The 64,021-nt window shown below is 35.3% G+C and overlaps 3 protein-coding genes across 3 annotated transcripts; all 3 read right to left on the bottom strand.

Annotated features, from left to right (window-relative positions):
* Positions 1–4,037: 4,037 nt before the first annotated feature.
* LOC142634678 (uncharacterized) lies at positions 4,038–24,163 on the bottom strand. The gene is made up of 5 exons (XM_075808964.1): positions 23,530–24,163; positions 22,748–22,970; positions 17,126–17,139; positions 4,215–4,588; positions 4,038–4,097 (listed from the first exon to the last, which is right to left on the bottom strand). Exons 1-5 carry the CDS (start codon positions 24,128–24,130, stop codon positions 4,038–4,040), a joined length of 1,272 nt encoding a protein of 423 aa, XP_075665079.1. The 5' UTR covers positions 24,131–24,163.
* A 13,922-nt stretch (positions 24,164–38,085) lies between these two features.
* LOC142634677 (uncharacterized) lies at positions 38,086–45,674 on the bottom strand. The gene is made up of 5 exons (XM_075808963.1): positions 45,341–45,674; positions 42,273–42,352; positions 39,451–41,795; positions 38,908–39,019; positions 38,086–38,820 (listed from the first exon to the last, which is right to left on the bottom strand). The coding sequence occupies exons 1-5, from the start codon at positions 45,672–45,674 to the stop codon at positions 38,086–38,088; spliced, it is 3,606 nt and encodes a 1,201-aa protein (XP_075665078.1).
* Positions 45,675–50,621: 4,947 nt separating this feature from the next.
* On the bottom strand, positions 50,622–52,439 carry LOC142634676 (uncharacterized). The gene is made up of 3 exons (XM_075808962.1): positions 52,416–52,439; positions 51,572–51,934; positions 50,622–51,461 (listed from the first exon to the last, which is right to left on the bottom strand). The coding sequence occupies exons 1-3, from the start codon at positions 52,437–52,439 to the stop codon at positions 50,622–50,624; spliced, it is 1,227 nt and encodes a 408-aa protein (XP_075665077.1).
* Positions 52,440–64,021: the final 11,582 nt, after the last annotated feature.

Below are 64,021 nucleotides of genomic sequence, written 5' to 3'. Positions count from 1 at the left end.
AAAATGTGAGCTTTTCTGTTCAAAACTCTCTGCCTCTCTCGATTGATACTCGATCGATGTTCGATCGATGAAAACTAGAAATTTTTTGGTTTTTAAGTTTTTAACCTATTAGTCTTTTCATGCATTACACATATAGATTAGGACATGCATTGCATTGTTTTCTTTGTCCATCTTACATTTTTTTCAATCATATCTCTCATTATTTTTCACACATAACATGCACACACTTTGCTAAATTTATCTAAAAATTGATTGCTTAATTTTTTAGTTTTGTACATATTAGTATATGCTTCTTCTTCTTTTTTTTTTTTTTATGTGTGAACTGTTAAAAATTGGAAATATTTTTAGAGATATGATAGATAATAAATGTGCAAATATTTTGTCTAAAACACTTTGCATGCTATTTTTTTTTATAATATCATTAAGATCTATATTGTATAGTCTTAACTGATTGTGACTGAAGTGTTTGCTGCATCCGTTTATGGGTAACATAGTATCAAGTTTGCATATATTGAAAGAGAGAATATTTTTCTTCATGTGTATCCTTAAGTTTGCATCATTCTGTTCTTGCATTACATACAACATTTTGTCTTTGCATTACATGCACCATGTCATTCATTACATATCATGAAAATGACCTTGAGATTCTAACGATCGCAACGGTGTTTTCGGTTTCTAAATCAGACCATTGGATCAAAAGATATCGCATAATCAAGTTTGCACGGTCCATATACATTGTGTCTAGGAAAATTGGACCACACACGATTAATTTAAATTAATTATGATTGGTCAAACAATTAAAATTAATTAAATAACTATGTGATTGGTTGATAATTAGTGTTTAAGATAAAGATACATGCATAGGAATAAAACGGATGATTGCATAACAATAAAATTATGGATAATCTGAACTTTATCAAGATTTGTTTTAAGGGATTTATCCACAAGATAATTGTTCATAAAAAGCTTGAATCATCTAAAAAAGAGATTAAAAAAAATCATAGACAGAGGATGAAAACACGTCAAGATACAAGGATCGGCCAAAAAACCCTAGAAGATGAGTCCAAATGGCACCCGAACACAAAAGTGCGTTCGGCCTCCAAGAGCCAATTCGGCATATTTGGAGTGCCGAATGGCACTCTAAAAGTGCCAAATTGCACTTGGATGGGCTTTGGCCCAACGGCCTTTGGGTGACAATGATGCACACCATTTTCGACCTTTTTTGCAAAAGGATGCGTCCAGATTCGAACCCTAATCGTCCATACCTATTTTTTAGGGATTTCTGACCTCTATAAATAGAGGCTAAATCTCATAATTCAATACTTTTTTGCTACGCTCTGAGAGGCATATGTTTTAGACTCTCAAATTGCCCATATTTTTTTTTATCTTTTCTCTGAGTGTTGCTGCTTAAATTAGGGTTTTTAGGTTTCAAAGAGAATTGAACAAATTTCTTTGAACCCTAAAATATCCTCTCAGGAACAAAGAGTGCTCATGCAAGAGGTTGTTTCTTAACCCTTTTTCTTATGATGTGATGATGCATGCTATATCTCTTTCTTTTTCGAATAAGTCATAATATGAATTGTTGATTATTGTTGTTTTTTATGTGATTGTTATAATCTCTTTCTTGAATGTTAATGATTTGCATGTAAATAGTTCTTTTTATTAACATAAAAACATATTTGCATCTTTTCTAGATGTAGATCTGAATTTTTCTCAACATAAAAATAGATTTGCATCTTTTCTAAATGTAGATTTGAGTTTTTCTCAATATGAAAATAGATCTACACCTTTTCTAGATGTAGATCTGAATTTTTCTCAAATCAAAACTGATTTGAATCTTTCTTAAGATACAAATCTGATTTTTTTTAATACATGCAAATTGTTGAAATAAAGAAAGAGATCATGTACTACTATGTTTGTGTTTGTTTTAATTCATGATTGCATAAATTCATATTATGAGTGAAACTCTCTTCTTAAAAAACTTTTTTCATTCTTTTTTTAAAAAACATATAAAAAACAGATCTAATTGTTCTGACATCGAAAAATCATTTTTTTAAGTTCTCAAAAACAGATCTGATCTTTTACAAATCAAAAGACTATTTTTTTAAGTCCTCAAAAAACAAATCTAATTTTTCTATCATTAAAAACCATTTTTTTATCATCACAAAACATATCTGAATTTTTATCTCAAAACCACTTTTTCTAAATACTACAAAATAGATTTGATATTTTGACAAATCAAAATCAATTTTTTTAACCAATCAAAACAAATTTGAATTTTCAAACAAAAGAAGAGACTTCATTCATAAATAAATTTATGATTTTATGTTTATCTTTCACATGTTCAACATACCATTTTTGTCATGCGTAAAATGGTACATTGGTCGCAAGTGTCTAAAAGACTAGACTCTGTCTGGGCAGAATAGGTGCCTAGCACCCTCTCATTCCGTAACTTAGCCTCCGAATTTAGATTTTTGGTTAAGTAGACTTAGCTTGATCTTTATTTTTATTTTGGGTAGATTGTAACTAGGACAAAAAGTCATATATATTTGGTAGATTGTAACTAGGACCTAAAGCCATGTAAAGTTCAAATTTTCGAATTTTTATTTTTATTTATTCAATCAATGAATGGTACAGTCAGCCATGAAATTTGTATTTAGTTTTTCTTTTCTTTTTTTGTATAGAAAAAATAAGTGGCGACTCCATACCACTTACCCAAAAAGAGAGGTGCCCTAAAAGGTATCCGAATATCTCTTTTTTAAGAGGCACTTTCCTGGTCTTTCACACAAGCTGCAGAATCAAAGAATTCAAATTCAGTGAAATCCGACATATCGAAAATTAGATCCAACCGATCGAAAATCGCAGACATAAAATTTCTGCAAAATTCTATTTCATCCCAAACTTTACTTAAATGTTTTGGGTTTCAAGTGAAACACTTCTAGTATATAAAAGAAAACTCTAACTACGTTTTCAGAGTTTTTTGAGAGACTTTGGAGGTGCTCTTGTGAGATCTAATAGGTATTGTCTCTTCCTCTTTTAAAGTCCATACCGGAAATCATTCTCATATCATTAGATCTGGTAGATCTGAAGTTGCTACAACAAGATCAACGATAGCTAATAATTTAAACCTTCAAGGGTGGTCTTGGAGTCACAAACTAGAGAGTTTATGTTGCTAAACCTTTGAGTGGGATCTCAAAGTCACAAGTAAGGTGGCTTGTGTTGCTGTAAATCCAAGAAGAGAAGGAGTCCGTGGATTCGGAGCTTGCACATGGTCATATCAGTAAGTTACTACATGAGATAGTAATAGATTTAGGGTTAAATCTGATTGTAAAAACTTGAATTCTTTTATAGTGGATTTACTTTACCTTGAGGATAGCTAGGTTAAATCCTCCCTAAGTTTTTACCTTGAAACAATTCGTTTTATCTGTTTTCCTAAGTTATCATATCATGGCGTTATTTACTTTTTCGTATCTTTGCATGATATGATTTTTTTTTTTAACCTAGATCTGAAAATTAATCTAAGTAATCATTTAGTTAATATATTAGGTTAAACAATCTGTTTAAGGAGTTTAAACGAAAAAATAGATTTCATTGACTTTTGATAAATAATTTGGTCAAAGTTTGGTCAACAAGAGTATTTTGAACATTTTGGCTTTTGAAGGATTTAATCAATTAATCTGACATCGGATTGAGATAAATAGATATAAATTTTAAAATTTTCTTGATCCCCATGGAAGATGTGCAATCCTTTCTAAAAAATTAACTTAATTTAAGATGTTTGCATGCAAACCAAGGGAGGATAAAATATGGTATTAACAATCCAACATTACATACAACGAAATACATATGATCATCGTTGAATTTTTATTCCCAACAAGATATACAAAGGTAGGAAATACAAAAAAGAAACGACATTTCGAACTTGGAGGACAGTAGCCAATATAATTTATTACACCAATCTAGTAGTATCGCTACTGGTAGACAACAAAACCTATCATGACAAGATACTCTCTAAATCACTCCAATAAGCTGGTTCTTCAATCAAGTTGACGACTTTCCATTACTGATCTTCTTTGCCAGCCAATATAGAAAGCGAACTAAGTGAATTAGAACCACAACAGTCAAAAGCAGCAAAACACCAATTGGCAAGTGTATGAGATAGATGCATTACCTATGTACTATAGTTCAAGTACTATGTACTATAGTTCAAGTACCAATAGAGAGTCCCTGGGATCAGCAAAACACATGCAAAATGCCAAGAGCGCCATAAAAACATCATTCTTAAAAGGGAATCCACTGATTAGCAAAAAGGTAACACTGAGAGAGGAAGTGAAAGCAATGGTGTTGCAAATTATGAAAGCAAGGTACGTGGCTTGAAACTTATAGGCTAACACCAAAGTTCCAGCTGCACATGGATTTGTTGTGTTGCAACCATAACCGTGATGATCCTCAAATACATTGTCTTGCCAAACTCCGCCTGGGGGGCTAAATGCAGGTTGATTAGTGATAGCTGTGATTACAGTAGCCACCACCATTATTGAACCACGCATGTCTTCTATCCAATTGCCCTTATAGTTCAAGTACTTCTCTAACCATTTGGCAAACGTACTATCGATCGCCTGGCTGTTTTGATCTTGGTGATTCAATCTGAGCCATCGAGCCTGCTGTATCACACTCGCTCTCTATGCGTGTGGTTTTTGCTTCCGTAAATTAGCATATAAATAGGTGCATGCGGTCCACATACCAAAATTAATTAACCATTGCTTGAGCAATCCACTGACAGGAAAAAAGTTGGGAGTGACAATCAGTACTGTAGGTGTTGGACGACTTAGAAATTTCATGCTCAATATATATATATTCATTTTTTTAGGTTTTTTGGATATTTGGAAATATAGAAAAAATGGCAATTGCATATTTCTTGGTTAGGAGTTAGAATTTTTTATAGAAAATTATATATATATATATATATATATATATATATATATCTTAAATGTAAAATTACTTTTATTTTTTAAAATGTTTTTAACGTGATTATATGTTTCATATTTTTTAGGTCTATTAGTATACTTTACTTATATAATTTCTAAATTATCTAACCTATAATTTTTAAAATACATTAAAAATATTAGTTATGATCAATAAGATGTGAAAGAGAGTTCAAAATTTACAAACTATGTAAATTGCCATCCCTAGAGCTGAGGAAAGTGATTAAAATAGATCTTCTTGAGTAATGCATGGACCACACCACTACTACTTCAATAATATATTATCATGAATACCCCAAATTAAAATTTTATATTAAAAGAAATATATTTTTAACAATATATTGGACCTTTAGTGAGCTATATGAAATTTTAATAGAGTTTCATCTAATATGATTAGAAGTGTGTGTGTATATATATTAAAAAACAAAATTATGATAGATTATCGAATAGTTAATATAAATTATAAATTTCATGAATTTTTTAAAGTAGAACTTTAATTGGAGTAAATTTTTTAAAACTTAGCAAACAGATTTTCGCTTAGAGTTATAGTCAGAGTAGAATTTTAAATTTTTTTAAAATTTAGTTAATAAGCTTTTAACTTAGGTAAACTATCATAATTAATGAGAATTTAACCATTTATTGGAGGGAGAAAATAATCACTTAGCTCAACCACAACATCTAGACCAAACTTTTTTTATATAGCATAATATATAATATATGTTCATAAGAATGAAAAAAAAAAAAAAAAAACTCTTATCAACCACATGATCAATATATATATATATATTTTTTTAAATCACTTATTTACTAGAAATATGGTGCATCATTAGTTTAGTTATAACTCTATTATCTAAGTTACAAGAAATTAAATCCTAGTCCAACTAAAATTCTATTTTTAAATTTCAAAATAAAATTTAAAACTTAGTGTATTTATATCAACTATTTATCATAATTTTATTATTATTATTATTATTATTTTGTTTACATAATTTTATATTATACTATAACAAAACGTGCACACTTTATATTTTTCCTGGAACAATAAAAAATAAGTTTATGGATTATATACTAAATAATATCTGATTGACACAAAATTTGACATATATGTTAAGAGTATAAAAAAATGTACTCCAATAGTTAACTTAACAATTAATATATGTAACGATGTAAATTTTTTTAAAGCTTCATATATATATATATATATATATATATATATATATATATATAATGTATTTTACTCGACTTTTTTAACAAAATAAAATACAAAATTATAACATCTACTTCATAGGAGCATTAAATTAATAATTGAGGTTGAAGACATATCAGCTCGTGTTGAAATTGAGGTTAATCTTGATAGGCCTAAGGCACTAAGGGCATTACCTTTTCATTCTATAAAATTTCCAAGCAAAAGCATGAAAGGCTATAGTTCCGTTCAATCAATAAAATTCCTAGGAAATGTTTGTGGCATGCCACCATTAGTCATAACTTGAAATTTTTTATTTAAAAAACCATATTTTAAAAATATCGAAAGTATTAAAAAAAACAAAAATAAAATAAAATTTGTTTTTTCAAAAAGATTTAAGATATAATGAATAATTTTTTAAAATTTATTAGGGAAATTTTGTATAACTTTGAAGCCTTATTGAGAGAAAGAGAATTTGAAAGAACAATTGTAATTGTGAAGATATTTTATTTTCATTTCATGTCATCAAATTTGTGTAAAAAGAAATGCTCATTATGTATCGGTGGAATATAAACCTTTGATTTGGATATGAGATGAAGAAATATTACTCATTTGAGGGATCCATCTACCATGGAAATGATATGGAAAAACATCCTCTAATCTATTTCACTTCTTTACCAAGAAATAAGGGTGAATGATTGAGGTCCTATGTAAACCAATTTAAAAATGTCTCATGGGCCTTAATTGTCAACTAATGGTCTTCCTTTAAAATTTGTATTTATATTTAAATATAAATGAATAATGCATCATTTTTATTCCTTTTAATACATTCATGTCATCATGTTTCACTCAAATTCCCTCTCTAAGTAAATCTATTTCATAGAAGTCTTATTTATTGTTTTTTTTTTTTAAATCTTTTCATTTTTATTGGGATACTTAGAGATATAGAAAAAATGGAAATAATATTTAATTATGATCAATATCATTTGAAAGATATATAGTTCGAAAATTTTCAAACGGACTGGATGAAAAAAAAACAATTGAGTTATATGAATACTAACATAGTCTAAATATCTTTGTTATATATGGAAAAAAAAAATGTAACACATGCTGAATCGTGTTATTATCCAACTTTATATATATATATATATATATATATATATATATATATATATATATATATATTGTTGGTGCAAACACAATGCTAATGGAAATAACACGAATAAAAACTGAATAATACTTCTGAATTTTTATTAGTTTAAAGAAAGAGATTACACAACACTATTTGGACTGAGGCGTGACACTCTCTCTCTTTAAGGAGATTCAATCCCTTGGTTGGCTAAACTTTGTAATCGGTGTAGACCGTCTCTGACTTGTCTCCTCCAGGATACAACAGCACAATTAATGGTGAGATAAGAAGTTTTCTGAATAATGAAAAGGCCCAAACGAATAGTCCATTAAATGGGTTAAGGGCTCATTATTTTCCATAATAAAAATGAAATATCAATTCGAGCCATTTACTCACCAACGGATATGATAATTACTCTGAATGGGCTGTCAAGTAGGAGGATCCAAGGTGCTGATTCATTTCCAAATTTGGCACCTCCACCCTTCACTTCCCCCTTGCGCATGTATCTGGCCCAATATTTGAGACAATTCATGTTAGCCCATTAATCACCACAATTAAGAAGAACAAAATAGTTTCTCTCCTTTTCAATGTGAGATTAAATATTTTCACTAACTCCTCATCTTCTACATTCACTCTCACATCTTTACATTTATGCTATAAAATTTATTCAATTTATTTTTTTAATATTAAAATGCTCTAACAATTCCCCACTCATTTTAATATTAAATTTTAGTTAAAGAGATATTACTAGGAAAAGATGGATCACTATGCATCATGAAGGTGTGCTCTGCATTGAACCTTCACTTAGTAAAATAGCGATCTCAACTCCAGAGTTGTAGTGGTCTCCGACTTGAACTAGGACTGCTTTAGGGAAATTAAGTGTCACTGCTTACACATAACAACCCAGGTGTTGACATGAGCTTTTATAGCTAGCACTTTACGGCCATGTGCTGATCCCGGTTTCATGAGTGTATTTGAGATTAAGTCCAAATTTCATAGAGAGCGGCCCCACCCCCACACTCACATAGGTGAAATTTTGTCAAGGGTGCTTCTGTAATTCTAACACCCCACTCATACGAGTTACAAATTTCATTAAGAGTTTTTTACTCAACCTCTCCACATTACAGGATAAATGCACTTACATCATAGGGATGAACAATTAAAAAATTATTTACAAAATAAATAATTAACAAAATAAATTGTGCATTTCTTACGACCATCGTATGATTCGTTTTTCCCATTAAACCCAATTCTCAGGATCTTTGGTCTTTGGGTTGGATATCCTCATACATGGCTCATGATTTTATGGACTTTAGTCCCATCCCCCTCGATGTATTGAAGACTTTATCTTTTGCCAAGGCCTTGGTAAATGGATCTGCAAGATTATCATTAAATTTAATATAATCCACAGTTATGATTCCACTCTCAAATAAGATCGCACGGTACTGTGCTTTCTTCTTATAGGTTTGGATTTACCATTGTAATAATGGTTTTTAACTCTACCAATTGCAGCAGTGTTATCACAATGAATTAATATAGGTGGAATTGGCTTGTCCCAAAGTAGAATTTCATATAACAAATCTCTAAGCCAATTTGCCTCTTCACTAGTTGAAGCTAATGCTATTAATTCAGCTTCCATTGTTGAATTAGCAATTATTGTTTACTTTTTAGATTTCCAACAAATAGCACCACTACCTAAGGTAAAAATATAACCAATGGTAGAGAGAGAATCACCTGACAAAGTATTCGAATCGGCATCACTAAAACCTTCAATCACAGCAGGACACTTTTTATAAAATAAGCCATAGTTTTTTGTACCAATTAAATATCTCATGACTCGCTCAATATCTAGCCAATGATCTTTACTAGGCTTGCTAGTAAATCTGCTTAGCACTCTTACTGCATATGCAATGTCAAGTCTAGTACAATCAGTAGCATAATGCAAACTACCAATGATGCTAGCATAATCCTTTTGATTAGAAATCTCATCAACATTATTCACAGGAAATAACTGAACACTACAATCAAAAGGAGTAGCTACACTTTTGTGATCATGAAAGTTATATTTTCTTAATATTTTATCAACATAATGTGATTGATCAAGATATATACCATCACATGTTTTTGTAATTTTCATGCCCAAAATAAAATTAGCCTCACCAAAATCTTTCATATCAAAATGGCTTTTAAGCATATTTTTTATCTTATTTATAACATGCATATTTGAGCCAAAAATCAACATATCATCCACATAGAGGCTAATAATAACATGTAAATTATTCCATGATTTAGAATAAATACATTTATCACATTCATTTGATTTATAACCATTCTCAATCATGCAGGAATCAAACTTTTCATGCCACTGTTTAGGTGCTTGTTTTAAGCCATATAGGGATTTAGTTAGTTTACATACCTTGCTTTCTTGTCCAGGCTCTACAAAACCTTGAGGTTGATTCATATAAATCTCTTCCTCTAGGTCCCCATTTAGAAAAGCAGTTTTTACATCCATTTGATAAATTTTCAAATCAAAAATTACAGCAATAGCAATTAACAATCTAATAGATGTAATTCTCGTTATCGGAGAAAAAGTTATCAAAGAAATCAAGATCAGCTTTTTGTTTAAAACCTTTTGCAACAAGTCTAGCTTTAAACTCATCTATTGATCCATCCGGTTTCAACTTTTTTCTAAGGACCCATTTACAACCTATGATCTTACAACCCGGTGAAAGATCTACTAATTTCCAAGTTTTATTAGAAATTAGAAATTCCATCTCATCATTTACAGCCTCTTTCCAAAATATAGCATCAGGTGATGTTAAAGCCTCTTTTAAATTTTGGGGATTTTTCTCAATGTTAAAAATATAATAATTAGGACCAAAATCCTTTTCAACTCTAGCTCTTTTACTCCTTCTAGATTCCATTTCAAAATTTTCTTGATTTTGTAAATGTGAAGTAGAAGAACTAGGTTGTGACAAAATATTTTCTTTACCCCCACTATTTTTCAATTTAAAAGGAAATTTTTCTTCATGAAAAATTGCATCACCGGATTCAAAAATTATTTTGTTTTCAAGATCAAAAAACCTATAAGTTGCACTATTAAATGCATAACCAAGAAAAGCACAAATAGTAACTCTTATACCTAATTTAGGTATTTTAGGGTCAGTAAGCCTTACATAAGCAAGACAACCCTATACTCTCAAATATCTCAAATTTGGCTTATGTCCTTTCCACATCTTAAAAGGTGTGGTGTGTGACTTTTTATATGGCACCCTATTTAAAACATGACATGCAGTTAAAATAGCTTCACCCCAAAAATGTAAAGGTGGACTAGATTCAATTAACATGGCATTTGTTAACTCAATTAAAGTTCTATTTTTTCTTTCAGTCACACCATTAGAAGCAGGTGAATATGGTGCAGTAGTTCCATGGATAATTCCCAAAGACTGAACAAATGAGTTGAATGCACTTGATTCATACTCACGACCTCTATCACTTCTTATTCTTTTTATTTTTCTACCGAATTGATTTTCAACTTCTTTTAAAAAATCTTGAAATTTTTCAAAAGCATCACTTTTATTTTTCAACAAATAAATAGTTGTATATTTTGAGAAATCATCAATAAAAGTGATAATATATCTATTTCCTCCACAAGTTAAAATTCCCTCAAATTCACATAAATCGGAGTGAATTAACTCAAGTAATTCGGTATTTCTTACAACACTTTTATGAGGCCTTTTTGTAATCTTAGCTTGACTACAAGTTTCACATTTTTCAAAATCTTTTGACAGTCTTGGAATTAATCCTAAACTACTCATGATTCTCACATATCTACTATTTACATGACACAAACGAGCATGCCAAAAATTAACAGAAGAAAGCATATAAATTGAACCAGTAGATGCTTTATTATTCTCAACATTTAATTTAAACATTCCATTACAAACATAACCCTTACCCACAAATAATCCATTTTTAGTGATTACATAATTATCAGATTCCATAGTTTGCTTGAAACCAGCCTTGTTAAGCAAAAAACTTAACATCAAATTCTTCCTCATGGACGGAGTGTAAAGTACATCTTTCAATGTTAGCACACGTCCAGAAGTGAATTTCAATTCAACCTCACCACTCCCAAGAACCTTGGTTTTGTTAGAGTCACCAAGCATAACAGTTTTTTCTTCTTCAAAAGGAGTGTACAACTTGAACCAATTTTTGTCATCGCAGATGTGCCTATTAGCACCAGAATCTGCCCACCACCCTTCAACATATTGCACCATATTGATATCTGTAATCCTAGCCACTAAAGGCTCTTCGGTTACATTAGCCTGCAGGACAGATTCACGTTTCCAAAATTTGTAAAATCGAGCAATATGCCCCCTCTTGCCACAAACAAAACAGGATCTATTAAATTGATCTTATGAAGGGGTCCATGGTTCTTATTGTAATTTTTATTCGGGGTTCCCCTTCCTTGAGGTGATCTATTATTGTTTTTAAAAGCTTTCTTTTTTGGCTTCAATTGACCCATTTTAGGAAAATGATTTTTGGGCATATTATTATTGGATGAAATAAGGTTTACCTTTGTGGTGGAATTACCATTGCTCTCTTGTGTCATGAGTGCATTTTGTCCTCTAGCCTCCTCCTCTACACGGATGTGTGTAATCAAAGTCTCCAAGGATGTCTCCTTTTGTTTGTGGCGCAAAGTCTTTTGAAACTCTTTCCAAGATTGTGGTAGTTTGTCAATTATGCCAGCTACAACCAAATTGTCTCTGATCTTTATGCCTTCGGATCTCAATTCTGCTACAATCATTTGGAAGTCTTGTGCTTGATCCACCATCGATTTTCCATCCACCATTTGGTAACGGAAAAATCTACTAACAGCATACTTCTTTGCACCTGCCTCCTCGGTATTATACTTGCTTTGCAAAGCTTTCCAAATTTTTTTAGCAGACTTGTAAGTTGTATCATAATAATCATAGAAATGATCGGCAAGACAATTCAATAGATAAGAGCGACAATTATATTCATCTTTTGTATACTTATCTATTTTTTCTTGATGGGGAATATATGCTTCGCCACGCATCTCATTAGTAGGAACCTTTGACGGATTCTTCTCAGTGAGGATGTAAGCAACTTTGAGAAGGCTCAAGTAGAAGAGGACCTTTCCTTTCCACCTCTTGAAATGGGTTCCCTTAAAGCGAAATGACTTGTTGAGATCTCCAACAAGCTCATTTGGTTTCTCTTGTGTAGGCTCCATGTGTGAATCTCCTTAAAATTGTTGGTGCAAACACAATGATAATGGAAATAACACGAAGAGAAACTGAATAATACTTCTGAATTTTTATTAGTTTAAAGAAAAAGATTACACAACACTATTTGAACTGAGGCGCGGCACTCGCTCTCTTTAAGGAGATTCAAGCCCTTGGTTGGCTAAACTTTGTAACCGGTTCAGACCGTCTCTGAATTGTCTCTCCCAGGATACAACAGCCCAACAAGTGTCGTATGGCTAGAACAACCTCTGCACAAAGTATTCAAGCCCAAAGCTCCACCAGAAAGAACACCTTTTCTTACCAAGAATCTCTCAATTTTTTTAGTGTATATTGCAGTAACTTGGATTGTGTCTGAATGGGTCTATTTATAGGCTCAATGGGCCTTACAAAATTACTACCCAAATTAATCTAATTAATTAGGTCCATTATTCTGATATAGTGGATGTTACAAGATTAATTGTTGGATATTATTCTGATGGGCTAGAGTTACACAATTAATGGTGAGATAAGGAGTTTTCTGAATAATGAAAAGGCCCAAACGGATAGTCCATTAAGTGGGTTAATGGCTCATTATTTTCCATAATAAAAATGGAATATTAATTCGGGTCATTCATTCACCAACGGATATGGTAATTACTCTGAATGGGCTGTCAAGTAGGAGGATCCAAGGTGCTGATTCATTTCCAAATTTGACACCTGCACCCTTCACCTCCCCCTTGCGCATGTATCTGGCCCAATATTTGAGACAATTCATGTTAGCCCATTAATCACCACAATTAAGAAGAACAAAATAGTCTCTCTCATTTTCAATGTGAGATTAAACATTTTCACTAACTCCTTATCTTCCACATTCACTCTCACATCTTTACATTTATGTTATAAAATTTATTCAATTTAATTTTTTAATATTAAAATGCTCCAACATATATTTACACACATTTAACTTGGCACATTAGAAAAATGTTCTTAACACCACCACTGAAACTCCATGCTCGTCCAAGAGAACAGATAGAACAGAAAGAACAAATATTTGGTCTTCAAATATTTGATATTTTTATTTAAAATCATGTTTATATTTTATTAAAATGTTTCAAAAGATTATTATTAACATGAATAGAAAATATAAAACAAAATTCATATAATCATTGTCACTTTGATGACAATGAGACGTGAAATTCAATTTATGGTAATAATAATCTTTTGAAACATTTTATAATGATTTGCAATTTTCAAAAACAATAGTACAACGTGAAAGACGAGAAGGTGTATGATTGATTGATGAAAGGAGCAGGTAAATAATAGAAGGCATGGATGCACTTTCGCTGATATTAATTGGATGATGCTTATGACCTTCAATAACACCATAACCAATGAACGAAAATGGCAACAAAAAGGATTATCACTCACTTTCAAATGAAATGGAGAAGATCCAAATATAATGGTTGCTAAGCTATGAGAAATTTTTTGAGTGCAGTGGGGTTGGGAGTGTCATATTATCAACTATATTTTTTACTCTTTCTTTCGGTGAAATTTCACCTTAGAATTAATGATGGGCGTCAAGCATAGGTCTTACCTATTCCACCAAATGTAAAGAGTTGATTTACCTAAATAGAATCATATTAATTACAAGCAGTCTGCACAATAATTGTTTACCAGTTCTAATTGAATTATCTTATACCAGGTTCCTTATATATAACTTAAGCGAAAGAGAGGAAAGGAGAGGGATAGAAATAGTTTAATAGTATATTAGTAGCATACCCGTAATTAAAATTGTATATTAAAGGAAATATATTTTCAATATATTATTGAAACTTTAGGAGTTATATGAAATTTTAATAGAGTTTCATCTATATTAAATTATTGAAATGCAAACATATATTATTATATTAAAATAAAAAATTATGATAGATGTGGGGAGTAAAAAGACCCAAGTGGGCATATGGGCCTTTGGACTGTAGCATGGAGGGCCGACCTGCTCCAGAATTAAGAATTTGTTAACTTTACGAATTGGCCCATACGCCGAGGGTCCGAGGATACAGCCGAGGGCAAGCTTCTCCTCGGACAGATCCAAGAGAACTCAAAGCTTTATTATGAAGGTCAAGACACAACTCTGAAAGGACTAATGGTTAAAGGGGGAAACCCTGAACCTTCGAGGTACACCGGTGTTAGAAAAATACCAAAAGAAAATGTTGCCACCTCTACATTAAAGACTCTGCACCTACCTCCCTGGCCGCATTAATGGGGAAGTGACCCCTGAACAGTAGAACTGAAACTTCTGGTCACTATTCAAAGGCACTAAGAAAAGAAATATCTAAGGAGGAGGGGGTTGGAGCAACACGTGGATAAAGTATCAGAAAAAGAAGTATTTGAGGGAGATGAACGCCAGAGAAAAGGGGTCGGTTGGTAACTAAGAAAGAAATTAAGGATTGTAACTCTTAAGAGAGAGATAGAAATAATACAGAAGTATTCATCAACTTACGTCCGAGGAGGTTTATTTGCAATTATCATTTGTTATTTACAAGTGTTTGCAACTCTTAGCCTGTTATCAAGTTCTCATTACCTCTAACCTAGATTTCAAGCCCACACTCTACAAATTTTATTTTTTAAGGCTCATTGGGCCTGAGCCCATAATTGTCTTTGGGTCCAGGTGCAATTGTGCACTTACAATTGACGCCGTCTGTGGGAAATCTAGTCTAGAAGGAGTTGGGATACTATGGCAAGCCTAGGTTCTCACCATGCAGAGTCACAGGGATCACAGCCGGAGGATCTTTTCAAGCGTCTTGAGCTTCGAAGGGATCGTGAGGGAAGTGTCCATACAGAATACCCCGGGGCTAGCCATACTCATGGTGGGGGTAACACCACCCATGAGGATGGTGTTAAAGCCATGCAAAAGGAGATTAAGCATTTGAAGAGAAAGCTACGCCGTGCTAGACGTAGGTCTTCACTGTCCTCATCTAATCCTTCCTCAGAGGAGGTCTGGGGGGGTAGCTACAGCTCAAGGTCATGCTCACCCCCCAGTGCAATGTCCTCTGGTGAGGAGGACGACCAACCAGCTCGCAGACACAAGAAGCTTCCTTCTAGGGGCTTAGGGAACGATGCTATGAGTCGGGCGTTGCACCAACTCTCCAAATCTCCGTTTTCACGGAGGATTGAGAAATGGAGGCTTCCCAGGAGGTTTACCCAGCCCACCTTTACCATTTACAATGGCCGGACTGATCCGGTGTAGCACGTGAGTCACTTTAACTAGAGGATGGTGGTGCACTCTCACAACGAGACCCTGATGTGTAAAGTTTTCCCCTCTAGCTTGGGACATGTTGCTATGAGGTGGTTCAACGGCCTTAAATCGGGGTCTATAGGTTCGTTTGGGGAGCTCACTAGAGCATTCACTTCGCGGTTTATTACGTGTAGCAGAGTACCTCGGCCATTGGACTCGCTGCTATCCATGACCATGAGGGAAGGGGAGACGTTGAAAGCATATTCCGACCGGTACTGGGAAGTGTTTAATGAAATAGATGGTGACTTTGATGAGGTGGTACTCAACACCTTTAAGGTAGGCCTTCCTACTGATCATGACTTGAGAAAGTCTTTGACTGAAAAGCCCGTTCGCAGCGTACGTCGCCTCATAGATCGTATTGATGAATACAAAAAGGTAGAGGAAAACTAACAGCAAGGAAAGGGTAAGGAGAAGGTTATCCCGCAGGAGAGAATGGATTTTAGGTCGGACAGATACCATAACAACAAGCCGAGGAGAGATTATGCTGGGTAGTCCTGCTCGGTAGCACCTCTGGCCGTGAATACTGTGTTCCGAGATCCAATGCACCAACTGCTGGAGAAGATTCGTAAGGAGCCCTTCTTCAGGTGGCCTAGTAAGATGGCAGGAGACCCCGGGAAGAGGAATCAAAACCTCTTTTGTTAGTACCATCAGGACGTGGGCCACACTACCGAGAACTGTCGGACCCTTTGGAACCACTTGGAGCAGCTGGTCAGTGAAGGAAAACTAAAGCAGCACTTGTGTCAACCTGGTGGACAGGGCAGCCAATCTGGCTCGAACAATCAGAAGAATAATCCATCTCGGCCAGCGTTGGAAACAATTAATGTTATCTTCGCTGCACCTGGCAGGAACGGCTCGGGTCCCACTAGGGTGATGGCGGTTTCCCATTCGCAGGCCGAGGAGGCAGGCTGCAGGCCGAAGAGGTTGAAGGTGACTTTACCCGTCTTGGGATTCTCGGAGGAGGATAAGGTTGGTACCATCCAACCCCATGACGATGCTCTTGTGGTCACTCTTAGGATAGGGAGCTACGATGTGAAGAGAGTGGTGATTGATCAAGGCAGCGATGCAGATATCATGTACCCTGATTTATTTAAGGGACTAAGGTTGAAGTTGAAAGATCTTACTCCTTATGACTCGCCACTCATAAGTTTCGAAGTAAGGACCGCTATTCCGAAGGGACAGATTCGTTTGCTCGTCCAATCCGACTCAGAAACAGTTGAGGTGGATTTCATTGTGGTCGACGTGTACTCCCCGTATACAACCATCCTCGCCAGGCCGTGGTTGCACGCTCTGGAAGTTGTCTTCTTTACCTTGCATGTTAAGGTTAAGTTCCCCTCGGAGGAGTATGTTGAGAAGATCCTTGGCAGCCAATTGGTGGCGAAGCAATGCATATCGGCCACAGTGCTTCATCAGACAGAAGTCGAGTCATCAACTTTGCCCATCCAAGAGTCATAGCAATTAACAGCTCCGAATGCACCTAGAGCGGTGACAGGAGAGGAGGCTGTTTGTGAGGAGTTAGAGAAGTTCTTGATAGCAGATGACCTAGAGAGGTTCTTCCAAGTTGGCATACGTTTGCCACACCAGGAAAAGATGGAGTTGTTGGAATTTCTGAAGGACAATATTGATGTTTTTGCGTGGGACCCTTATGAGGCTCCAGGCGTAGATCCGAGCTTCATTTGTCATTGTTTAAACGTCAACCCTGCCATTGTTCCGAGAAGGCAGCCACCTCGGCGTTCTTCCAAAGAACATTCCGAGGCTGTGAAGGAAGAGGTGCTCAAACTCAAGAAGGCTGGGGCTATTAAAGAAATTTTCTACCCCGAATGGTTGGCACATACGGTTGTGGTTAAAAAGAAGAATGGAACGTGGAGAGTATGTGTGGACTTCACAGATTTGAACAAAGCCTACCCCAAGGATTCGTTCCCAATGCCGCGTATTGATCAACTGGTGGATGCCACTGTCGAACATCCTCGAATGAGTTTTTTGGATGCCTTCCAGGGTTACCATCAGATTCCATTAGCATTGGAGGATCAGGAGAAGACTGCTTTCATTACTCCAATAGGGAACTACCACTATAAGGTTATGCCATTTGGATTGAAGAATGCTGAGGCTACCTACCAAAGAATGATGACCAGAATGTTTGAACAGCAACTAGGGAAGACCAATGAGGTGTATGTAGATGATATAGTGGTGAAGAGAAAAACAATACCTTCACACGTCAAAGATCTAGCCGACACCTTCCAGGTGCTAAGAAAGTACAAGTTGCGCCTTAACGCCTCAAAGTGCTCTTTTGGCATGGGATCTGGAAAGTTCCTGGGGTATATGATTACTCACAGAGGCATAGAGGTGAACCCAGCGCAGGTCAAGGCTATTCAGGATTTACAGCCGCCTCGGAACCCAAAAGAGATCCAGAAATTGACCGGAATGATTGCTGCATTGAATAGGTTTATCTCTCGGTCAGCTGACCGATGCCGTCCTTTCTTCCAATTGTTGAATAAGTGGAAAGGGTTTCAATGGACCGAGGACTGCGTGTTAGCTTTCCAACAGCTTAAGTAATATCTTTCTCGGCCACCCATTTTGTCTCGTCCCGAGGCGGACGAGGTCTTGTTTGCTTATCTGGCAGTGGCCATCCACGCGGTCAGCCTGGTCCTTATAAGGAATGAAAGCGGGGTGCAAAGACCGGTCTACTACGTTAGTAAGTCTTTGAATGAGGCCGAGATGCGCTATCTACTCTTGGAGAAAGCACATTTGGCCATAGTTCATGCCACGCGCAAGCTTCCTCATTATTTCCAGTCTCACACTGTGGTGGTTCTAACCCAATTGCCTCTCAAAGCGGTGTTACGCAGCGCCGATTACTCTAGTATGGTGGCAAAGTGGGGAACCATTTTAGGAGCTTTTGACGTTAAATACAAGCCTCACACCTCGGTGAAGGGGCAGGTCCTCGCTGACTTGGTGGCAGAGTTTACCGAACCATTGCTAGAAGAAACTCTGAAAGAGGTGCGCATGGATGAAAAATCAGTTGGTGTGATCACAGCCGCAGTACCTCCGACTTGGAAAGTGTATGTGGATGGGGCAGCTAATCAGAGAGGGTCTGGTGTTGGACTTGTCCTAATGTCCCCTGAGGGGATTGTCTTCGAAAAATCTTTGAGATTGGCGTTCTCGGCTACTAATAATGAGGCCAAGTATGAAGCAGTCTTGGTGGGCATGAAGATGGTACGTAGGATGGGTGGAAAGGAAATCCATGTGTTCTCGGACTCTCAGTTAGTGGTCGGCCAAGTCATGGGGACCATGGAGGCTAGAGACCCCAAAATGCAGGAATATTTGGCCCAGGTCAAGCGTCAGCAAGCTGAATTTGATTCCTTCGTCTTAGCTCACATTTCTAGAAGTGGAAACACCCATGCAGATTCTTTGGCTACGTTAGCAACGTCCTCGGCTCAGGGTTTGCCCAGAATTATCCTCGTGGAGGATTTGCTAGAGCCAACTCTTACCATTGTTAGCGCAGTTCGCATTCATCTGATAAGGCCTGGACCTAGTTGGATTGACCCAGTTATATCTTTTCTTAAGAATGACATCCTTCCTGAGGACAAATCTGAAGCAGAGAAGATACGTCGAAAGGCGCCACGTTTCTGGTTGTCCGAGGACCAGAAACTGTATAAACGATTCTTCTCAGGACCATACTTGTTGTGTGTGCATCCTGAATCAACGGAGGCACTTCTGGAAGAACTGCATGAAGGGATTTGTGGGAGCCACATCGGGGGAAGGTCCTTAGCCCACAGAGCTCTGACTCAGGGTTATTGGTGGCCTAATATGCAAAGGGAGGCTTAGGATTATGCTCGAAAGTGTGATCAATGCCAGAGGTTCGCCCCTAATATTCATCAACCTGGAGGGGCTCTCAACCCTCTCTCCAGTCCTTGGCCTTTTGCACAATGGGGATTGGACATAGTGGGGCTGTTTCTGAGGGCTGTAGGAAACAAAAGATGGCTTCTCGTGGGGACAGACTATTTCACTAAATGGGTTGAGGCCGAGCCCTTAGCAAATATCAGAGACGTTGATTCCAAGAAATTTGTCTGGAAAAACATCATCACTAGATTCGGTATACCACACACACTTATCTCAGACAATGACGTTCAATTCGACAGCAAGGCTTTTAGGAAATACTGTGGTGACATGGGCATCATAAATAGATACTCCACCCTAGCTTATCCTTAGAGAAATAGGCAAGCCGAGGCCGTTAACAAGGTCATAGTCAGTGGGCTGAAGAAAAGGTTGGACGATGCGAAGGGCAGATGGGTAGAAGAGCTCCCACATGTTATGTGGACATATCAGACTACACCGCGCAGGTCCACGGGAGAAACGCCATTCTCTATGACTTATGGAGCCGAGGCGGTGATACCTTTGGAATATGGTTTTCCCACCTTGAAGACAAGTACTTTTAGTCCGGAGAATAACGATGGCCTCCTGGAGAAATGTCTTGATTTACTTGAGGAACGACGCGAGGCAGCTATGATCCAAATGGCTTATTATCAACAGAAGCTTAAACGGGGATATGATGCCCACGTGAAACTAAGGCCACTCGCTCCTGGGGATCTCGTATTAAGAAAAGTTGTGGGCACTTCTAAGAACCCAGCTTGGGGTAAGCTAGGACCAAACTGGGAAGGCCCCTATCGCATTGTTTCAGTAGCAGGCATAGGGTCATATCGGCTAGCTGACCTAGATGAAAGAATTGTACCACGCCCATGGAATGTAAATAACCTTTGAAGGTATTATTATTAATAAAATGTTCTTTTGTTAGCTAGTAATTCAAAATTATAAATACCTCAGGGGCTTATAGTTACTATTATTAACTGTCAAACAGAAACTTGGTTAAATATGGTCCTCGGACCACAAACCTTGTGGAAATTGATATCTTGTCATTTGTTAAACAGAACCTTAGTATACCGGGTCCTCGGACCTCCTACTTTGGAAAAATTAACATTTGAAGTTGCTATTATTAAGTGTCAAACAGAAACTTGGTTAAGTATGGTCCTCGGACCACAGACCTTGTGGAAATTGATATCTTGTCATTTGTTAAACAGAACCTTAGTTATGCCGGGTCCTCGGACCTCCTACTTTGGGAAAATTAACATTTGAAGTTGCTATTATTAAGTGTCAAACAGAAATTTGTTTAAGTATGGTCCTCGGACCATAAACCTTGTGAAAATTGATATCTCAGTTACTGTTCTTATTCTTATCACATGCTTTGTGGAAATCACTATCTTACTATTCATTAACTTAGATCTTAAGTTCTATATCATTAAGTGTTAAATAAATTTTTGTAAGGAATAACCCTCAGACCTGACATCCTACTGAGAGTAATACTTCACATTACAAAGATTCAACCATCATATGGGTCTTTTAACTAAGGCATTGATTAATGACCAAACTAAGTTATACAACTGTTTTGAAGTTATAGTTGTTTGATTGGTGGAGTTAGACTTACTTATTCTGTTCTCTCTTTAACTATTTATTAGTAAGAACTTTCATGACAAGCACAAAAAGAATAAAGTAAAACAAATACAACACGAATGAAAGTTGAATAAAACTGTTCTTCATTAATCATATATAAAAAAAAAAAGGGGGAGGAGTACAAAAAGTTCTATCCTAGGCCTTAAGCTTGTGGAAGGGGGTCTTGGAGGGAGTTGCTGCCAGCCTCGGTACTCTTCAGTTCCAGCTCAAAGGTGGACAAAACTTGTTTCCCTTTGTCTGTTGAAGGGATGAGGGGCTCCATGTCTTGAACTTGCTCCTTCTCGGCGCCATCACACTTGTCCTTCTCTTTATGGGAACCTTCAGGTTCTGTAGGATCAGGAACAAGTTCTTGCATCACAGGAGGAAGGGCAGGAGAGGCTGCTACAGGAGGGTCTTCTATCTCCTGTATGTCTAGGGGAAGCCAGATGTTCTCGGGCTTCCTCAGCTCAGAAGCTGGAGGAACCCCTGCTGCATTCATGGCCTCTCCCCAGACCTGTTGACAATACTCTCGGCACAATGCCGCGAAGGCCTATGTCAACAGTTCTTGCGTTCTAGATACCCCCTCCTGATAGCTAGCCTTCTTCGCGGCCTCCAGTGCGAGCTTATGGCTGCGAGCCTCCTCCTTCATTTGCGTAAGCTCTTTCTCCAAGTCAGAGCGTAACCGTATCGCACTGTAAATGACAATGCACTACACCGCAATATAGTTTGCAGTTTTATAATAATAAAATTAAACAAACTGCACTGCACTATACTCTTTTTATATATTAATATATTTATTTTTTTTAATATTAAATATATTATTAATAGTTTAACCCTAGTTTACAAAAAAAAAAATAATAATTTAATAATCCTAACAAGTATTGATTAGGAAAGTCAACCTCAAATAAAGAAAAACTAGTGCAATAGTTTAAAACATAGCCCAAAACAAAAGGAAAAATCAGTTTTGAGTTGGGTAGGAAAAGCCTAAAATTTGAAAAAATATACTAGTTTCAAACCATTCAAATCGTATCTTATCCACCGCATCACATATATGTCCGCAAAAATGAAGTGCGGTGTGGTTATAGTTTTGGCTCAGCTTTAAATCATACCGTACGGCATATGTAACTGCAAAAATAGTGACCACAATAGCCACCACCATTAATGAACCATGTGTCTCTTCAAACCAATCACCTTTATATTTGTAACGATCTAAGGAAAAACGCTAGTCATATCTGCGTTATACCTCAAAATGACTAATCACAATTGAGGCTCATTGAAATTGTTAATAAAGTCCAGATCTACCTAGTAGATACCCGATGTGGGACTTATCAGACACTCACACACACATCACACAATCAATCAAATTGGGGCATCATAATATCTCAAGTACTTTTTAAGTCTTTAACTATTTGATCAACCTACTCGAACTTAGGTGTTGCTAATTCGTGGCGACCAATCGTGATTGCTGATGGTGGTGGAAGAATACTTTGGTTCTTTGCTCTCTCAACACCGGCATCCATTAAAATATTTTGAATGGTGAGGCTTTTGAATTCTTTTGGATAATGATCTAATACTTCTAAGGCTGTAAAACCCATATGATTCAATACATCTGCTTTTTCTTTCACTTTAGACATTGAAGGCAAGAATTTTACTCTTTGCAAAAAACTTATAGCATTATAATTATGAACAATTTGTTTATGAGAAGCACAACTAAAATGATACCCAAAAAAGAAATCCCAATATATATTGTATAAACTCAATATATATACACCTTAAGATATCGTTGGTGAAAACTAGTGATGTTATGAAATATGCCATAGTGTAATTAGACTAAAAAAATTAGCCTTTGTTAACATATTTTTTCCCCAGCAAGAAAGTGTCGTGTCTATTGACATTATCCCACGTTTTTAAGGAAAGAGTTGGCAGAGTACTAGTTTGGGGTGGGCTTGGCTCTTATATATTGGAAAACTCATTTTTTTCACAAAGTAAACTCAAACATTGAGTGTTTTTTTCCCCACTCCAGGTATTTAAATAATGTTACACCTCGACGTTGTCTTTATTGAATGAAATTGGACCAGTTAACTAGCAACGTGAATATTCTAACACCATTAGTAATCTAGAAAGAAATAAGATTCATAAGGAACAATCTACTCAGATATGCAGTGAAAAAAAAATATCTACTCAAATATATGCAAGAAATAAATTAAAACATACCTCAACTTGCTTTAGCATCACAGCATAATGCAAGATGGTGTTGCCACCTTCATGGTCTTTGGAATTGAGAAAGTCCCCATTGTCACTCATAGATTTTACCAACTGTTTCAAAGCCTCCAATTGGTTGTGTTTGACACATAAGTGTAAAACGGTTTCTCCCCCATCAAGCATAACTTGTGTTGAATCAGGCCGTGCAGAAATTAACTCCTTCACAACCTTAACCCGTCCTCTTATGGCTGCATAGTGGAGAGGAATTCTGCCATCTTGATCACGAATTAAGCATGCATTGCTATTTGCATGTAATAGTGCTCGAACGATGTCTATATGGCCCTCAGCAGAAGCCAAGTGGAGGGGGCATCGTTTGTGAGAGTCCAACTCGACAGCGAGCTGGGGTTTTTGAAGTAAAAGGGCTCTACTAAAATCAAGCTGCCCAGCTAAAGCTGATATGTGTAATGGAGTTTCACTGAAAGAAGTCAGTGAAATTTTACTAAGCAAGTGTTGGTCGTTATGGATCAATCTATACAATGTGGTTGTAGACCCACTCATTGATGCATTGTAAAGTTCTATTATATCATCTTCTACGCGCCTTACTTCCATTCTCTCACTCTTTCTCTCTCTGTCTCTTGCTCTTGCTCTCTATGTGTGTGTGGTTTGTGATTCCGAAAATTAGCATATAAATAGATGCATGCGGTCCACATACCAATATTAATCATTGCTTGAGAAATCCACTATATATGACAGGGAAAAAGTTGAGAGTGACAATCAGTACTGTAGGTGTTGGACGAATCAGAAATTTTCTGCTCAATCACACACACTCACAGGCCAGTTCGAAATATCATGAGTATTATTTTACGTGATTATATTATAGTTACTGCATGGTCTTGAGGGCCAGTTTTAATTTCTTGTTGCAACCTAACTTGAACTTATGTTTCAAGTGGTTAACAAAATAATATATCCCAAGTAAATTTGGAAAGAGGCTTTAGGCTCAATCTCCGGCCTACAAAAGAAAATTATAGTTAGAAGATATTGTTCTCGATTAGTTTGGCTTTTTATTTAATTATTTATGTTATTTGTTCATGCATAGTTTTTCTTTTTTAAAGCTTCAACTTTTTTAAAGATACAACTGTATTTTATTTTATTTTTAATAAAATAAAACATCTACTTTCATAGAGGCATTAAATTAATTATTCAGGTCGAAGACATATTAGGTTGTGTTGAAATTCAGGTTAATCTTTATAGGCCCACTAAGGCACTAAGGGCATGACCTTTTCGTTCTGTAAATTTTCCAAGCAAAAGCATGAAAGGCTATAGTTCCGATCAATCAATAAAAGTCTTAGTAAGTGTTTGTGGCATGCCACCATTAGTCTTAACTCGTAATTTTGTATTAAAAAAACCATAGTTTAAAATTTTAAAAAGTTTGAAAGTATTTTCAAAAATAAATAGAAGGAAACTGAAATCTTGATTTTTCAAAAAGGTTAGAGATAAAATGATTATATATATATAGGGAAATTTTGTATAAATTTTTTCAAAAATAAATAGGAGGAAACTGAAATCTTGATTTTTCAAAAAGGTTAGAGATAAAATGATTATATATATATATAGGGAAATTTTGTATAAATTTAAAGCCTTCTTGAGAGAGAGAGAGAGAGAGAGAGAGAGAGAGAATTTGAAAAAATTTGTAATTGTTAAGGCATTTTGTTTTCTTTAATTTATTGTCATTAAATTTGTGCAAAAAGTCATGCCCATTATGTCTTGGTCGAATAAAGACCATTGATTTGGGTGTGAGATGAGAAAGTATTATTCATTTGTCTACCAAGGAAAAACATTCTCTATTTTGTTCTATTTCTTTACCAAGAGATAAGGATGAATGATTGAGGTCCTACGTATACCAATTTAAAAAATTCTCATGTGAGGAAGACAAGGACCCTAGGGTTGGGAGATCAAGGGGCCTTGGACCTTAGTTTTTAACTAAGAGTCTTCCTATATGTATATTTAAACTGTATTACATTAAAACAAATAATCATGTACAATGACTTTTATTTATTTTTAAATAATTTTAAAGAGATTATATGTTTCATATTAATTTTTTAGGTCTATTAGTATACTTTAACTATGCAATTTCTAAATTTTTTAACCTAAGTTTTTAAAAATATAATAAAAATTAGACAAAATTTAGTTGTAAAATTAATTGTAGCCTTAAGCTACAACCTTACTCAATATATTTTTATTTAAAATTAATTTTGACAAATCTACCATTAAATTATATCTTCTTCTTATGACCTTTATACTTACAAAATTTCTAGAAAATTGAAGATCAATAGCTATGCCATCAATAAATTGTTTAAATTGCAAGATTTTGTAATTTAAAAATTTGTATAAAATATAAGCTTATAGATCATATAGTAAATAATATCTAATTAACACAAAATTTGATATGTGTATTAAGAGTGCAAAGAACATGCAATTCAACAGTTATATTTTCAAATTATGTAATAATTTTTTTTTTCTTTTGAGTAGAGTTGTAGCCTTAGGTTGCAACCAATTTTCTAACTAAACTTATCCTTAAAAATATTAATTATGATCAATATGACGGTGTTAAAAATAGTTCAAAATTTACAAACTAACTAGATGGAAAAAATAAATAAATAAAAGCAATTGAGTTATGTGAATGCTAACAAAGTCTGTTATATATGAAAAATATATTATATGTTGAATCATGGTATAAACTCACTTCATTTCTTCTTATGTATATATATATATTTAATCATTGGTTTTTAAATTTTTTATGGACAAAGTTTAACTACAAAATGAGTTAGCCTAAAACTACAACCTAACTCAATAAAATAAACATTACTAATATTTTGGACATCTAACCGTTGAATTTTATGGTCTTTACGCTTTTAATGCACATGCCAAATTTTGTATTAATTGAATATTATTTATTATATGATCTACAAGTTTATTTTCTATGTATAATTTTAAACTACAAAAACTTGCAATTTAAAGAATTTATTGATGATATAGCTATTGATCTTTAATTTTCTTGAAATTTTGCTAGTATGGAGAATAGAAGAAGAAGATATCATCCAACGGTGGATTTGTCAAAATTCTTCTCCAATAAAAAGATATTGAGTAAGGTTATAGCCTTAAGCTATAACTAATTTTATAACTAAATTTTGTCCATTTTTTATTAACATTTAACTTGGCACTTTAGAAAAATGCTTAGCTTACTCCATGCTCATCCAAAAGAACAAATGTGTTGGATATTTTCAAAATAAGAGACCTTTGAAAAACAACTGGTAAATCTTTTCCTTGAATAGGTTTTGTTTTTTTGATAATTTAATAGTTACAACAGGATAATAATGATTTGAATCCTAAGTTTCTTCAATAAAAAGCTAATTCATTTCGTAAACCTTCATCACACTTTAGTGGCTTGCGTTTATTTTGGAGAGTTTATTTAACTTATTTGACTTATGTATAACCTTTTAAAGGTTTTTATTTTATTTTTATTATATTTTTAAGTTACAACTATACTTACCATGAATAGAAAATACTAATATAACAAACAAAATTCATATAATCATGGTTAATTTGATGACATTGAATTTAAGATGAGACATGAATTCCATCTATCACGTAAGCAAAACAATTTAAGGTATAAAGACAAAATTAAAAAATGCCTTGTAAAATATAAGAACAAATTTCAAACAATAATACAAACGTTAAAAATAAATATTCAATTTAACCAAATACATCTAATAAGTACATTTCATAAACTATTTGCATATTACAAAATTTTGAAGATCAAAATGTCAGGGAATTTAAAATAAAGGTCTAGTGTATAAACTCATATAAGTCTGATTGATTTTAATTATAAGAAATCACAATATTCATAATAAATTCTTTTCCATTTAGATTCTAATTACTAAAATGTTTCACCTACAATATCAACTTTGCATTTTATAACGATTTGGAATTGCCAGAAACAATAGAATAACATGAAAGAGGCCAGAGAAGGTGTATGATTGAGTGATTGATGAAAGGAGTAGGTAAATAATAGAAGACATGGATGCACTTTCCCTGGTATCTATTGGATGATGCTTATACCTTTAGTAGCACCAAAACCAACTAGCGAAAAAGACAAATGCACAACACAATCCTCGTTCAAAAAGGATCATCCCACCTTAGAATGGTGGGCCTCAAGCATATATAGGTCCTACCTATTATTCCAAATACAAAAATAAAGTTGATAATTATTCGCTCATGGTCACAGAAAATTTGTTCCTTTCAAGGTCCCTACCCTTTTGTTTAAAAAAAAATTCATAGCATGACTTATGTCTTGGCTAGATATGTACTTTTATCTTAGATATGAGACAAGGAAGTATTACAAATTTGAAAGGGTCCATTTACCATGGAAACAACGTGGAAAAGTATCCTCAAATTTGTTTAATTTCTTTACTAAAAGATAAGAATGAATGATTGAGGTCCCATGTATATTAGTTAAAATGCGTTTCATGTGTTGTTGACAGGTGCTTGAGGAGTGGCAATAGGTGGGTGTAGACACCCTATTTCGTTCCTCAATTATAATGCATATCTTTGGTGTATGCGTCCCCCCAATAATGAATTGATTAAATGAAATTTATAACTCCCTAATCTTTTTCTCATTTAATACATATTTATTTATTTATTTTAACTCCTTTATTTATTTATTCATAGTTTTAACTGTCAATTTTGATTTTAAGTGCATTTGAACCAACCATGCATGCTTGTCTTTTTTTCCCTTTTCCACAAAATCCTCAATTTTTGATAGTTATATAAAAAAAATTAAGTTTTGTCCCTCAAGCTCCTTTTGTTAATTAAACTTAAAAAAAAATTGCATTTTATTTGAAATATATTGGTAAGCCTACCTTTAGCGGTCCAGAAGAAAAGGACAAAAACAAAACAGAACGGTGAGATGTACATTTTGGGTGCAATGGACAGACACCTCCCACACTAAGCAGGTTCGGCCTGCCCTCCTCTACACTTTTTTTTTTTTTTGTCTTGATTGTCATTCCAATGTTCCAGTGGGGCAGTGGAGCATGTGCAAACAAAAAATGGATAGTAGGTGGGTGGATTTTGAATTTGGGAAAAAACAGAGAGGGGGATACGATATAAGGAGAAAAAAAAAAAGGGGGGAGGGTGGACAGAAAAAAAGAGAGGAAAAGGAAAACAAGAAGAACATTTTTGTTTTTCACTAGATTCTAAAACTAGGATGGATTCATCTTTTTCTCATCACCAAAAATCATTTTCATTACGCCTCTTTGCATTCTAATCTTCAAAAAAGCTTTCAAAAAACACAAAAAAAAAAAAAAAAACATTAAGGGGCGGACAAATCCCACACTGTACACGACTTTTTCAGCACCTCTCAATCAACCGTCACCGGTGGAGCGTCGCGTGGTGGGAGGACCATCCATCAGAGAACGCCATTGCTGTCGCCGTTCGTCTCAGTGGAGTCACCATCAAACTCATTTAAGGGTGCTGGGTATGTTTTTAACCTTCCCACTCTTTATTCTTGTGTGTTTTAGTTGTTTGAAGCTTGGTTGCTTTGCTGGGTGTTTCCTTTTCAGTCTGAATGTTAAAGTTGAAGCTTGGCTGTCTTGTGAACAAAGAGCAAAGCTTGGTTGTAATAAAAGAAAGCTAAAAGGGAAAAGTGGGGTTAAATCATGTAAGCATGTGATTTCTTAAAAGGTGGACCATGCATTGAAAGCTTGTGATGAAGACTTGTTCTTTTTTTTAACACCGTAGCTAGTCAAGTTGCCTAGACCCATGTTGCTCCCAACAACTCCCATGACTTCAGTTTCCACACAAAAAAATAAAAATAAAACCTTTTTTTTTTTTTTTCCTACTTCAAATCAAAGCCAAGTCACAAGCCAATCTGATTAAGCCTCGTTTTTTTTCTTTAAAATTATAATCCCTCTAATTCTTTAAAATGAAATTTTCTCATATTACTCAAATCATATCTTGGAAGAGTTTAAGCTTATACATGTTTTTTTTAATAATAATTGTAATATCAATTTCTTAACATGCTTGTTAATTTCTTGGTCATCAGTTTGTTTTGTTATTAACTTGCCGCTTCTTTTATTATCGTTATCTTGTCTTCTGATCTAGCTTTAGGCCACCATGCTATAAAATTAACTACTTGCTTGATTTGGTGTAATGAATTTGATTAATAATATAGTGCTCATTGAACATCAAATAGTCCTTATTTATTTAGTGACCGGTAGACATATCGGGCATGCGCGGGTGCCTCATATCTTCCCACAACGTAATTTGACTCTCGAACTTGTCCTTGGTGGACGTAGACCGTTTCCTTATCCATTGAGTCAATCAAATAAAAAAGAAAGGGTTTTTATTTCTTGTTTTGTTTACTCTTAAAAAAATAATAAAATAAGTGACGACTCCTCAAAATCAAACCTTTCTTTTTCTTAAAAACCCTTCCTAAGAGGCGTCACGTGGCTGTGTCCATAGTAGGCCATGGACATTAGGGTTTTAAAACTCTCTCTCTCTCTCTCTCTCTCTCTCTCTCTCTCTCTATATATATATATATATATATATAATTTAACTAAGGAACTCCCTATATTTTAAAAAAATTATACAAAATTTATATTAAATGATTAGTGCATCATTTTTATGCTTCATAATATTTTTATGTCAAGCTCATAGCTCATTAAATCAAAATGTATTCAAGATATATTTCCTAAAAATTGATAAGCGTATATAAATAATCAGTACATAATTTTTTCCTCATATTACTCTTATACCATGTGTAATCTATTTTCTAGAAATAGATTAGTAAGTCTCACTACAAAAAAACGGGGCTATCCCAGCGTTTTCAAAACCGCTGGGATAGCCCCAGAAAACGCTGGGATAGGGTCAAAATTCCTATCCCGGCACTTTTTTTCCCGGCGCTTCAAACCGCCGCGCAGTGCCAGTCGGTATAGGATCGCTGGACCTGTACCAGCGCTTTTTGTAAGCGCCGGGATAGGTAGTAACCTATACCAGCGCTTTTAAAAGCGCCGGTATAAGTCTTGAATAAACATAATTTAAAAGGCCTATACCAGCGCTTTTCAAAGCGCTGGCATAGGCAATACCTATTCCAGCGCTCTTAAAAGCGCTGGTATAGGTCTTGAATGAGTATGCATCAACTAGGCCTATACCAGCGCTTTTGAAAGCGCTGACATATGGACGCCTATGCCAGCGCTCTCAAAAGCGCTGGTATAGGTCTTGAATGAGTATTATTTAAAAGGCCTATACTAGCGGTTTTGAAAGTGCTGGCATAGGCAGTACCTATTTCAGCATTCTCAAAAGCGCTGGTATAGGGCATATGTATATACCCCTATGCCAACCCTATTCCAGCGGTTTTCAAAACGCTGGAATAGGTCCTTTTTTTTTTTTAATTTTTTAAAAATATTTTTAGCACCTGTAATTTTTAGCACCTGTAATATATATTTTTTTTAATGTACATACAATACATATTCTCCAATAGCAAATACAATACCACATTAAACCAATAAGCTAAATATAATTAATTACACCATATCAATAATTACATCCCAAATGTCTAAAATATTATACACAAAATAATACATCCCAAGTGTTTAGAATGTTATGAACAAAATAATACATTCTAGCTATATAGAATGTTATTATAAAGTTTCCAACTATGTACAATGTCCTACACAAAAAAATACATTCTAACTATATAGAATGTTATAATAAAGTTTCCAACTATGATGTGTATATATATCAAAGTTTGAAACTTTATTATAAATATGAAAATGTCACAGTAACTACTCCAAAATAGGTGGCCAAATTATCGCCTACTGCATATCATCAAATGATAAGTGCTAAGCACCGGGAGACTCGATATCCACTGCAGAACCACCATCATCATCAACATCCTACAAATTAAGAAACACATAATGGATTAGAGTACTAAACAACAGAGTTAGCGGCTGAATGACACAATATCACTACTATTTCAATTAAGCATATTAATTGGGTATTAGTCTCAATAAATTTGTCAAAAAGTGATTAATGAGCAATTTATGCAAAAGATTCAATAAGTGATTACCTACAAATAAGTATGAACCAACCATCAATGCAAAGAAAAGGAAAATGTTTTCCAAGCTCCCAGTCAAAAAACCACAATACAATTATCAACTAAAATAAGTTCAAATGAGGATTTAATAAACAAACCAAATATGTAAATGACCTATTGCCTAAAGAGACATTCAGGCCCTGTTTGGTTTATGGCAAGTGTGGATTCATTTTCTATACTCAAATCTTATTCTCATTTTTTGTTTCTAACTAATTTTTTTTTGTTTGGCATCAATTTTCAGTTTTAGTCTTCCCTAACTTTTTTTTTACAAATCCAATAGATACATACACAAATGAAGCTTTTTGCAGTTATCCCACCTTATAGAAGCCATTTCCTACAAACTGGTAAAAGTCATAGCAAATATGCCTGAAAACAAACACCACACAACCATAAATCCACCATTAGATTTCAGCAAGCTCACTCCTAAACTCCTCAAATCCACCTTCAGATAGAAATGGAGTGGAGAAGAGCATACTCCCACCTCCATCACCACCACAACTAATCAAAACCCACAACATCATCACCACTAAATTTGGAAACCATATACACACAGCACCCCACAACCATCCAGATTGAGTGGAGAAGAGACAGAAAGAAACAGCCAAAGCCATACCCAAAGTCATGCCCAAATCAAAACCCAAACTAATTAACACACCCACACCTACCACCAAACCTACGATCACAGTTACAACTTGGATTCAACATCACCAAACTCAAAATAAAAATGCACATATTCAAACATAGAAATACCCACAAACAGTAGCACATTCTATATCAACTTATTGATATAACATATATAACTTATTGACCAATGAGAAAGATATAACGTTAAAACTTCCATTGCCAATATATATCTTTGTTTAAGCCTAGTAATTTTGTAATTGCTGCGCAAATCTAGAGATTGAACTAAACAAGAGACACAATTGTACTATATCTGACCCTATTGAATATAGTCTTCAATGAGTTGTTCAATAAGGCATTCCACTTACATGGTACAAATTTTGGATTATTGAAGATGTTACTATGTTTTGAAGGAAAGAAAAGCATGGTGTTTTCCATTATCATGGGGCCACAATCTACATTACCATATCTACATTACCATATATCTAATACATATGACACACAACATACTTTGTATTCAAATTTCTTACCATAGACAAACTAGGAAACGATGGGCACAGTCGAGTCAACACCCTCCGCATTAACCTCATTTCAGCTTCAAGGGCATCATAACGAGTGCATTTCTCCTTCATTGCTTCTACTTGAGTAGACAACTCCATAACTCTTTGGTCGGTTGCAATAGATGTTGGAGGTGGCGTACTATCATCCATTGACCTTGCACGATTGCCAGAGGGGGTTGGACCAAATCCTACCCCTCTAACACGGCCACCTCTCTCTGCACCGATAACCTGTCCGAATGCATCATTGGGCTGCCAAAGTATGCCAGCCTCAATGTCATTTCCTTGCAACTGTGACCCCGTTGCCATAAGTTGTTTCATCTTTTCCTAGTACTCACAAATAAACAAGACAACATATTAGCAACGAGGGCAATAATACACATGCCAACATGAGTAATATGCTTTTATATATATAGATGTTGTGTTGGAGTTATTATCAAAGAGGCATTACAATTTTGACTGGCATGATGAGCTTTTTCTGTGAGATTTGGTCAAAAAAATCTTTATATGAAATGGTATGAACTGTGTACCTATTAGTGTTAAAAATTTATGTATAATTGGAGAGTTCACTAGAGCTCATTGTAAGAAGAGCTTGTCATAGCCTTTCAAATTGAGTGTGTCACATCTGAGATCGAGTGCTCTAGTTCTTGGTTTACTAGGGTAGTAGTGAATATGATTAGTTACTAGTTTCTTAGAAATAGCAGTGGGTCTTTTTTTGATAATTAGAAATAGTAGTGGTTTTGTTTTTAGAGAATGACATTTTTCTTCCAAGACAAGACAATGCTAGTGAGGATTAGTTAACAATACCTTTAGCTGTAATTTATTGTAAAATACATTAATTAAAAGAATGGAAACTGGTTGAACTCTTGAACCTCCATGTGAACTCAACTTCAAACTTTACAAGTAGATAGATTGGATGAAAAATATGAGCTATATGTGTGGGCAGTTGGAAAATATGAAAAAATTTCTGGTTTCCCAGCCATAAATTGGATGAAAAATTCAAAGGGTACCATATGGGCAGTTCCCAATTTTCTATGCCATATTTCAGCTTTCTACAAATATTTGTAAGTGTGTTGTTTACAGCAATTTTAGTTTGTTGGGGCAAAATATGGTCAAACTCATAGGTCCTAAAAGGACATGTCTTTATTCTTATTTTAATTAATATCAGATGTAGGTTGGATTAACTACAAAAAAAAAAAAAAAAAAAAAAAAAAAAAAAAAAAAAAAAAAAAAAAAAAATTATATAAACAAAAGTTTCCTAACATTGGACGACCCTAATCTAATATAATCTAATAATCCCAACAACCTAATCAAGGACATGGTTGGGCAATGAGAAACCAGTCTCCCTCTTTAATTAAAGTCCCTACCATGTGACGTTAATCAAAGAACTTCTTTCCAACTCAAAATACAATAAATTTAAATTTAGAAGTATAATTTGTTACAAACTTACAATGTTCGCTTCCGCAGTGGCATTCACAGCAGTACCATCACGGTGAGAATACGCCACTACATACATCTCACCTCTCTCTAGTTGTTTGCCTTTCTCTGTTGCCTACAACATGGTCAGTGCATTCAGCATATTAAAGCGAAGGTGTCGATTCGATGGTGTCGAATCACATTTATTCCTACTTTACAGTGCAAAATGATATAAGCTTTGTTATTTTAAGCATGTTATTAATGCTACAAAATATTGTTCTTACCATGCTATCTGCCGTCTGGGCCATGCTTCTCGATCCCAGTGTATGTAGCTCTGTTTGCTTTTCACGCCGCAGTTTGTTATCTTTTGACAACTCCTACAAACATTTCAATGAAGTCACTACCAATTACAATAACAAGCTAATATATAATACTCTTGAGCATGGAACCTATAAAAGCAAAACATCTATACTACTGTAACTATTACTACCTTAAAATTGTCAGAGAACCAGTACTCCACCAAGTCATGAAATTGAGTGTCATCAACCTCTGGCAGTGATAGCTGAAGTAATTCTTCCTTAGTTGTGCCCTGCTTGTAGTGCTTCTTCTTCAACTCTGATTTGTGGCCCCTCCACAACTTCCCAATCCGTGAGAGTGCCCATTTCCTTTGGTCGCCATGTGGGATGCAGTTTGTAGGAATTATGTATCGTGCCTACCATGTGTAAAGTTGAATTAACTCCTTAGGAGGTCACATTTTTAACATTTTAGCAAACTAGCATAAAGCTTTAAACAAGTAATAAAGAGTGAAGAATTTGAAAGAGAGAGATTTTGATACCAAAATGTTGTGTTACTTCATAATTTATAAGAAGTTGAAACTGTCAGGGAAGATACTTTAAAACTCTTTATAACATTTTATCCATAAATAAAATAAAATTTATGGATTAATTGAATCCATAGGAGAATGAATTATGACTTATGAGGTAGTATTTTAGGGGCATAAGTAACCTACATAAGACGAATATAAATATACACTAGAAGAACAATGGGGGCTAGATAATATTTCTAGAGCAACCTAAGACAAGAAAGGTCACTTCAAGGCACAAAAGCACTTTTAAAATTGTGTGGTAAAAATACAATCCAGGTTTAAGGTGCTAACTCAAGGAAGCAGAGACAATGCATGATCAATCCACAATATAGAAAATTGAAAGATTAACTTTACATAGGTTAGAGTATAGACAAGATGAACCAATTAAAACAGAAAATCTTAAATCCAAACTAATTACAGGGGAATCAGAGATGCACACTCCTCTCAAAAAACATTTCACTATGATTTTGATCCACTTTTCGCTGATATATTTTATTATGTAATGATCTCCATGAGAAAGAAAGTGTAAGAGATGATTATGAAAAATTTATACAAGGTAAATGACATAATCACCACAAGTAGCACTTAAGATAGAGAAATTTGAAATCCACAAAATATTTTATTCTAACTCAGCAAGCTAAGCTATAGAACCTATTATTGTAGTTTGCATAACTTTATATAATTTTATTTAGACAAATTGAATTTTATTTTGAACCAAAAGATAAAAGGAAAAAAGAAGAAGAAAATCATGACTATTGAAGCAATTGATATATGTTTAAAGGAAATTCATGGTCATTTCTTGGCTCCATTGCTTTGTGCCTAATACCTGAACAGCTTCCCAACACCGATTCTTGTATTGTAGTGGCATGGAAGGCCATTTCCGGTAATTGATTGGGCACATATCAGGCTTTCTGGCCAATGTTCCTAGCCACCTAGCAAAAGATCCAGCATTCTTCCTGATTGGCTGGCGCGCTCCGTTTGTTTTCAAGAATAATTTTTTGCCCGGTGGCATATTCCAAATATCATCAAATCGATTAGGCCCATGTTTATTGGGCATAATGACCGCTCCTGCTGCTGGTACATCCTCAGTATCTATTAAAACACCAAGTTGCATCAAATTACAATGAAACACAAAATAATGAAATGTCAAGAAACTAGCCATTTGGATACTTGGAAATGCAAATATTAATAACATTGGAATGAAGGAGTGTGAATTTAAACTTTAAAACAATGAGATACTAACAAATACCCCTAATGATGAAGCTAACTAGTAATAAATTATGTGCCATAAAAAGTCAGAAGGAAAAAAAATGTCTTCAAACTCATTGGTTGAACTTAAGATCACATGTGGACCTGCTTCTGAGAAATAATAGGCCAAGAAAATAATTGGGACTATAATTTCTTGTAGAGTATGAATATATTTGTACAATTGTACCAATATATATTATGAGGTTCATACACAAAGGGATTGTTACTTATGCCAATTACTTTTTTCAGTACATTTAGGCGTATATAGCATAATGTACCTTGGTAGCCTAGTCAAAGGGAATCAACCATATGGGTCATTACTCATTAGAAATAAACAAAAATACCCCATTTTACAGGAAAAAAAAAAGAAGAAGAAGAATTATAATCCAAACCTAAGAGTAGTAATATATTGTATAATAAAAGGAATAAAAACATGTTCAAGGTTTTTAATAATGGTTTGTTATAATGATTTTGTTCAATACAGTTTTACAATTTCTAACCTATAAAGGATTGGATGGACATACATACATGGTTCTTTAAGGCCTCTACGAAAGCATTTCTCAACCAGATTTTGCAGTTTGACAATGTGGCTTAATAATAGTAATGACCTTAAACGTGTAAAGCTGAAAGAGAAGAGAAACTTAAGAGTACATAAATATTAGCCACACTCCAAAGTCCAAACCTTAAAACAAAGCCCACATCGACACATTAACTGTACCCAACTAAAAGCTTTATAACCCACATCCAAAAAATAAATCAGCCCACTAAAATGAGAAGGCCCGCCATCATTAAACTCACAAAACTTCCACTTTGACCCTTCGGGTTTCAAAAAATCAAAGTTCAACCCACTAACTATCAATATTACATTTTAACTCCTAAAACTCCAAAAATAACACTTTGACCCCAAAAGTTTCTCAAATTGCACAAAGACCCAAAATTTCCAAAAACTGTCTATCTTAATGTTTGGATCAGCATGTTAATATTGATTTCTATGGGCTTATATGTTTAGGCATGTGTCATAATTTATAATAATTTTCCTAGAAACATATTTATTAACACATTAATAGTGAACTTATAAACTTTTGATTATCTTAGAAAATTACTTAAATTGGATTTTATTTATTACAAACAAACATATTTACAACAGATATAGAAATAATTATTAAAAAAACAAATGTGAGAAAAAATATATAGGAATGGAATTTCATAATCATGCTATTGAGTACAAATTTAGAAATACACTGACCTGGTGCTAGTGTCTCGTCATCACTCCCCTGGGAATGTCGCCTATCATCATCAGCTAGAGGAGCTTGTTGGCGTGATGGTACGTCATTCGACCCCACATGTGAGGAGCTCTCACCAGGCTCAACGAACTCAAGTCGCCGCTTTCTCCCCATTCTTGTGTGCAGTACCTAAACAATGCAAGGTTGTTAGTTATAAAAAAACATAATGTTACATATACATATGTCTATATATATACATACATACATATATATATATATATATATGAATAAAATTTCCAACAAATGCTTTAAACATGCAGCACTTCACAAGCACACTACCAAGCCACACATATGGAATCAATTGTGTTTCCATTTTCTTAAGTCCAAAAAAAGTATAGGTGACAATGAAAATGCATATTCTAATCTAAAGTGTTAAAATAGGAACCTATTAGTTCAAAAGATGGTCTTACTACGTTACACTACTAATCGTCGTTGTACTCATTGTCGTCGCTATACTCCTCATCGCTAACTTCGTCATCAGTAAAGTCATTATCATCTATAAAGTCCCTATCTTGCTTCTCGTTCTCCTCAATGAGCATTGCATCAATTGTGGTTCCTTGGACATCAGGTCGAGCCAAACCAATGTTGTCAGAAGCCGCATTGTCACCGATGATATTGTACGGAACATTTTCGCAATAAGTATCACCATCATCCTCACACAAGGGACCACTGCCCACGTCAAACACATCCCTTGCTTTAGTTTTAACAACTACAAACCAATCCTTGTCCCTCTTGTCCTCTACATAAAACACTTGTGAAGCTTCAGATGCCAATACATATGGCTCATCCATCAGTTCATCCCCCACATGTATCAAGCGGGTAAAATTCACAAGTGGAAACCCTAACTCATCAATCTTGTACCCCCGGCTACTATGAACGTCGACCCATTTACATTTGAATAGCACGTGTCTTATTTTATCCGAATAATTCAACTCAATAATATCTGTTACAATACCATAGTAAGCAACGCCACCGTCAGTCATGACACTTACTCCACTGTTTTGAGTTTTCTTATTCTTCTCTAAATCGTTAGTTCGAAATTTTAAACCGTTGGTGACATAGTGCTTCATCCGCTTGGCTCTAGAATAGGGATATACACCAATTGTACTAAGAGAAACGCTAAGTTTCTGCCTGTCAGCATCACTCATGGACATAACCTAACACATTTATACGTACATATTATAAGTAAGTTATTTTACTTCCCATATACAACCATGAAAAAAGGCACTAGCATTCATACTTACAAGATCTCTAAACCAGCCACAAAACTTCTCCATGTGGTGCCTATGAATGACACCATCGGTTATCCGACAACGGGCCTTTCTTAGTTCATCCTCGATCACATGTTTGTGCATACTGTGCATGCATTTGTGTTAGTCATAATAAAACAATATTTCCAGTAATAGAGTACGACCGTAAACTAATTGAATAAACTATAACTTACTCACAAAAATGTCCAACATCAGCACAGTTGAAAAGAATGTAACGATGAGCTTGAATTAATTTTGTTTGACCTAGTGTGAAGTAAGACACCGCACCAGTAGAATTTTCCACCGTTCTGATAGGTCGTGTGAAAATTGTTTCCATGCCATGCGTGTACCTTGAACAGAATGTTAAGCACTCTTCAACTATGTACCCCTGAGCTATAGATCCTTCTGGAGCGACTTTATTTCGCACGTAAGACTTAAGTCGGGATAGGTACCTAGGCACAATACCGAACTCTCCAATTGAACAACGTACCATGCATTAAAATACCAAATCAATCATAAGCCAAATATTAGGATTACCTCTCAATAGGATACATCCAACGATAATGAACTGGTCCACCAAGCTTTGCTTCCCTTGCCAAATGCATGACTACATGTACCATAACCGTGAAAAATGATGGAGGAAATATCTTCTCCAATTCGCACAACGTGACTGCGATATCTTTCTCGAGATTTTCAAGATCCGGCACAGTCAGTGTTTTCGAACAAATTTTATGGAAATAACATGATAACTTGATCAAAGGTCTTGTTACTTGTGACGGCAACGATCCGCGCAAAGCTATTGGAAGGAGTTGTTGCATCAAGATGTGGTCATCATGACTCTTTAAACCAGAAATCTTGTGTTCTTTGAGATGGACACGGCGTGAGATATTCGAAGCATACCCATCGGGCACTCTTACATCCTTCAAAACTTGTAAGAAGCCGTCTTTCTCACTTTTACTCATATTATAACAAGCTGCTGGCATCTCAACCGTATCAACCCCTTTGTGGACTAGATGAAGTTCACTTCGTATACCCATGGCCTTTAAGTCAAGGCGTGCTTGGTAGGTGTCCTTTGTCTTGTCTTTTAAGTCTAGCAACGTCGCCATTATATTATCAGTAACATTCTTCTCCGTATGCATCACATCGATATTGTGACGTAACTTATGATCAGCCCAATAGGGCAAGGTGAACAAAATGCTTCTCTTCTTCCAGACACACGGATCTTCCTCCCCCCTCTTTCTTTTGTTATAAAGAGCCTGATGCTTCTTCCCAAGACAACGTCCAACTAACTTCTTTGTTTGGTCCATGATCTCTGAGCCCGATGGTGTCACTGGAGCCACTCTAAACTCCTTAGTCCCATCAAAATTCATATCATCTTCACGGAACTCGTGATCGTTATCCAACCATCGCCTATGTCCCATGTAACAAACTTTTCGGCCATGTTTAAGGTAACGAGACTCGGTATCATTCATGCAACATGGACATGCAAGCAAACCCTTCGTACTCCAACCGGAAATGTCAGTGTATGCAGGAAAGTCATTTATGGTCCACATCAGTGCTGCATGCAATTGGAATCTGGTATTAGAAGATGCGTCAAATGATTCGACTCCAACATCCCACAGCTCTCTTAATTCTTCTACCAAGGGTTGTAGGTACACATCTATAGCAATCACAGGTGAGGTTGGACCAGGAATTACAAGTGACAAGATCAAGGAAGACCTTTTCATGCACATCCACGGAGGGAGGTTGTATGGAACCAACACAACTGGCCATGTACTATGCGTGGTACTCATGTTTCCATATGGGTTGAACCCATCCGCTGCTAACCCAAGTCGGACATTGCGGGGGTCAGATGCAAACTCTACATGCTTATCATCAAATTCTTTCCAAACTTCAGAATCAGCGGGATGCCTCATCACCCCGTCATTTGTTCGACTAGTAGCATGCCATTTCATATTAGTGGCTAGTTCGGATGATAGAAAGAGTCGTTGCAATCTTGGCTTTAAAGGGAACCAATGTAGGACCTTTGCAGCTTTCTTCTTGATCTTGCTTGATGAAGCTTTTGTCTTATCAACTACAGGCGACTCGGGTGGTTTCCATCTTGATTCCTCACAATGTGGGCAAGCATCAAGGTTACTCTTTTCCTTCCAATAAAGCATGCAATCATTAGGACAAGCATGAATCTTCTCATAACCCAAACCCAAATCTGTAATTATCTTCTTAGCCTCGTAACAATCTTTTGGCAACTTAGCATCCGAAGGAAGTAAATCTTGCAAGACTTGAAGCAACAGAGTGAACGATTTGTTAGTCCAACCGCAAAGAGTCTTTAAGTGGTACAAAACCACAATGGCTGAGAATATGCTAAATTTTGTACACCCTTTGTATAAAGGTTTCTCCACATCTTGTATTCGGTCATAAAACTTTTTTGCATCATCATTGGGACCTTCAACCGGTTGTTGCACATATTGACCATCTGGACCTTGTTGCACACTAGGACCTTCGTCCATTGAAGCCGATGCCATATCATGCATGGGGTGTAAGTCATGCAGCATCCCATGGAAATCCCCATATTGATCCAAAGTTTCATGCACACGACTACTTCCACCTTCAGTAGTGGTCGGTGTAGACTCAAATTCCCCATTAAACACCCAAGTTCTATAATTCTTCACCATCCCAAATGAGTACAGGTGATCACGCACGACCTCTACATCAAGCATATGTCTATGCCTACAGTTCCTACAAGGACATGAGATCTTCCCTTGACATGCTGTGCGAGCAGCAAACTCCACAAATGAGTTAAGCCCATGGAAGTATTCTTTAGAACCTCTTTTAGCGTCCATCCAACTCTTATCCATTGATATGTGCCAAATTATGAAGTGCACCTACACTACAATTTCACCATTGCACATCGAGTTTCAAAAATGTAACAATCACAAAATAAACAAATCAACAACCCACCACAACATACTATATGAATTTACTTAGACAAAATGTGAGGAATTGACAACAAATTGAACAACAAGAACACAATATTCACAAAACAAACAACACTCCCAATATAAAATACTCCACCTTTTCTCTCCATGTATTTACTTGTTACTAACCCAGTTACTATTAGATAACGAGACCCAAAATAAACCCATCCAAATCTATACTTAACTATAATGTGGGACTTTCCAAAATCCATACTTTACTTGTTACTAACCCAATTACTATTATATATACCCTCTTCCAATCTAATCATAGTATCTTAATATTTCTTTCAAATCGATATTCAACTTCCTTTTTTGTAATCTTGACATTTTTCAAGAAAAAAAAAACTTCATTTTTTTAACATAAAATATATTTGTCCATATCACCTCAACTTCTTGTTTGTGTACTTCCTCCTTTCTGGCTTCTGATCTAGCACTTCTTTGCACCTCAAAGATCACAGCAACTCCTGCAACCTATATAGGCAGAAATTATCTCATGAAGCAACAACAAAGCCTTAGTCCCAAAATAATCTCTATCTTTTTTCATTAGCACAAAGATTTACGTTGTTTGTCAATATTAGCACAAAGAAGTAAGGAAAATGAGAGTTTACACCAAATTTATAATATTGCCCCCAACAAACCCTAATATGATACATTCAATTTCCCAATATAATCTTACTATATACTTAATTTGTTCTGTCCATGAAGCCTCTACTTCATTATAGTAAAATTTTTTTTTTAATGAAAATCTAATTCATTGTAATTATTATTTTTTGACTTGATCATTATAAATATGAATCACTATTTGTAACACTGAAATCATGAAAAATATTTGGAGTAAAAAGAGTAAAAAGATCTAATTTTTTTTACTAAGTGTTTTGGTGGGAACTCAAGAGTTTTAGAGAGAATTCAGAATTTTTATTGTGACAACATTTTGACCTATTGTGACAACATTCAGAATTTTAAAGCTGCCGCAATAAAGAAAGAGTAGGCTTGGAGTTATTATGACGGGAATATAACTTGTTGTGGCGAAAATTAAGCCCGCCTTAATAGCTCTTTACAGATTTTTTCAATAAAATAATATTTAAAAAATTATAATTTAATCCTACAAATTAATAAATATTGAATTTAATCCATTCAAATTACTAAAATGCAAAATTTTTTTTTGAGAAAAACTAAAATGCAATTTAATACTACAATTGCCAATAAAATATAATTTAGTAATTAATAACAATATAATTAATACTTCCAATTATGTAAATATATTTTAATACTACAAATTAATTGAGAATAGTGTAATAATTAATAAGATTTAATAAAATATAATTTAACACTACAAAATAATAAAATGAAATGTATTAATTAATAGAAATATATTTTCATAATTCAATTTAACAAAATTTAATTGAAATTAATACTTCAAACCAATTTAATATATTTTAATTTCATAGTTCAAATTAATAAAATATAATTCCTTGCTACAAATTACTAAAATATAATGTAATAACTAGAAAAAAAAAAAATGTAAGTTGATACTGGAGGTAAGAGAATAGCTTATTAGAAAGAAGGTTCACTCAAATGTATGGAAAGTATTTAATTCCTAGACTGTTACACATAAATCTATATAGGGGTATCAACATATAGGGGGAAGTGTCCTACTATTAATTACAAGAGTCTAGGTGAAGAGAACCCAATAAACATTATGACAATAAAAATAAAAATATTAAAGTTAATGGTTGTACTAGAAATACCCAAGAACAAAGGGGACCAAGTTCTAAAAAAGTAACCCCCAAAAAAGAAAAAAAAAAAAGACAAAAACAAATACCTTTTTAAAAGAGATGCATGTACTGCAGCCAATAGATTCAGTCCCACGGGATACCAAAACAGCCAATGGTCTTATAAACAATTCTAATAATGCCCACAAGGCCATAATTTTTAGCAAGAACTTTTTTTCTGCTACATTATGAACCACAAATTGAATCTATTTCCAGCTAATTAAATCATAATATAAGGTTCTAATTGGTGCAGACCACCAATCTAGAGTGGTCCTTTGAAGCACTAGATTGTACCAAGTTAAGACAACAAAGTCTTTATATACATGCTCATTTTGCCTACCACTCTCCTCTTCCCCATGCAATCATGTCTTTATATAATGCTTGGTAAGTGATTAAATGTTTTTTTACGTGAAGTAGACAAGCTTTTGTTTAACATGTAACATTAATCCAACTAATTAAATTAAATATTAATCACTTGGACAAATTTAATTAGCTTGGACAAATATTAATCACTTGGACAAAAGCTTTTGATTAATAAATATTTAATACTTCAATGTTTTTTTACGTGAAGTAGACAAGTGATTAAATATTTAATTTAACACTTCCTGTTTGGCCTTCATGAGCCCTTAAATTTTTATTCTTGCACTTTCACTTGCCTTGCATGTTCATTTTTACTAGCACCTACACTTACCAATGTTTACTCCTACATATTTACAATTCTTTAAAATCCTTTCCACTTATTTTCTAATGTCCATGTATACATGTTCTGCATTTTGCAATCCGAAGAGGTTAAACAAAACTGTCTGAACTCTAAACTCTGAAGTTGTAAAGGGCATTTAGTGTGAGTTTCTTACAGTATTTTAAGATATACAATTTAAGAGATGCAAAACTAGGGGGGAAAAGAAAGGGCACAAAAAAAAAAGGTTAAATGCATAAAACATCATGTTACAATTTAAATAATAATAAAAACACAATCATGCTGAAATTGATGTCAGTAACTATATTCATATTTCATAGTGAGAAAAGACCAAAGTTTTGTCCAACTCCAACATCATGAAGTGCTTCCTAATATAAACAATAGAAGAAATTGCAATTTTTTTTTCCGTGAGTAAACACAGAACAGATTGCAATTACTCCAAATAAAAATACAACCAAAAGAAGAAACTCATCATATTACAAACTAAAAATCTAGTCATCATGAGTATCTTGACACTTGACTGCCAAAAACAGAGAGACATAAATGAAGAACCATAGCTTAATGTCTTGGTGCAGTCATAAGTTAAAAGTCCTCACAGTTGTTTAGATAGCTCCTCCTTCATGAACAAACCATCCTTAACAAGCTCTTTGAGAGATATTAGCAGAGCGTAACCACAATTTGCATCCTGAAAGTAATCATGTCAAGGATAACTGCCTACAATTAAAATGACACTTACAAAATAACATTGGAACTAGATATGCTAACACGTATAAATGGAGAGTCAAATAACATGGATCATTTAATTTCTATACAATATGCATGTAATCATGTCAAACTTACATACAGGATCTAACATCCAACATGGTGGAACCTAAGCTGGACATCTAATAAGCCACAACAAACCCAACTAGTTGATCAATATTATTTATTTACCTTTTCTTTTTTAATTATCAATATAACAACAAACCCAACTTTCAAATTACCAAAAATTTCATGACTACCCAATGAAATTCCTTGACTTTCAATTTTACAAAGCAAAAATTCAGATTCCCTAAGCATCCCCACATGGACAAGCAACAAGGCCAAGACTTCACGCAACCAAGGGAGATGCTTAAAACTATTATCCTGTTCATTAGCCCACTTGAAAATTTCCCACAAAGACTCAACCTTTCTAGCTTTAATCCCAACTTTCCCACTCTCACATTGAAAACCCAATAATATTTCAAGCACATTTTCGGGTTTCAACACCAAGACCCTCAAAAATCTACGAGCAGTATCGGGTACTATATCAGATAAATCTAAAAGGAGGTCCTTCATAGAGGCATGAGAAAAGTCTTATCCAACAAATGGGAACACTTGAGAATGACATAACACCAATTTTAATAACAATGAATAATTGATAATATGAGCCAATCCAATGCTAAGCACACTAGAGCGATCCTATTCCTAAAACATTCAAAAATCAAAAACCAAAAACCCAAGACAAATATTTTATGAAAAAAAAAACAAAAAAGTGATAAATAAATAAAGAGTGGAAGGTATACCGTCAAGGGTGTGTCAAGCGGCTGAGGTAGGGAAGGAGACTGAGGATGGCTGCGGTGGCTGTGTTGTTGGAGGTGGTGGTGTCGACGGCAGAAGGCAAGGCCGATGGAGTGTGATGGAGAGTGAGGGAGGGAGTGAGGGAGAATGAGGTTGTTCCTCTCTAGATCGGGGGATTGTTGGACCGGCGGCGGAGAGAACAATGGTGGTTCAGTAGTCCAACTGGCGAGGGTACAGTGATGAGAGTGAGGGAGAATAAGGTAGAGAGTGTTTGGGAGTCAGATGGTTTGGTTTGAGTGAGAAAGAGACCCAATTTTTTACCAAGTTTTTTGGTGGGAACTAAAGAGTTTTAGAGGGAATTCAGCAGATTTTTATTGTGAGAACATTTTGACCTATTATAGCAAACTTAAAGCTGCTGCAATAAACAAAGAGTAGGCTAAGGTTTATTATGACGGAAATATAACTTGTTGTGGCGAAAATCAAGCCCGCCTTAATAGCTCTTCAGGATTTTATTAATAAAATAATATTTAATACTTCAAATTAATAAAATATAATTTAATAATTAAAAAATATAATTTAATACTTAAATTACTAAAATTAAATTTAATACTACAATTGTCAAATCCAGTAATATAATTTACTAATGAATAACAATATAATTAATACTTCCAATTATGTAAATATATTTTAATACTACAAATTAATTGAGTATAATTTAATAATTAATAAGATTTAATATAATACTTCAAATTAATAAAATATAATTTAACAATACAAATTAATAAAATGAATTACATTAATTAATAAAAATATTTTTTAATAATTCAATTTAACAAAATTTAATTTAATTTAATATATTTTAATTTAATACTTCAAATTAATAAAATATAATTCCTCACTAAAAATTAGTAAAATATAATGTAATAGCTATAAAAAAAATGTAAGATGAGACTCGAGGACCAACAATATTAAAATATAATTTAATATTTTAATTGGGTTGGGCATATAAAATTCATTTGCCCATTAAAACTCATTTAACTAATTGCTTTTAACCAAAATCCAATCCAACCCAATTATTATAGGTAAACCCCAACCCATCCAATTACCCAATTACCAAAATGCCCCTAAAGTGTAAATGACCAAAGTACTCTAAAATCTTCAAAAATGACCAAAATACCCCAAGACCTCAAAATTACCAAAATAACCACGAAACCTACAAAATGACCAAAATACCCTCGAAACCCAAAAAAAATGACCAAAATATCCCCAAAATCCAAAAAAAGATCAAAATACCCCAAAAATCTAAAAATGACCAAAATACCCCTAAAACCCATAAAATGGCCAAAATACCCCTAAAACAAAACAAAATGACCAAAATACCCCTAAAACCTAACAATGACCAAAATACCCCCGAAACCACTAAAATGACCAAAACACTCCTGAAACCTATAAATTACAAGAATACTTTCGAAATATAGAAAATGACTAAAACCCCTAAAACCTAAAAAATGACCAAAATACCACCGAAACCTAAAAATGACCAAAATACCCCCAAAATAAAAAAAAAAATGTCCAAAATACCTTTGAAACCAAAAAATTAATTAAAATACCACCTGAAACTTAAAAAATGACCAAAATACCCCTAAAACCTACTTATGACCAAAATAACCCCTAAACCTTAAAATGACCAAAATATCCTTAAAACCTAAAAAATGACCAAAATACCCCGAAACCTATAAAATGACAAAAATGCCCCTTAAACCTGTAAGTCGATAAAAATACACCCTAAACCTAAAAAATTTCCAAAATCCCCCCTAAAACTGAGAAATGACCAAAATACTCCCTAAACATAACAAAATGACCAAAATACCTCCTAAACCCCTATTTTGGTAATTTTGGAGGCTTTGGGTGTATTTTGTTCATCTTATAGGATTAGTGGTATGTTGGTCATTTTAGATATTTTGAGGGGTATTTTGGTTGTTTTATAGGTTTAGAGGTATTTTGGTCGTTTTAGGGGTTTCACGGTATTTTTGGTAATTTTAGAGGTTACAAGTTGTTTGTAGCCATTTTTGAGGTTTTGGGTTTATTTGGGTCATTTCAAAGGTTTAGGGGTATTTTCGTCACTTTATAGGTTTGAGGGTATTTTGATCATTTTTTAGGTTTTTGCGGTATTCTAGTCATTTTTTAGGTTTAGGGGGTATTTTGGTCATTTTATAGTTTTAGGGGGGTAATTTGGTCATTTTTAGGTTTCAGGACTATTTTCCTCAATTTTTAGGCTTCAGGGGGTATTCTGGTCATTTTTAGGTTTCAAGGTTATTTTGATCACTTTTTAGGCTTCGGGTTATTTTCGCTATTTTTTAGGTTTCGAGGGTATTTTGGTCATTTTTTAGGTTCCAGGGGGTATTTTGGTCATTTTATGGATTTCAGGGGTATTTTGGTCATTTTTAGGTTTTGGGGGTATTTTGGTCATTTTTTGGATGTCAGGGGTACTGTGGTAATTTTTAGGTTTTGGGGGTATTTTGGTCATTTTATCGGTTTTAGGGGTATTTCAATCATTTTTTTTTTGTTGGTATTTTGGGGGTATTTTGGTCATTTTTAGGTTACGAGGGTATTTTGGTCATTCTTTGGACTTTAGGAGCATTTTGGTCATTTTTTGGGTTTTAGGTGTATTTTTGTAATTTTTAGGTTTCGGGAGTATTTTGGTCTTTTTTTTTTTTTAGTTTCAGAGCTATTTTGTTAATTTTCTAGAAATTTAGATTTTACGTTATTTATTTAAATTTTAGATGGATTTTAGTGGGCATTAGTGGGTTTATCCATTAAGACCCATATAATTGATTAACTAAAAAAATACACTATAGGTGACCTATCCCAGCGCTTTTGGAGCGCTGGAATAGGGTACACCTATTCCAGCGCTTCAAAAAGCGCCGGGATAGGCTTCTTTCCATAAGGGAATGGGGAGACCTATCCCGGCGCTTTTCGAAGCGCTAGAATAGGTAGACCCTATTCCAACGCTTTTAAAAGCGCCGGGATAGGTCGCTCCATGCCCTTATGGAAAGAGGCCTATCCCAGCGCTTTTAAAAGCGCTGGGATAGGGTTCACCTATTCCAGCGCTTTTTGAAGCGCTGGGATAGGTCTCTCCATGCCCTTATGGAAAGAGGCCTATCCCAGCGCTTTTAAAAGCGCTGGGATAGGGTTCACCTATTCCAGCGCTTTTTGAAGCGCTGGGATAGGTCTCTTCATTCCCTTTTGGGAAAAGACCTATCCCAGCGCTTTTTGAAGCGCTGGAATAGGTGTACTCTATTCCAGCGCTTTTAAAAGCGCCGGGATAGGTCTTTTCCCAAAAGGGAAATCAATAACCCTATTCCAGCGCAATAAGGCATCCTGTACCAGCGTTTTTGAAAATCGCCGCTATAGACCTCCTATTGCAGCGATTTTTAAAACGCCGGTATTGAGCTGCCGTAATAGGGTTTCCTATACCAGCGCTTTCAAAAAACGTTGGTACAGGCTTATCTATTACAGCGGTTTTTAAAAGCGCTGGGAAAAAAACGCTGGGACAGGACGATTTTTTTGTAGTGTCTATTTCATAGAAGCCTTCTCTATTTTTAAAAACAAAAGATATTTTTTATTTTGCATTTGGAGACGTAGGTCCTACCTAGGGGAAACTGGAGCTTCCCACTTCCCAGTGAACATCGTCTTGAGTCTGAGTTTGAACCATGCTGAAATTGGTATTGTGTATTTAATTTGCTGTGATTGTGCTGATTTTGCTGTTTGTCTATGCCTACTATTGGTAATTTGCTAATCATGTACACAATTGGTCTATAAATTGGTAGAATAGCTTAAAATTTGAATTAGAGCTTAGGATCAAAATCATTACCATATTTAAATTTGATAATCTCAATATTTATGAGGGAATTTGACTGCAAACGTCGTACAAAATGGAAAGAATATGTAGAGGATCCAATAACAATATGAAAATCCCTTCTAGTCCGGCCAAATCCCATACATCATTTCTAGTTTTTATTAAAAACATAGAATTTTTAAATAACGATTTTTCTAGTCCAATAACAATTTTTCTGTGTGTTTGTTGAGCGGCAATGATTGGTTTTTTAGTACAAAGGAGTGTCATGGTGACTGGGGTAGGCGATGGTGATTTTAGTGTGGAGGAGTGTGATAGTGGCTGGTTTAGGAGAATTAAGGATGGAGGAGTGTGAGGAGAAAGAAAATAATATTTTAATAAAATAGATAAATAAATATTGAGTCTGATATAGAAGTATCTACAAATAAGTTCCTTAAAATAGCTTTTTAGACAAAATTTGGGTAAAATGGCGTTGAGGTTGATTTAAATACTCTTACAGGTCCAATCTAAAGTGATTGAATCCCTTGCACTCTCCATCACCAACCTTTGTTAAATGAGAAATTTTACAAACCAATAACTCTACACTGTTACATATAATCTTTAAAAAGTACAACCAAATACATGTGATCATAGTTTGAACTTTCATTCCAACAAGAAGGAAAAAAAAAAAAAAACCGAAAAGACCGACAGGATTTGGAAAGTAGTCAATACATTGTGATACCAATCTGTTACTGATAGCAAGTTGAACACTATATAACTTGCCACGTCACTTACAATCCAAAAGACGATTAAATTTCAACTAGTAATAGAAATTGCAGCTTCAGATCTTAGATTCGAATTGTTCCAATTCTGATTGTCCAACTTAATTATTAGCGTTTTTGCATGTATAAGGTGAACTTTCGTATCTTCGCTACCAGCCAGGCGAGAAAGCGAATTGTGTGAATCAGAAGAACGATACCAACCACAGCCATCAAACGTAACAGAACCCACATTATTAGGATGAACATTGGCTCAGTTCTATAAGTATCATAAAAATAAGGTCGATCTGGTAAAAGCAGGCAGAATGCAATTATATAGGCCAAGGCTAGGAACGTGAGAGTGGTACACATGAGAAGTGTCAAGACCCCCATACAAAGCTTATTCCTGAGAGGAAATCCACTAATAAGCAAAAAGGTGACACACAACGATGCAGTGAAAGAGATAGTATTGGAAATCAAGAAAATTGAGTACCTGAAGTACTGATCAGCATTACAGGCTAAGACCGAGGTTCCGGCTGGACATGTAATAATACTATATCTGTTTCCATAACTCTCAACACTTAAGGTTTTATTTGTTTGCGAAACTCCACCTGGGGGATTAACTATAGGTTGAAACGTGATAGTTGTGATAACAGTAGCTACCAACATTAATGTACCACGCATCTCTTCTAACCAATCACCTCGGTAGCTCAAGTATTCTAACCATTTCGTCCACCACTTCTTGCTTGACTGCACTGGTTCATGGTGATCAACAACTACTGTTAATGGTGGTTGAAGATTAGTTTGGTTCCTTGCTCTTTCAATCCCAGCATCTAATAAAATGTTTCGAATGGTGACATTTTTCAAGTCTTCTGGACAGTGATCTAAGACTTCTAAGGCTGTAAAACCCATCTGGTTCAATGAATACGCTCCATCTTTCACTTTAGACACTGAAAGCAAGTATTTAACTATCTGCAAAAACTTATAGCATTATAGTTTTGAGCAATTTTTTTTTTTTTTAGAAATTACATATGAGTAGATGCAAAAAAAAAAAAAAAAAAAAAAAAAAAAAAAAACCCTACCTTTGTTTGCTTTAGCATCACAGCTAAATGCAAGATAGTATTGCCACCATCATGGTCTTTGGAATTGAGAAAATCCCCTTCGTCACTCAAAGATTCCACCAGCAATTTAAGAGCCTCTATTTGGTTGTATTTAACACATATGTGCAAAACAGTCTCACCCCCATCAAGCACAATTTGAGATGAGTCAGGCTGCGCAGTGATCAACTCCCTCACAACATCAATTCGTCCCCTCATGACTGCATAGTGGAGAGGAATTCTCTCATCTTGATCACGAATTAAGCATGCATTGTTGTTTGCACGTAACAATAGTTGGACAATCTCAATGTGGCCCTCATAACAACGTAAACAACGTAATATATTAAACTAATAAATAGTATTAATTTCAAGCCTCAATAAAATAAAAAAGGGTTAAAAGAAACAAATAGGAAATACTCACATGTGTCAAATTTTAAAAATAGGAAGACTTTATTAGTACTAACTTAGCAGAAAATTTAATATTTTAATCTAGGATAAAAATTTTACTCTAACCTAATCAAAATGTATATGTGTGTGAAACTCACTCCAGAAAACTTGAATCCTGACCCTTACTCCCCCATCACTCCACAAGGATTTTGTACTTGTAGAATGACTCAATAATTAACCCCTTCTCAACCTCAACTCTTCTTCTCATGGTCTTATAGTGAAGATGAATTCTCCCGCATATTTCTATCATGACTTAAGAATATTCGTGGTTAGGAACTCTTATTAATGCATTATCATTGGTTAGAATTATTGTTAAGTACTAATTAGATTCACAATTTTCTAACGGCTTAAATATATAGGAGAGACTTGATGGATTGTTTACTTGCTTCCCAAATTCCCATGACATTTAATCCCATATTTTAGAGAGTGAGAGGTTGACAAGTGATGAACTGATGTTAGAAAAAGGAACAAAGGAAAATTCTTTTAAAGGCCATTTTCCAATTTCATTTTCAGATATTATTTTATTTTCAGATATTATTTTATTTACGGATTAAAGTATACAATGTGGTTTTACACCCCCATTTATTGATGCATTATAGAGTTGTATTATATCATCTTCTACGTGCCTTATTTCCATTTTCTTTGTGGGTCTATGTGTTGTGTATGATCCAAAATGCAAGCATATAAGTAGGGAAAAAAATTTAACAGCTCCAAATAGGAGTGAAGGAAATGTGGGGGCTATGTGGTGTGTATGATTCCAAAATGGAAGCTTATAAATAGCTAAAAATTTTAACTGCTCCATATTAGTTTAAAGGAAAATTCTTTTATCCATGTGTATGGGTCAATCAACAAAAAAATACACTTGTACTTTTAGTTATATATATGGTCTATTTTAATAAATATTTTACATTCTAATTAATTATGTGATTGTTTAAATTGTTTTATCAGTCGTTATGAAATGAATTAAGGAGATTCCTTCAAACTAGTTTGGAAGAAAACTTTGTTTAAGTTTATAGACCAATATTGTAATCCATTGCTAATACTCATACCGCAAGGAATTTCTTTTCTTTTTTCTAGGGTTAATGACATCTGGGTTAATGAAGTTGTGGATTATAAACCTAGTGGTGTTGACAACTAGCGGAGGTTGGACCACGAGTTTTAAGATTGATAATATTTTACATGGTTTCTTTGCCCTTAACATGGGAAAGACTTGATGGATTCTTTATTTGTTAATCTGGTTCAGATGACATTCAATCACATATATTTAGGAGAGTTTTTCTTGTTACATGGCTAGGTTTAATTTGAGGCAGTCAATAAAGTAAAATCTGAAAGTGAAATTGGAAAATGGCTATCAACTTGTCACTCTCTAAAATGAGACTGAATGTCATGGGAACTTGGGAGGTAAGTAAGCAATCCATCAAGTCTCTCCTATAATATATGTAGGCAAATAATCCGATCAAATTTAAAAGTCATTCAACCTCCACTGATTGTGCACAGCACGTTTCACTCTAAATGAAGGCATTTCATTTTACGATTAAGGGTGCATTTGGGAAATTATTTCACACCATCATGCGTGTTTGGGGGTACATGCAAATAAGGTCAAACTAAATTTCATTTTCCCTTGATTGTAAAATACCCCCAGTTGACCCGTAAAATCTTTTACATAATTATTTTACCTTCACTTTATTTCTGGACTACACAGCTGGAGTGAGAGAGAGCTCAAGCACAGCCTCAGGCACTCCACCTAAAGACAACCTAAGCACATCCTCGTCGGTCAGATCGCTGTCCTCGTCCCCTCCACGCAACGGTGAGTGCTATGTTCCTCTTCCTTCCTTTCTTTTCTTGCTCAAACCTATCTTGTTCAAACCCATCCTCTTCGTCGTCCCCTCCATCTTGCACAATACCCAACTTCGACCAAGCAAGACCAGATCAAGCAATGCCTAAACTGGATCTACCCACTGTAGCTACTCACACCGATTTGAGCATCCCACCACACCCATCCTCAAACCCACCACACCCCATCTGTCCCACTCCGATGAACCCACCACTCTCCATCCATGTACCAGATCTGATATATATATATATATATATATATATATATAGATATTCATATATATATTTATATTTATATTTATATTTACTTATATATTTATTTGTATAAATAGATGTGCATAATTTAGCATTGTTCTTGTGAATCTGGATGGTTTAACAAAATACATTGCATGGTTGTATATACTAATTGTGTTAGAGATTAGGTTGTTGTGTTGGTTGATAGGGTGTGCTTGCTGCTTTGTCATTGTGTTATTGTATACACTGTGTAATGTCTAAATAGCATGGTTGTCTATGTACATCTTATAGCACAGTGTTTGCTATTTTTTAGATGAAGAAAAAAAAACCAAAGCAGCAATTCTTACCTTAGTTGCATTTATCCTCCTTGTGGGGGTTGCATTGTTAAGGAAATTGTGGCGTAATCGGCTCGTAGGGCACCTTATGTTAATCATGTAGCCGAAAGAGAGCATTACATAAACAGTGTTCTGCATGGAAGTGAGAAACATTGTGTAAGCCAAATTAGGATGAATCCTATAGCTTTCCACCAGTTATGTGACATCCTCACTCAGGGGGAGCACATACGGTCGACTGACTGTGAACATGTCCGTTAAGGAGCAAATGCTAATTTTCTTACACAATTGGTCATAATGTGAGGTTTCGTGTAATTGGTAGTCAGTTCCATAGATTGATTGAGACTGTTCATAGATATTTTAATGTTGTCCTTATGGGGATTCTGAAATTATATAGAGCTCTAATAAGACTGCCTAGCGAAAATACACCCCGAGAGATAAGGGATAGCAGAAGGTTCTACCCATATTTTAAGGTAAATATTGGAACTTGTGTGTGCTTTTGTAATTGTGAAGATTTTCTATATTTTTTACACCTTTATATCTGTCGAAAATTAGGATTGTATTGGAGCAATAGATGGTACACATGTTCGAGCATTTGTCCCACCTGAAGTACAAGGAAGGTTTTGTGGTCGCAAAGATGGAACCACTCAAAATGTATTAGCTGCCATTAGTTTTGACTTGAAGTTCACTTATGTATTGGTTAGATGGGAAGGCAACGCACATGATTCGCGTGTGTTAAATGATGCATTCGCTAGGCCAAGGGGATTTTCAATTCCCAAAGGTATTATAGGATGACTTCACCTTTTGGGTTTTAGTTTTAATAAATTTTTTTCGTTTTACTAAATAATAATGATTTCGGTTTATTTTGCAATATATGTAGGTAAATATTATCTTAGTGATGCTGGGTATGGTAATAAAAATGGAATTTTGTTACCTTATCAAAGTGTTCGATATCACTTGACAAAGTTTAGTGATTGTCTTCCTAAGAATGAACATGAATTGTTCAACCTCTGTCACTCATCTTTAAGAACAACCATTGAGCGAGGGTTTGGAGCATTGAAGAAACATTTTCAAGTCTTAGATGCAGAACCATTGTGGTCTTTTGAAACCCAAGTGGAAGTAGTGTTAGCATGTTGTGTGATTATAATCACATTATGAGGGTTGATCCTACTGACCATATTATGGAAGCTGCAATGAACCAAGTAGAGTCTAGTGGTGGAGAATCGGAAACACGACCATGTCAGGACTCCATTGAAGAAAGTAGAGTGTGGAATGTTAAGAGAAATTAGATATGCGAAGCCATGTGGCCTGATTATACCAGGAGTGGAGAGTAGTAATTTAATAAATATGTGTGATTCAGAGTTCTACAACTGTAATATGTAATGTTTTTTGCTATGATTAATGACATTGATATGAATTATAACTATCTGTTGTGTAAGGACAATGTATTTACTATAGACTTGTGCTGGTGTAAGGATAATTGTTATTTTCAGTATTACATTGTTATTTCCAATAGTTTTTTTGTTTGTTGAGCACATTTGTAGATTCATTGATGTTAATGTGTGTTTGTTTTGTTATTCATATGCACAATAATTATTAAATGTTACTCTCACTATACAATTTTTATATGTAGCAATGTCGAAACTGAAGGAGATGGTGGGCTCTATGTAGTTCAAGTGGTTACCTCCAATGCTCACCACCATACTTACCCTACTTGCCGAAAAGTCTATGAAGGGAAACAAGCCCTTAAACACTTTCAAGGCAAGCTCCTTTGCCATTGTAGCCTATGCCATATCTGCTAAGTTTAGGGTAGAGTGCTACCCCTCATTTGTGGAGATCCAGTTGCGTATGTTGAGGACTATTTGGAGTACCATCCAAACTCTTCGAAAGAAGAGTGGATTTGGATGGGACGACAACCTTAAGATGATCACATGCGATGCCAAGACCTATCAGGAGGAAGTTATGGTATGGCTTCCAACAATATTTTGTTAAGGAAAAAACTTTGGTGTTGTTCCTTAGGTTCCCCACTTAAGATTGAGCCATGTGACTATTTAACTAAAAAATATACTTCCATCCCATGAGGAAAAATCCGCATAGTAGAATCTTAAGAGGGGAACCTAAGGAATAACACCTAAGTACTGTACCTAAGTCTTGCCATTTTGTTAATATAGTCTTGTTTTGATGCTCTTGCGATATGTACTGAGTTATGTTAGTAAATATTCACGTTATGAGTGAATATGGCATCTTATGAGTCAATTCTGATTGTTGAAGTGAATATTGAATTATATTATACGTGTTTGCTATTCTCTCTTACAAGAGCATCATAAGCATGCCGAGTTTTTGAACAAGAGGATAGAGATGTATGATGAGTTGGCCATTGTAGTGGGTAAAGATATGGCCATAGGCAGCTTTGCTAAGTCATACGTTGATCTTGACACATAGCAAGAGAATGGTGATGACACTAAGATTATGGCCGACAATGGCAAGGAGGGTGTGGTGGATAAGGGGGAGAAGGGGAAGAAAGTGGTCGAATCATCCACCACAGGGTTCACAGTTTCAATGTCCAGCAAAAGAGGCCGTGCACCTCCTAGTGATGATAGTGTTCTGACTGATTTATTTGATCAGCTTAAGGAAATTGCTATGGCTTTGAAAGAAGTCAACCGGGGGCCTGTTGATTACACTAGTCTTTACTCTAAGGTGATGGCTATGGCGTCGGATGGGTATAGTGAAGATATGCTTGCAACTGCCTTTGATCATCTGTGTGAAAATAAGAAGGCAACTAGGGGATTTTTGGCCAAGAATGCTAAGTTGAGGAAGCTTTGGATGGATAGTTATTTTTTTACTTGACTCTGACTTGTCTGTTTGGTGCTGATTGTGATGGTAGTTAAGGGATTTGGTAATATGTTGTAGTACTAGTATTGAGATCTGATTGTATTATATATATGTGACAGTATTGTATTATTTGTATGCAGGTTATGTATGTTTTTCTAATCTTAGACATACGATGATGGTACATATATTTTGTGGACTATTATGCTCCAAGGGATAATAGTTACGTATCTTGACTGTAGGATGTAGTCTTTTGTATGCATAGGATAATACAATTGCCCAAGTTATGTATGTTCAGTGTAAGAATGCAGGGCACGTGTACTATTCAGCTACCAAGTGTAGGTATCATTTTTGTAGACCATGGAGGTGTAATGCCAATGGTGAAAGTATATTATGTGCGTTTTGATATTATGAAACTATTCAGATGCTCTTTGTTGATATTGAAGTGGATGAGTACTTTATTTTTGTGTTGTTACAGGGATGCAGGTGTTTCTTTGCTTTTCATTTTATATTTTCCATGAGATTTTTGAACAAACCAAACATGAGAAAATGAATATAGTAAAACTATTTCCGCCAAACATTGGAAATCATTTTCTACACTATTTTCCATGGCGGAACCAAACAGCCTGAAAGCATTTTCCTCACCGGAAATTATTTTCCCTTGAAATTATTTTACACTCGGAAATTCAATTACATTGAGCCAAATGCAGCCTAAGTTTTTATTTCTTAAATCTAATATTATACAAAATGTTCATGATTCACATTATTTTAAATTTTAAGTTATATAAGATACATCTTTAGATTTATAATATTTAATCTAAATTATAAAATAAATCAAATTAACCCAGATAAAAATTATTCATTTCCAATAGCACACAATTATATTTTATTGCCCACAAACTTTCCTATGATAATTGAAACTTTCGCTAATGGACTCCGTACAAAATTTCCTCAATTGCTTGTATGTTAAAGAATTGTCATATACTACCATGCACCATTGTAAATTCATACAGCCCAATATGTAAAAGAAATTTCATAGTAAATTCATATATAGTGCGAAAATATAAATTAATTTAAATTAAATTTTGTCCTTATCCCAAAATGTTGGGATCACTGGATCAACATAAACTTCATAATTATCAACATATCAAAAAATTAATTATTATTATTATTATTATTATTATTTTGGTGTAAGTGGTATTCAAGCCCATAGCTCAAATATATATATATATATATAAAGGGCCCCGACTGACCCTTGCCAACTAGGTACGATGACCTACCAGAAGGTCTTACACGAAGCAGTCGGCGACGAGGGGACACAATGATACCTATCAGAGTCGACGAGGGCATAAACCCGTAAAGGGACCAGCCAACGCCCAGTAGGCGGAGAGCTTCACCATACCCCTGTAAGGGAATGAGAGTTCCTACTACGACAGAGAGGCTCGGACGAGCTTCATGCCGGCTCTGATACCAAAAGGGGGGTAAGTTACAGGCTAAGGTCGGTTGTGGCCATGTGCGGAAAATACAGATAAAGGCCGGCTTAGGCCATGATATTACAAAAATGAAAATATGCTAGAGCCATCTGATTACAATGTTAAGGATTGTAAAGAGGAGGCAAAGTTGAGAAATTAAACTCTTGGCTGGAAGAGGAGGGAATTTTGGAGTTGCTGAAGTTGCTCCTAAAATTGGACCTGCTGAAGACTGGAGTCTTGGCTTCCTTATATAGGCTGGATGGAGCCTTGGATGTTGGCTGAAGACTGCTAAAATTACGGAGAGTAAATTGCTTTTACTGAGGTGAAAGCTGTTTCCTCCGAAAGCAATAGTAATTCTGAATTATTGTGTTGGTGAACAGTAATATTTACTGTTCCAATGAATAGTGCTTTGTCCCCTTGCTTTTCCAGATTTGGTCACTGTTGAAATAGTAACCTGTCGGGGAATCTGCTGGGTGCTGGTACTGTTGATGATTCGGGTACTGTTCAAATCAGTGGCTGGTACTGATTTTGAATAATAATCGGACTGGGATTTTTATCCTAATTTGCTGGGTCAGGATGCTTTCTAGTCGCTATCCAAATTATATCCACTGTATGGATTTTGAGAATCCTGGAAGGGATCAATTGGATTGTGATTAACTGATGCCACTAAATTAGTGGGAGAAACCTGTTCCTCTGAATCTAACTGCTGTGAGTGTGCTATTAGCTGCTGTGCTAATTCTTTTAACTCTTTACTAGATTTTTCGGCGATCTGAACAGAATCTAGGCTAGATTGAGACCTTGTTCTGTGAGCTATGGGTTGCTGGATTGGCTGAGGATAATCCCTATAGACTTGGTTGATGATTTGTTCAATCCTTAGACCATCCCACCATTTTACCAAAAATTCTCTGTCTAGGAGATTGGTATTGACCTTGTAATCCCATTTGCTAATCCAGTGGATTCTGTACCTTTGGGAAAAAAGTAATATTACTGGAAATTGGGAACGGTGGCTTGAAGTCTTATACCTTGAATCAAAGTACCTCAAAGCATCCTGTAAAGGATCCGAAAAGATCTGAGGGACTAATCCAAACATCTCCCACCACTTTAGGAACCAAGATGGGAGCTGACCCATGAATTCTCTGTTAAACATCATGAACCATGAGTGGCTGAAATTTTGGTTCTGGATGAAGAGAACTTTTTCAAAGGCATCTATATAGTCATAGTAGCTATAATAAAATGTTGAGCCTAAAGGGGATCTGTAATTTTTGAGGATCCTTAAATCAGAAGGATGTTGTCCCCAATCTTGGCAACTGACAAATCCTGTGATGATGAACTTGTGATAGAGGACTACTGAGGGGTCCCTGCTGTTGAAGATGTTTTCTATTTGAACTGACTTTTCTTGACTGAGGATACTTTTATAAAACTTGATATTTTTCTCTAAATGCTTTGGTAAGAAATGCCATTCATGTGGCAGAACTTCCATAGCTAAGGCAAGAGGATCAGTTATATGAACCAGGTGGGGTTCAATGTAAGAGATATGCTGGAGGAAAGATTTCTTAACATAAGAAGAGTTTCCTCTCCTGGTTGGATAGGAAGGCTTTTGGTTTTGGATTAGGCTAAAAGGTTCTTCAACAAGATAAGGGTTGATTGCTCTTGGTGCTGGAGAGGCTAAGGCTAAGCTATAACTGGGTTGACCATAAGGTGGCCTTTCATAATTTGGTTTTGGGATTGTTGAAACCAAATAACGATTGGCGATATTTGATGGAGAAGCAGGGTTATCCTGTCTAGGGCTTTTTGCTTGGGATAATGGGACAATTTGGCTAGGAGTGATTGGTACGAGCTTGCTTGTGTTTTGTGCTTGGCTAGTACTAACAAGGTTTTGCTGTTTAGGCAATTTTGGGGGCTGGGGCTGTTGTACAGGTTTCTTTCCGGACATCTTGGCTATGACTCTGCAAAAATTCACAGGTTAGGAAATCAGGGATGCTGTTCTGGCTTCCTTCAATGAATTCTAAATCAAAGTCAAAAACTGAAAGGATGGCTTGCCATCGTGCAAAAATCTGTTTTGATGCAATGTTTTCAACATCTTTTTCTAAAACATATTTTGCTGATTTACAATCAATTCGAACCAAAAACTTTTGATTCAAAAGATCGCTTTGAAATTTTGAAATGCATAGTACTATTGATAGTATTTCTTTCTTAATAGTACTATAGTTAATCTGAGTGGGAGTCCATATTCCTGAATGGAAATAGACTATCTGTTTAGGAGAATTGGGACCAACACGCTGGAGGAGGATGCCACCATAACCTATGTTTGAGGCATCGGTCTGGACAATCTTGAAGGAATTGTCAGCAGGAATCCCTAAACAAGGAAGGGTTTTGACATATTTTTTGATATGCTGGACAACCATGGTATGGGCTGGGGTCCAGGGGGATGGATTGGTACGAAGTCTATCAAAAAGAAGTTTGCATTGCTGTCTGAGATTTTGATAGAAATCTGAGATGTAGTTGAGAGAACCTAGAAATCTCTGAAGCTGGGTTTTATCTAAGATTTCATCAGGAAACTTATCAGCAAACTGGATAGCTCTATCTATGGGCTTGATAACACCATGGTGGATATCAAAACCTAAGAAACGAACTTTAGTTTGGAAAAGTTTAATTTTGGGGGCTGAAACAACAAGACCATTGAACTTGATGGTATGGAGGAATGCTCTTAAGTGCTTCTGATGTTGTTCCAAAGATTCTGAAAAAATGAGTACATCATCGATGTACACAATGGCATGACTGGAGAATAGATTAAAAATCTCATTCATGATATTCTGGAATTCAGAAGGTGCATTTTTGAGGCCGAAGGGCATTACATTCCATTCATAATGGCCAAAGGGTGTGGTGAAGGTTGTTTTATACCTATCAGGCTCTCTGATTTGTATTTGCCAAAATCCACTCTTCATATCAAACTTGCTGAAAACAACTGCTTTGCTAAGCCTGTTGACTAAGTCCTTTTTGTTGAGAATTGGGTACCTTACCCATTCTAAGACTTTGTTGAGGGGCTTGTAGTTGATAACTAGCCTAGGGACACCTCTTTCTATCTCAACATTTTTTTTGTACATAGAAGGCTGGACAAGACCATGGTGATCTAGATTTTCTGATGATTCCTTTCTTAAGGAGGTCCTCTATCTCTGCTTTGCAAGTATCCATAAGTTCCTGATTCATTTGGATAGGCCGAGCTTTGGTAGGGATATCCTTTTCATTGAAATCTTTGACATATGGGAGAGCTACCTCGTGTCTCTTTCTATGCCAAAAAGCTGTGGGTAGATCAAAGCAGACTTCCTGCTTAAGTTTTTCCTCGAACTTTCTGACCTCTTCTTGGAGGGTTTTACAAGTTAGTTGGTCCTCAACTTTCTTGTATCTAATTTCCTCCTGAAGGTACTTAAGATGTATGGACTTGGCACTAATCAGGTTTAAGGTTTTGGAGAAGGTGTCAGCTTGGATGGTGCTAATGTTTCTAGGCATTGGTCCACTAATAAACTTAAACTTGATGGTTTGGCCAAAGGGCTGGGTAGTGATTCCTTTACTATCTACTGTGAAAGGGTAAAGGATGCAAAGGAAAGGATTTCCTAAGATAACCTGGTCTGTCAAATTTTTGACAAGAACAAATGTGGTTTTGAAACACATGTTATCTTGGCAAACATGGGCTTTAGGAAGTTTGAATTCAATCTGCATTTTTCCGCCACTTGCGGATGTCAATCGTTCCCTAGATTTTTTAAAGTATTTGGAGGGAATGATTCCTTCTTGGATGCAGTTGAGATCAGCACCTGAATCAATTAAGGCTAAGACCTCGAATTCAAAATCTTTGTTAATGCCAATCCTGACTTTGGAATGCCATTTATGAAAGTTAATCCTAGTGATAGCATCTAAGAACAATTCTTTGCTGGGTTTATAGATGAGATCAGCTGTAGGGTCAACTGTTTGATTAACTTCATTATCTGAGGGATCTTTTTGATAAGAAGTGTTTTCCAAGGGTTGAGGTTTCTGGAGGGCTCTTAGATTTTGCTTTAAGGTTCCGATTTCACTCCTGGTTTCCTTGGTTTCTCTTTGAAGGTCGTTGATCTTAACTTCCTTCTTGGGATGATGATTGCTAAGTTCAGGTTTACTGGTTTCCTGTACTAAGGGTTGAAGGGGTTGGCTAAGCTTCTGGGACACGACTACTAGGTCATCAGCAAGAGAAGGTTTGGCTTCACAATGTTTCTTGAGATGGTCACGCGTGCCACATTTGAAACATTTTCCTGGTTTCAGTGGAATGTTCTTCCTAAGCTTCTTGGCTTTCTTGTAGGCTTTGGAAATTGGCCGATGGTATTTGTTAGCACGGTTTTCAAGCCTTTTCATTCTTAAACGTCTCCACTTGGCTTCTAGAGGTTCATCTTCTGTGTCAGAGGAGGAACTGCTAGAGGTTGTACGGATTTTTAACACCTTAAGCTGACTTGTTGAGCTTGGCGAAGGAACGGCTGGTTTCTTTGGTAGTTCTTCTAGTTTCTGGGTAACTATTTCTAAGGCTGTTTTCTCCTTAGGATAACTGAGGCTGGTGTGGCTGGTTAGAGACTTATCAAGGGGTGGACGGCTAACAACTTCCTTAGTTGCATTGGGTCCATCCATGGTCCAGGCTCTAGTGAGGACACAAAACTGCTTGTACTGGCCAAAATACCTTTCGAAGTATATGAAAAAGGGGACATTACGGGATATTTCCCTCATGAATGTCGTCTAGGCTTCAAATACTTTTTCCTTTTGATCTCTAGTATAATTGGCTTTGTAAGCTTCTCTTTTAGTCCTATTTTCCTTAGAACTAAATTCCTTACCTAACTCTTTTAGGTCAGGAACAAATTCTCTGTTTAGAACCAAAATGTTCAGAGATTCCTCTTGCTGATCTGGAGGTTGTTCCATATCAGTTCCGGATGGGGATGGGGGGGATTGTTCACGATTGTCTTCCTCATTGACAATCGAATCCTGTTTGGCTGTGTAGCAAGGTGTGGTGAGTTGGGAATTGGTTCTAACTCCCTGAAGCTGAACACCTAAGTCTCTGATACCAAAAGGGGGGTAAGTTACAGGCTAAGGCCGGTTGTGGCCATGTGCGGAAAATACAGATAAAGGCCGGCTGAGGCCATGATATTACAAAAATGAAAATATGCTAGAGCCATCTGATTACAATGCTAAGGGTTGTAAAGAAGAGGCAAAGCTGAGAAATTAAACTCTTGGCTGGAAGAGGAGGGAATTTTGGAGTTGCTGAAGTTGCTCCTAAA

This window comes from Castanea sativa, chromosome 5, assembly GCF_040712315.1.
Source record: "Castanea sativa cultivar Marrone di Chiusa Pesio chromosome 5, ASM4071231v1".
Lineage (NCBI taxonomy): Eukaryota > Viridiplantae > Streptophyta > Magnoliopsida > Fagales > Fagaceae > Castanea > Castanea sativa.
The sequence above is the reverse complement of the archived record's forward strand: the minus strand, read 5'-3'. Positions and strand labels throughout refer to the sequence as shown.

What these genes read in the sequence shown, in the direction of transcription:
- LOC142634677 (XM_075808963.1), bottom strand. Translation starts at nt 45,674, where the DNA reads ATGAAGGACCTCCTTTTAGATTTATCTGATATAGTACCCGATACTGCT. An exon ending in TACACAAACAAGAAGTTGAG is followed by an intron (nt 41,796 to 42,272) that starts GTGATATGGACA and finishes ATTGTAGTGTAG; the next exon opens with GTGCACTTCATAATTTGGCA. An exon ending in TGGATGTATCCTATTGAGAG is followed by an intron (nt 39,020 to 39,450) that starts GTAATCCTAATA and finishes ATGCATGCACAG; the next exon opens with TATGCACAAACATGTGATCG.
- LOC142634678 (XM_075808964.1), bottom strand. Translation starts at nt 24,130, where the DNA reads ATGGAAGTAAGGCGCGTAGAAGATGATATAATAGAACTTTACAATGCA. An exon ending in GCTAAAGCAAGTTGAGGTAT is followed by an intron (nt 22,971 to 23,529) that starts GTTTTAATTTAT and finishes TTTTGCAAAGAG; the next exon opens with TAAAATTCTTGCCTTCAATG. An exon ending in ATCCCAGGGACTCTCTATTG is followed by an intron (nt 4,098 to 4,214) that starts GTACTTGAACTA and finishes TAATTCACTTAG; the next exon opens with TTCGCTTTCTATATTGGCTG.
- LOC142634676 (XM_075808962.1), bottom strand. Translation starts at nt 52,439, where the DNA reads ATGTCATGGGAATTTGGGAAGCAA. An exon ending in CATGGGAATTTGGGAAGCAA is followed by an intron (nt 51,935 to 52,415) that starts GTAAACAATCCA and finishes ACTATTTATTAG; the next exon opens with TTTAATATATTACGTTGTTT. An exon ending in TGATGCTAAAGCAAACAAAG is followed by an intron (nt 51,462 to 51,571) that starts GTAGGGTTTTTT and finishes AAGTTTTTGCAG; the next exon opens with ATAGTTAAATACTTGCTTTC.